Source organism: Coregonus lavaretus (assembly GCF_964263955.1).
Source record: "Coregonus lavaretus genome assembly, chromosome: 8".
NCBI lineage: Eukaryota > Metazoa > Chordata > Actinopteri > Salmoniformes > Salmonidae > Coregonus > Coregonus lavaretus.
The window spans coordinates 45,096,300-45,168,388 of NC_139995.1; the positions used below are offsets into that span (position 1 = coordinate 45,096,300).

Genomic DNA, 72,089 nt, shown 5'->3' on the forward strand with positions numbered 1-72,089 from the left:
TGTTAATGGATCCTCTGAGAACCTTTTAAATAACCTTTTGGGGTTAATTCATACCTTGGTTTTTGTGGTGAATGTGAATTTAAAAAACAGTTTTGATAATGGTTTTCATAAACATACCTTGTCCATAATGTAGAGGCCTATGGGATATTCATTGACGAGGTAAGGAAGGAGGATGGTAAATGTGCTCTACATAACATACCAATGCCAATTGACTTACCTTTGTTTGCCTCCTTGTCTGTATAGCTGCAGACACAGACACAAAAGTGAGCAGTTCAGTCATCTGCACCCAATACAGCTAGCCTTCAACATATTCTTATAGCCTACATATTCTTTCCTCTTTGTTGATTGATATCCATTGAAATGTGCCCATTTGCTGTTTTAGAAAGATTTGCACAAATATGAAAAGATAGATGGTATCATCATAAAACAATATCAATTTAGATCATACAAGGGACAAACCTTACCTTAAATTGAGGACATCTTTAAATTGTTCAGTTAAATGCCTGCACCTGTTGTCCTTTCAAATTCAAATCCAAATGTTTCAGTTGGGCAGTTAGGTTCCTGCAAGAACCCCTAAGGAGGTTCCTCGATGAACCCCACCTCCTATGGGGTTCTTGAAATAACCATTTGGGGGCCAATTTCAATGCCAAGAACCCTAAGGTTCTTCAAAGAACTTTGAGGATCTTAGAAGAACCCTTGCTGAACCCATAATTTTTTGAGCGTACCCTTTGGAATGACTTCGATAGCAACAGTGAATCTATTAAGTGTAGATTTCTCAACAATATTTCTCACGATAGCACATTGGTAATGGTCAGTGACAAATATAAAAACTAAGCAGGGCTGGGGTTGGTTAAAACCCAGGATGGGAGACCAATGGGATAGCTGTAGATAGATCAGCTCTCCAGTATGAGGTGCAGCCCAGCCTATTGTTATTGTCTTATAGTGGAGATTACGTTGAAGATCTGACTTTGTTTCAAAAGGTACAAATTCAACACATTTATACAAGGTTTGTCTATGTTGAAAATTGTATACCATGATGACATAATCCTGTGGTTGAAATTTTACCCTCAAAACATCAGTTCACGTTGAAGATGTTTTTCAAATCCAATGTATTTTCCATGTAGATTCCACGTCACAATACATTGCCAAATTATGTTGAAACAACGTTGATTTAACCAGTTTCTGCCCAGTGGGATGTTCTCTCTGCCTCTGTCATATTGCTTCTCTAGTCCAAGTTTACACCCCAAATGGCACCCTATTTCCTAAAGTAGTGCATTACTTGACCAAAAGCACTATATACTGTAGAGAATAGGGTGCCATTTGGGATGGGCCCCACATCTCCAGCACAAATGCACACTGAACACATTGTAACCAATCTCTGCAGTGTTTATTGACTTATATCAGCAACACATGCTGAGTTGTTCTGTTGTGTGCAGATTTCACAGTGGTGTTCCTCAACCTTTGGTCCGTGGACTGGTTTACCCCTATCTAACCCCATAAATGAGAAGGTTTACGGGAAACCCATTCCCTCATCTGAAGTCAGGTTAACACTATTGATCCATTCTCACTTCTCTTAAAGTTTGACCTCTTGTTACCATCTTACATATTGAATATGAATCTCCTATGGGACATAAGGCTTCAATGAGCTCCTTCCACCACTCTTTGTCCTAGGCCACGTGTTGTGCCTCGCCCCAAGAAAGGTTAATCTTGGCCAGCTCATCCGTCACAGTTTTGCACCAGGTAGTTATAGACCTACCAGGGTTGCTTGCCCTGGTGGAGTCCACCTTAGGGACATTTTTGGGATGTGATCATGCACTTCCTCCTTCCTGTAGAGTTTGTGGTTAGTGATTTTTTTTGGCCAGAAAATGCATCAAATTCTTCTAAGGCATCCATTATCGGACGCATCCACCCCCACTACGAACGGTAGTGATGGATCGGGGTGGGCCAGTACCGGGGCTGAGGTGAACAGACCCCACTGTCTACTGAAGGCCAGGTCAGCCTCAGCAGACCAGCGGAGCCGGGACGGCCTACCCTTCAACAAGGAGGTAATGGGAGCTGCGACCTTGCCAAAGCCCCGAATAAACCTCCGATAGTAGTTGGCAAAGCCAAGGAAGCGCTGCACCTCCTTAACCGTGGTTGGAGTCGGCCAATTACGCACGGCTTAAATGCGATCTCCCTCCATCTCCACACCTGAGATAGTAATGCGGTATCTGAGGAAGGAGACTGACTGCTGGAAAAACTCACAATTTTCTGCCTTGGCATAAAGGTTATTCTCCAGCAGTCGGACCAGTACCTTGCGAACCAGGGACACATGCTCGGACGCGTAGCAGAATACACCAGGATGTCATCGATGTAGACCACCACACCGCGACCAAGCATGTCCCGAAACACCTCGTTCACAAAGGACTGGAAGACGGATGGAGCATTCATCAAACCGTAGGGCATCACCAGGTATTCATAATGCCCCGAGGTTGTGCTGAATGCTGTTTTCCACTCATCCCCTTCCCGAATACGCACCAGGTTGTAGGCACTCCTGAGATCTAATTTGGTGAAGAAGCGGCCCCATGCATTGACGCAATCACTGAAGGAATGAGGGGAAGAGGATAACTAAATCGTATCGTCACCTTGTTCAGTGGTCGATAATCAATGCACGGGCGTAAACCGCCATCTTTCTTCTTCACAAAGAAGAAACTAGAGGAAGCAGGTGAAGTGGAGGGACGTATATACCCCTGGCCCAGGGACTCAGGGACTCGGTGACGTATGTCTCCATAGCCTCCGTTTCAGCCTGCGACAGGGGATACACATGACTCCTGGGAGGTACAGCGTCTACCCAAGGTTTATCGCGCAATCCCCCTCCCGATGAGGTGGTAATTTAGTCGCCTGCGTCTTGGAAAACACGAGCACCAGATCATGGTATTCGGGGGGAATGCGCACAGTGGGGGTACCGTCTGGACTTTCCACCGTGGTTGCACCAACGGAAACACCTAGACACCTACCCGGACACTCTCGCGACCACCCCGTAAGAACCCTCTGTGGCCATGAGAAATTGGGGTTGTGAAGGGCTAACCACGGGATACCTAATACTACAGGGTAAGCAGGAGATTCAATAATCAAAAAGGTTATCTGCTCAAAATTAGTCTCCTGGGTGATCATGGTGACTGGTACAGTAATCTCCTTAACTAACCCGGACCCTAATGGTCGACTATCAAGGGCTCTAGTGGGGAGTGGAATGGATAGGGGAACCAATGAAATGCCTTGATGGCGTGCAAATGCCCTGTCCATACAGTTCCCAGCAGCGCCTGAATCGACTAGCGCCTTACACTGGGGAACTACCATGTGATCGGGAAAGGAGATAGATAGGGTACAGTGCACCGCAAAAGGTTCTGAACAAGTGTGGGTGTTCGATACCTGGGGTGATGTGTGAGTGCCCTGCCTACCGCCTCCAGACCCAAAAGAACGTTGACTGCGACATGAGGTGTATTGTCCCTTCGTGCCACCAGAGTGGCACTGTCCTCCTCCGCTCTCTCGACCGGCGGCTCCACCCAGCTCCATCTGCTCAGGATCCGAGTCATCTGGGGTGGGAACGGGCAGACCCCTACCAGGACATCCTCTGGCTGCCAGCAGATTGTCCAGCTGGACGGCCATGTCCACCAGTTGGGAGAACGATAGCATGGCATCCCGGCAGGCTAGCTCCCGTCGGACGTCCTCCCGTCGGTGGCACCGGAAATGGTCGATCAGGGCCCGCTCGTTCCACCCGGACCCTGCTGCAAGCATCCGGAACTCCAGCGCATAGTCCTGTGCGGTCCTCGTCCCCTGCCTCAGCTGGACCAGCCGCTCGCCCGCCTCTCAACCCTTGGGCGGGTGATCGAAAACCGCCCGAAAGAGGCGAGCAAACTCCCTGTAGTCCTCCAACGCGGCGCCTCCTTCGTTCCACACCGCGCTGGCCCACTCTAGGGCTTTCCCACAGAGGCAGGAAACGAGGACGGATACCTTCTCCTGCTCCAATGGCGCCGGCCTGATGCTGTAGAAATACAGCTCCAGTTGGAGAAGGAATCCTTTACAGCGCGCTGCCGTCCCATCAAACGCCGGTGGCCGGGATATCTCCGGATGCTGGGGTGTAGGTGGCTGGATCTGGTTGGCCAGTTGGTCTCGACAGATCGGGTCCTCTCCTCTCCAGGCGTTGGACGACCTGAAGAACCCGATCCATTGTTTCCCCTAAGCTGGCCAGCATCGTGGAATGCTCCTGGACCCTTGCCACGACTCCAGGTATGCGGTCTTCTCCTGCTGACTCCATATCAGCGGGTGAGTGATTCTGTAGTGAATGATGGACGGAGTCAGGCGCTGGAATAAAATAACCGGATGCAGATTTATTCCTTCCAGACATACAATGCGCCTACAACGGCAAGCGAAACAGGTACAGGGGAAACAATCCTCTCTGACCAAACACATTCTCAGAAAATACAATAAATGTAATGACACAGGGGAAAATCAACCCTGGCAAAATAAATGAGAGAGTATCTCAACCGAGCTACTCTCCTCCCACATAGAACAATCACTCACAAAGACAAGGGGGCAGAGGGAACACTTATACACAGACTAATTAGGGGATGAGCACCAGGTGTGTGTGATTGACAAGACAAGACAAGTGGAGTGATGAGAATGGGAGCGGCAGTAGCTAGTAAGCCGGTGACGACGAACGCCGAAACCTTCCCGAACAAGGAGGGGAGGCAGCCTCGGCGGAAGTCGTGACAGTAAGCATTGTTCTATAATGTTTCGCAGTGCAAAGATCTGGTCCATAGATCCACTTTCTTTCCAGAGTCATGTCAATGGCTGCTTCCATGCATTGAGGAAAACTCTGCATAAAACCTTGCTTGCTATGAACAGTAAGTTAATTCCTCGCCAGTTATCACAGTTCTTGAGAACGCCTTTTTGGTGGAATTTTCACTATGAGGCCTTTCGACCAGTCATCAGGAATGGTGTCACTCTACCAGATGTTTTTAATGAGGTCGGTCAGAACTTTAGTAGTTGTTGTGATGTCTCCCTTCAGCATCTCAGCATGGCTTGAGTTTATGGCACATGCCTTGCCGCTCTTCAGACTTTTGATGGCGGTTCTAACCTTGGCCACATTAGGAGGACTGGTGTCAATGTCAAAGACATTATCAGTTGTTGGGAGATTGGCTAGCTGTTCTGGGTCAGGAAGGTTGAACACCTTTTGAAAGTGTTGGACCTATCTGGCTGCTTTCTCACGCTCAGAGCTAATGGTGTTACCGTTCTTGTCTTTCACAGGAGCAGATTGATTGGTGTTTTTGCCTACAGAGACGCTTGTTGATCTTGTATACAGCGCCCAGGTCTCCCAGGGCTGCAGCTTTCTCCGCCGCACTTGCCAGTCTTTCAACAAAGGCCTTCTTGTGACTCCTGGCACAGCACTCCTGTTTACTTCTTTGACCTTGCTTTTGTAGGCTACCTGGGGCTGTTCCTGAAGCCTTGGTTATTTGGTGATTAGTAGTCCTACGATCAGTTGTTTCCTCACCTCAATTTTCTATGGAACGCCGTTTGGATCTCTGCATGTAAAAAAAGGTACATGGCAGAAAACACTATTTGGCGCGTCAAATAAGCTTTTAATTTGACTCGTCAAATAACAAAATTCTATTACAGAATGTTGTATGCATTGAATGTGCATGCGCAAACCAAGCTCCACCACTACAGTCAGTCAGTATAAGCCATTATTTGTTCGACCGAATGGGAAAACAGCTGTGTGAGCATTTGAAATAAGATCAGGATCAAACGAGCAGGATAAAAAAAAAAATACTTGGTAGTCCAACATTATCCCTGACATGCAACCATCCAGGGAAGAAAGGATGGTGATCCTGCTGCTTCTGCCTGCCAGTCAGCCACATCTCAAGCAGTTGCACCTGATTCATCCTAGCTAGTCAAAATACAGAATAATCAACCATTCTGTTAACACTGATGACAGTTTGGAAACTGGAGGTGGCTGTCTCTCTACTAAATTGACTTCAGTTTGCATTATGACAAAGTCACTCACAAATATCTTTGATACAGATGTTATTAGCAAATTTGTACCTAGCTAGCACCAATGCAACCAGCCTGAAAACAACCCTTATGAGAAGATTGTAGTTCAAGTGCAGAATAACTGCATTATGCTACAAATACTGCATCCAAAATAACATTTTTTTTTCACTGCAGTAATTTTGCAGTGTAACTCCACTTATTCAAAATACCACAGTCGACTGCAATAATTGCACTTTTACTGCAGTTTCAAATTGGAAGTGAATGACCAGAAACTGCAATAATTTTCAATATTCTTAGCAATGATTTAGGAATACATGACTAAGTATTAGCTAGGCAGCGACTTGTTGTTCTCCTATCGAAATCAAACTTCAGTTCATGAAAATAACTAGCTAGCTAGCTAGATAACTAACTAAACAAGCTAGCCAGCTACTTAGCTCTGTTGCACCAAGCTAATGTTATAAGCAGATAGCTAGCTTCATCTAGTGTGGGTTGATTGGACACGGTCCGACCATCATCAACCAGATACAAAACTGTCTTATAAATTAAGGGTATTTTAGCTACTGAAACAGTTGATGTCATTTTGCTATGTTTTTGGGGGAGAATATTGTTTGCATCCATCAGCTAGCTAGCTTTTCTCCTGACCAGCACTGTCCTAAAGCTTGGGGAAGTGTGTGTCTGCCTTGTGCAGCAGCGGCATGTGCATGAGACAAAACACTACCAGCATCATAGCATACGAATTGGTGAATTACTGTGACATATGAAATACAAGTAATAGTGTAATCAATGTGTGATAACTATGTAAAAAGAATGTATGAACGTGTTCAATTATTATGTGACCTGTAGTGATATTCAGGTCCTGATTGGTCAACAAGCTTATTTGACACGTTAAGTAGTGTTATTTGACGTGTATCTTTTTTGACAAGTCACAAATGGCATTCCATAATTTTCTGCCATGTTCCAGCAGACTTCCCATAATCAGTGTCCAGCAGACTTCCCATAAGCAGTGATTTGATCACCGGAAATAAAATAAAAGGAAGGGTGGTGTGGGCACAGAGTTTATAAACCCAAAGGCACAACAACTCGAGACTTCAGGGAATGCTTGCGAAACAGACCAAACAGACCAGGCAGGGGTTTGGGGTTTGACAAGTCAATGAGAGAAGTGAAAAATTCATCCTTAGTTGTTAATGTTCTCGAAATCTAAAGGCACAACCTAGATTCGAGCAAATATCTTAAGTAGTTGAACATGTTATTACTCTGACCGTTAGATATGACAATGTTTTTCTACACATTGCTAGACATCGCCTACAAGTGTAATCGGGGATTTCTATTGGAAAAGCAGTTTTAGCCTATCGTCATACTGTACTCTCTTTGGTGTGGGGGTGTAGTGTTCAGTGGAATGAGGAGAGGTATAGTTGATCACCCCTCCCCGCCCACTTCTTAGAGAGATACAGTGCATTCGGAAAGTATTCAGACACCTTGACTTTTTCCAAATTTTGTTACATTACAGCCTTATTCTAAAATTGATTAAATCGTTTTTTTCCCTCATCAATCTAAACACAGTACCCCATGACAAAGCAAAAACAGTTTTTTAATAAAATAAACAAGATATCACATTTACATAAGTATTCAGACCTTTTACTCAGTACTTTGTTGAAGCAGCTTTGGCAGCGATTACAGCCTTGAGTCTTCTTGGGTATGACGATACAAGCCACTCCTCAGTAAAAGGCACATGTATTTGGGGAGTTTGTCACATTCTTCTCTGCAGATCCTCTCAAGCTCTGTCAGGTTGGATGGGGAGCGTCGCTGCACAGCTATTTTCAGGTCTCTCCAGAGATGTTCGATCGGGTTCAAGTCCGAACTCTGGCTGGGCCACTCAAGGAAATTCAGAGACTTGTCCCGAAGCCACTCCTGCATTGTCTTGGCTGTGTGCTTAGGGTCATTGTTCTGTTGGAAGGTGAACCTTCGCCCCAGTCTGAGGTCCTGAGCACTCTGGAGCTGGTTTTCATCAAGGATCTCTCTGTACTTTGCTCCGTTCATCTTTCCCTCAATCCTGACTAGTCTCCCAGTCCCTGCCGCTGAAAAATACACCCACAGCATGATTGCTGCCACCACCATGCTTCACCGTAGGGATGATGCCAGACGTCCTCCAGACGTGACGCTTGGCATTCAGGCCACAGAGTTCAATCTTTGTTTCATCAGACCAGAGAATCTTGTTTCTCATGGTCTGAGAGTCCTTTAGGTGCCTTTTGGCAAACTCCAAGCGGGGTGTCTTGTGCATTTTACTGAGGAGTGGCTTCCGTCTGGTCACTCTACCATAAAGGCCTGACTAGTGGAGTGCTGCAGAGATGGTTGTCATTCTGGAAGGTTCTCCCATCTCCACAGAGGAACTCTGGAGCTCTGTCATTGGGTTCTTGGTCACCTTCCTGACCAAGGCCCTTCTCCCCCAATTCTTCAGTTTGGCTGAGCAGCCAGCTCTAGGAAGAGTCTTGGTGGTTCCAAACTTCTTCCATTTAAGAATGATGGAGGCCACTGTGTTCTTGGGGACCTTCAATGCTGCAGAAATGTTCTTGTACCCTTCCCCAGATCTGTGCCTCGACACATTTACATTTACATTTTAGTCATTTAGCAGACGCTCTTATCCAGAGCGACTTACAGTTAGTGAGTGCATAATTTTTTTTATACTGGCCCCCCGTGGGAATCGAACCCACAACCCTGGCGTTGCAAACACCATGCTCTACCAACTGAGCTACATCCCTGCCGGCCATTCCCTCCCCTACCCTGGACGACGCTGGGCCAATTGTGCGCCGCCCCATGGGTCTCCCGGTCACGTCCGGCTACGACAGAGCCTGGATTTGAACCAGAATCTCTAGTGGCACAGCTAGCACTGCGATGCAGTGCCTTAGACCACTGCACCACTCGGGAGACCACTGCGCCACAATCCTGTCTCTGAGCTCTATGGACAATTCCTTCAACTTCATGGCTTGTTTTTTGCTCTGACGTGCACTGTCAACTGTGGGACCTTATATAGACCGGTGTGTGCCTTTCCAAATCATGTCCAATCAATTGAATTTACCACAGGTGGACTCCAATAAAGTTGTAGAAACATCTCAAGGATGATCAATGGAAACAGGATGCACCTGAGCTCAATTTCGAGTCTCATAGCAAATGGTCTGAATACTTATGTAAATAAGGTATTTCTTTTTCATATTTGTAATACATTTGCAAACATATCTACAAATCTGATTTTGCTTTGTCATTAGGGGGTATTGTTTGTAGATTGATGAGAAAAACAATTAATTTAATCAATTTTAGAATTTTAGAATAAGGTCCTCTGTAGCTCAGCTGGTAGAGCACGGCGCTTGTAACGCCAAGGTAGTGGGTTTGATCCCCGGGACCACCCATACACAAAAAAAAATGTATGCACGCATGACTGTAAGTCGCTTTGGATAATGCTAGTTAGCATTGGCTCGCGAAACTATCTCTAACGTCCCTCAATCACTTTGCCATACCCTAGGTTTAGCTGAAATGACGCCCCTGCTCTCTGGTTGCTGGCCAATAGCACACTGTGCTCCTCTTTAAAAGGCTGTGTGTGTTTTATGGGGCTTCATTTCTGCTGAGGTCATGATGGAGGGAGTCACAGTACGAGTCGGCCTCATTGGACTGCTACTGGCCTGCGTTACCACGGCACCGAACAATAAGGTAGGGTCACACACAGGACAAAGGGTCAGAAGGGGGAGGGCACTCTGTCAGGGATGATAATGTGTTTTGTTGTGTTGATTAGCATGCATGTGATTGTGACTTTGTGTGTGCGTGGTTACATCCGCTCAGATGTGTCTTTTGACCACAGTTTTGGATGCGCAGAGAGCACAAGGTAGGCGAGCTCAAGATCCCCTAAAGTGTTAGGGGTTAGATTGAGCTATAGTCCTGGTTGCTGTTTCCCTTCGCTGTCCTATCAGCCCCAAACACCATGTCTCCTTGCTAGACAAACAGCAACATGTTATCATATCACGTCTGGGGTGAAGGACCAACTGGTCAACGCTTTTTTCTCTTTTGAGAGTGCATTAGTCTAGAGGGCAGTCAAACAAAAAGTAGGTGTAACCAGTCCGAGCCCAATCAGGTTTCAGATATACTCATCTTGAATTCTACTGGTTATTATTTATGCGTAAATGGTGCGATTGCTTGTGTGTGTGTGTGGTGTGTGTGTGACTGAGTGAGTGAGTGAGTGAGTGAGTGAGTGAGTGAGTGAGTGTGTGTGTGTGTGTGTGTGTGTGTGTGTGTGTGTGTGTGTGTGTGTGTGTGTGTGTGTGTGTGTGTGTGTGTGTGTGTGTGTGTGTGTGTGTGTGTGTGTGTGTGTGTGTGTGTGTGTGTGTACAGATGCAGTCTTGTTTTCTGGGCAGGTCATGCCTCAGCATGCCACAGTATTATGGAGGGTTATCAGAGCTAATTCTAAAATGCAACTCTTAAATGCTAAATTGGGATGCAAAAATTATTAATGCAATCATGAAATGCTAACAGACTGCATCTGTGTTAAAATGTTGTCTGATAGTAAACAGTGTTGATGGTGTTTCCTGATCATTTATAGAACAGGGACTGGGACATCTACAGCTTTCACGTCAACTCCACAGTGACCAGTCGCTATGCAACCACTACCATCACCAGCCGAGTGGCCAATCGGATCGACCAGTCACAGGAAATAGAATTCCATGTCAAAATTCCCAAGACGGCCTTCATCAGTACATTCAAAATGTGGGTCGACATGAATGTATCCCTATTGAGCAGATATCTCTACTGTCTTACATATAGCTTACACAAATGTTTGCATATAGACCTGTAAAAAAAACCTCTCTCTTCCTCAGGACCATTGATGGGCAGACGTATGATGGGGTTGTGAAACAGAAGGAGGAGGCTCAGCAGCAGTACACTCAGGCAGTGTCTCGTGGCCAAAGTGCTGGCATAGTCAGGTGTGTGTGGGTGTGTGTGCAGGGCCGGCCCTAGCCAATAAGCGACATAAGCGGCCACTTGTTTGTGGAACTCAGTCAGGGTCTCAACCTGCTGTTGAGAGTTAGAATAGTATAATACACGAGGTTCAATTTTAAAAAATGGTAGTGCATCAGCAGTTTTCCTAATGTTATGTAAGTCACTGATAGTCACTCAATTACCCATAGGGGTCAGTGGTGTAGTGGAGGGAAAATGCAAGTAAACACAGTTTACCCACCTTTTGAGGAAAAATGCGTTGAAAGTATAGGGAGCGTTACTTTTTTCGCTGCGACCGGCAATCAGAGTTTACCCACCTATCTTTTTTACCACTACATCACTGATAGGGGTATACTACAAAGCAGGATCAATGAGTTAGCCAGCTAATTTACCTAAATAATCTGAAATATATATACACTACCAGTCAAAAGTTTGGACACACCTACTCATTCAAGGGGTTTTCTTTGTTTTTACTATTTTTTACATTGTAGAATAATAGTGAAGACATCAAAACTATAAAATAACACATATGGAATCATGTAGTAACCAAAAAAGTGTTAAACAAATCAAAATCTATTTTATATTTGAGATTCTTCAAATAGCCACCCTTTGCCTTGATGACAGCTTTTTTACACTCTTGGCATTCTCTCAACCAGCTTCAGGAGGTAGTAATCTGGAATGCATTTCAATTAACAGGTGTGCCTTCTTAAAAGTTAATGTGTGGAATGTCTTTCCTTCTTAATGCGTTTGAGCCAATCAGTTGTGTTGTGACAAGGTAGGGGGGTATACAGAAGATAGCCCTATTTGGTAAAAGACCAAGTCCATATTATGGCAAGAACAGCTCAAATAAGCAAAGAGAAACAACAGTCCATTATTACTTTAAGACATGAAGGTCGGTCAATATGGCAAATGTCAAGAACTTTGAAAGTTTCTTCAAGTGCAGTTGCAAAAACCTTCAAGCACTATGATGAAAGTGGCTCTCATGAGGACCGCCACAGGAATGGAAGACCCAGAGTTACCTCTGATGCAGAGGATAAGTTCATTAGAGTTACCAGTCTCAGAAATTGCAGCCCAAATAAATGCTTCACAGAGTTCAAGTAACAGACACATCTCAACATCAACTGTTCAGAGGAGACTGTGTGAATCAGGCCTTCATGATCGAATTGCTGCAAAGAAACCACTACTAAAGGACACCAATAAGAAGAAGAGACTTGCTTGGGCCAAGAAACACGAGCAATGGACATCAGACCGGTGGAAATGTGTCCTTTGGTCTGGAGTCCAAATTGGAGATTTTTGGTTCCAACCGACATGGCTTTATGAGACAAGGTGTGGGTGAACGGATGATCTCCGCATGTGTGGTTCCCACTGTAAAGCATGGAGGAGGAGGTGTTATGGTGTGGGGGTGCTTTGCTGGTGACACTGTCTGTGATTTATTTAGAATTCAAGGCACACTTAACCAGCATGGCTACCACAGCATTCTGCAGTCATACGCCATCCCATCTGGTTTGGGCTTAGTGGGACTATCATTTGGTTTTCAACAGGACAATGACCCAACACACCTCCAGGCTGTGTAAGGGCTATTTTACCAAGAAAGAGAGTGATGGAGTGCTGCATCAGATGACCTGGCCTCCACAATCCCCCGACCTCAACCCAATTGAGATGGTTTGGGATGAGTCGGACGGCAGAGTGAAGGAAAAGCAGCCAACAAGTGTTTAGCATATGTGGGAACTCCTTCAAGACTGTTGGAAAAGTATTCCAGGTGAAGCTGGTTGAGAGAATGCCAGGAGTGTGCAAAGCTGTCATCAAGGCAAGGGTGGCTATTTGAAGAATCTCAAAAATAAAATATATTTTGATTTGTTTAACACTTTTTTGGTTGCTACATGATTCCATATGTGTTATTTCATAGTTTTGATCTCTTCACTATTATTCTACAATGTAGAAAATAGTCAAAGTAAAGAAAACCCCTTGAATGAGTAGGTGTGTCCAAACTTTTGACTGGTACTGTATATACCGTTTAGATAAGCTTGAAATTGGCATGTTCTAAGTGACCGAACAACGAAAAACACATATATAAGTTTAGCTTGCTTAATTAACCAGAAAATGAATAGTTATTTGTGGTTGTTTAGCAAAGTTAACTGGCTAACTCATTGATGCTGCTTTGTAGTATACCCCTCATGTCAGCTCAAATGTTTTAGATTACTGGCTAGACAAACTAACCTAGCAATCTAAACCTTGTAGGACTGTAATCATGGCCAAATTTCTGACCAGGCACGCAGGGCATGTGCCTAGGGGCCTTGATCTCCAGGAGCCCTGACCTCCAGGGTCCCCCATTTATTTTGTTAGTCTCTCTAACTCAAATATTATATGAACATGGCATAAGTCATGGCAACATGTGCAGAATTGTTGGAAATTAGCTTTAAAATGACAATCTCTCTACCCCATCGTAAAAATGTGTAGAATTGCAGGACATTCATTTTAAAACAGCAAAATGTTCTCTTAGCCCCATGGCAAAATGTGTGACATTACAGAAAATGTGATTTAAAACTGCAACATTTTCTTTAAGACCAATGGCAAAAATGTGTAGAATTTCACGAAATGAACTTTAAAACTGCAGATTTTTCTCTCCGCTGCCGAAGGGGCCCCTCTGTGTATCTCTGTCTAGTATCTACAATATGTGTGTGTTGATGTTTGCTAGACTGTCTCTTTATGTCTCCTCAGTTCTGTGGGGAGGACCCTTGAGGAGTTTAAGACGTCTGTGACTGTGGCCGCGCTCAGTAAGGTGACCTTTGAACTGACCTATGAGGAGCTGCTGAAACGCCGACTGGGCAAGTACGAACTGCTGATCCATGCTCGACCCATGCAGCCTGTCGCTGACTTCAAGGTGAGAGAGAGAGAGAGAGAGAGAGAGAGAGAGAGAGAGAGAGAGAGAGAGAGAGAGAGAGAGAGAGAGAGAGAGAGAGAGAGAGAGAGAGAGAGAGAGAGCACACATTGATTGATGAGTTATTAGCATTATCAAGGCATGTATTCAGGAACAGTAATACTCCTCCTAGTGAATGTATGTTTGATGTTGATGTTATGTTTTCTTTCTCTTCCTTATGGCCAGATTGACGTGTACATCAATGAGCGACCAGGCATTAACTTCCTGGACATAAAAGGAGGGCTGAGCACCAAAGCGCTGGCTAATGCCATCACCAAAACACACGCTTCTAGTGAGGTAATGTCCACACCAGAGTCATGTAGAGCTAACCAAAATGGCAAGTCCAGTCAATACATAACATATATCACATTAAGATGAGCTAGGGGGATTGCCACCTTCAAAAAGATGTAGACATGCATAATTTCAAAACCTATTCTTCGCACCACAGTGATTTTCACATCTCTGTGCATGTTAACGCTAATAAGAATTAGCTCATGCTAAAGAGTTAAGCTAAAGCAGGCTGTGTTTTTAAAAGCAGAAGCCTAAACTACCACCCTCTCCCCAGGCCTGGGTACATTTCTACCCCAGCAAGGAGCAGCAGAGCCAGTGTGACAGCTGTGGAGAGCAGGGCCTGAACGGAGACCTGGTCATTGTCTATGACGTCTACAGGAACACGTCCATGGGAGATCTCAAGGTACACTTCTTCCACCCTCTTCCTGTCATTCATTTCTTCATCTCTACCCTGTCTTTTCATCACCATCTCTGATTCTCTCTTCAGGAGTCAAAAGGGTATTTTGTCCATCACTTTGCTCCCAGTGACCTACCACGCATACCAAAGAATGTAGTCTTCATCATCGATCGGAGTGGCTCTATGCATGGCAGGAAAATGGAGCAGGTTTGTTGTGTTGCCTGCTGTAATGACGCTAAAGGCTTAACGATTTATCAATGTACACATACACCACATATTCCTATTCAATGCATGGGACAATTAATATTTATTGATTGGTTGATTGCATTTTGATGCACTGTGATCTGTCAGACCCGTGAGGCCTTGTTGAAGATCCTGGTAGACCTGGCAGATGATGACCACTTTGGCCTAATCACCTTCGACTACTCTGTGTCTACCTGGAAGAAGGAGCTGCTGCCGGCCAACCAGGAAAACCTGGAGGCTGCCAAGAGCTTTGCACGGCACATTCACGACAGAGGAGGTACAATTATTATTTACTTACTTGATCCTCTTCCCTATTTTCAATGGTTTCCAAAGCCAACAGTACAATTACAGTGTATCACAATTTTGTAAGTCTTAAAAGCTGTGTTTACACAGGCAGCCCAATTCAGATCCAATTCATTTTTCTTAATGTTTAAACAGCGATAACCACATGGAATCTCATCATTTAACTTCTGATTTATACCAACTGCATATGTAGACGCTCAGATCAGATTTTTTTAAACTGAAGTGGGTTTTTTGTACATGACCTGCCGTTACCATGACCCTGTAGCTCAGTTGGTAGAGCATGGCGCTTGCAACGCCTGGGTTGTGGGTTAGTTTCCCACGGGGGGCCAGTATGAAAATGTATGCACTCACTAACTGTAAGTCGCTCTGGATAAGAGCGTCTGCTAAATGACTAAAATGTCAAATGTAAACCACCCCAAAATGTTTAAAGGAAGAGTTACTAGAAATGGACAGTAAACAAAAAACATTGGATATATAAAGAAAATCACATTTGGGTTCTTAGGGTGGCTGTGTAAATACAACCAAAGTGCACAAAAGGGTAAAATAATGGGAGATATGAACAATAGTTTAGTCAGTGACAACAGGAGCTAATACATAGATGTATTGTCCTCTCTCTTCTCTTCTTAGCCACCGACATCAATGCTGCTGTGTTGGAGGGCACAGCCATGCTGAAACGAAACCCACGAGAGGGCTCAGCCTCCCTCCTCATACTACTCACTGATGGAGACCCAACCACAGGTACACACACACACACACACACACACACACACACGGACACACACACACACACACACACACACACACACACACACAATGAAAGGCAATCTCACTTTCCTCAGGTGAGACCAACCTGGAAAAGATCCACAAGAATGTAAAGGAAGCCATTGGTAAGAAATTCCCTCTCTACTGTCTCGGCTTTGGAATGGATGTCAACTTTGAGTTCCTGGAGAAGATGGCACTGGAGAACAGCGGTGTGGGACGCAGAATATATGAGGACTCTGATGCTGCTCTGCAGCTGCAGGTAAGGGAACACACACTGTGAGGCAGTGTATTCACACTACAGTCCCTGCACTACAATGGATTTGAATTATTTCTTACATACTGTTTCTCAACAAAATTCATAAAACACTAATGATCAAAAATGGTCCCAAATTAATTATCTGGAATATTAAAGGGCCGAACCAACCTTTAAAGTGCAATAAGATCGTATCTCATCGAAGTAGGCTTGACTGTTGTTTCCTGATTTCCTAAATGTAGATTATGTGAGAAGAAACTAGGGGGAGCAGGGGCCGGGACTAATGGCCTCTGGACATTTACATTTTAGTCATTTAGCAGACGCTCTTATCCAGAGTGATTTACAGGAGCAATTAGGGTTAAGTGCCTTACTCAAGGGCACATTGACAGATTTTTCACCTAGTTGGATCTGGGATTCGAACCAGCAACTCGGTTACTGGCCCAACGCTCTTAACCGCTAGGCTGACTGTACTGTATGATTGACAGGGCTTTTATGAAGAGGTGGCCACACCCTTATTGACGGATGTGCAGATGGTGTATGTGGGTGGGGCTAACCTGACCCAGACCAACTTCAGCCAGTACTACAACGGCTCCGAGATCGTGGTGTCTGGTCAGATCACCGACAACAACATAGAGACGTTCACTGCAGAGGTCATAGCCATATCGGTGAGGTCACCTCTACTCAGCCTCCTTCACCAGTTCATAGGTCAGATCACTCCACACTGTCCTGTTCCTTGTTTTGTATGTTCTTTTGATTTTGAAAGCAATACAAAATTAAATGTTGATAAAAATATCACCCCATATGAGTACTTTAGAGATAGTTCAGCCAAATATAAAAATATACAATAAAGTCAATGTTTAGTATTGTGATGTAAGGATGCCTTGATTATTTCAGAAAAACAATAAGGTGATGTACTCTGAGACAATACCAACGAAGGAGCCCATTGAAACCAGGTCTGACAACCACATCCAGAGGCTTTGGGCCTACCTCACTGTTAAGCAGCTACTGGAAAAAGAGTGAGTCTGCTTTGCATGGCATTGCGTCTGTGATTGGGTGTGTTTACACCTGTGTCTATGCAGGTCTCCATCTGAGTTGTTCTATTATTAAATTGAAAGATACTGATCTAATGAATTTTCCTCTGAAAAATGTTGGCCCCACTTTTGATGTCACTACCAAAACACACACATTAAAAGACTGTAGAATGAATGTGCCTTAAGCCACACCCCTACAATTAAAATCAGAAAATGGGATTGCAACCCCCATTTTAAGAAAATCAGTGAACAAGTTAGTAAATCTTCATGTATTTCTAAGAAGTGCCAATACCAAACATATAATACTTTAAATATATAAAGTTTGGTTTTGGGACTAAACTAAAATGTTTTTTGGGGGATATACATTTGTCCAAAGGATATTCTAGCCATTGGGATTCATTAAAGTCCAAAATAAGTCTATTGACACTGTTTTTCTTTACATTGATTGAAAAAAAACATCTGATATGATGATCTACACTGCTCAAAAAAATAATGGGAACACTAAAATAACACATCCTAGATCTGAATGAATGAAATAATCTTATTAAATACATTTTTCTTTACATAGTTGAATGTGCTGACAACAAAATCACACAAAAATTATCAATGGAAATCAAATTTATCAACCCATGGAGGTCTGGATTTGGAGTCACCCTCAAAATTAAAGTGGAAAACCACACTACAGGCTGATCCAACTTTGATGTAATGTCCTTAAAACAAGTCAAAATGAGGCTCAGTAGTGTGAGTGGCCTCCACGTGCCTGTATGACCTCCCTACAATGCCTGGACATGCTCCTGATGAGGTGGCGGATGGTCTCCTGAGGGATCTCCTCCCAGACCTGGACTAAAGCATCCGCCAACTCCTGGACAGTCTGTGGTGCAACGTGGCGTTGGTGGATGGAGCGAGACATGATGTCCCAGATGTGCTCAATTGGATTCAGGTCTGGGGAACGGGCGGGCCAGTCCATAGCATCAATGCCTTCCTCTTGCAGGAACTGCTGACACACTCCAGCCACATGATGTCTAGCATTGTCTTACATTAGGAGGAACCCAGGGCCAACCACACCAGCATATGGTCTCACAAGGGGTCTAAGGATCTCATCTCGGTACCTAATGGCAGTCAGGCTACCTCTGGCGAGCACATGGAGGGCTGTGCGGCCCCCCAAAGAAATGCCACCCCACACCATGACTGACCCAGAGCCAAACTGGTCATGCTGGAGGATGTTGCAGGCAGTAGAACGTTCTCCACGGCGTCTGTCACGTCTGTCACGTGCTCAGTGTGAACCTGCTTTCATCTGTGAAGAGCACAGGGCGCCAGTGGTGAATTTGCCAATCTTGGTGTTCTCTGGCAAATGCCAAACGTCCTGCACGGTGTTGGGCTGTAAGCACAACCCCCACCTGTGGACGTCGGGCCCTCATACCACCCTCATGGAGTCTGTTTCTGACCGTTTGTGCAGACACATGCACATTTGTGGCCTGCTGGAGGTCATTTTGCAGGGCTCTGGCAGTGCTCCTCCTCCTCCTCCTTGCACAAAGGCGGAGGTAGCAGTCCTGCTGCTGGGTTGTTGCCCTCCTACGGCCTCCTCCACGTCTCCTGATGTACTGGCCTGTCTCCTGGTAGCGCCTCCATGCTCTGGACACTACGCTGACAGACACAGCAAACCTTCTTGCCACAGCTCGCATTGATGTGCCATCCTGGATGAGCTGCACTTCCTGAGCCACTTGTGTGGTTTGTAGACTCCATCTCATGCTACCACTAGAGTGAAAGCACCGCCAGCATTCAAAAGTGACCAAAACATCATCCAGGAAGCATAGGAACTGAGAAGTGGTCTGTGGTCACCACATGCAAAACCAGTCCTTTATTGGGGGTGTCTTGCTAATTGCCTATAATTTCCACCTGTTGTCTATTCCATTTGCACAACAGCATGTGAAATTTATTGTCAATCAGTGTTGCTTCCTAAGTGGACAGTTTGATTTCACAGAAGTGTGATTGACTTGGAGTTACATTGTGTTGTTTATGTGTTCCCTTTATTTTTTTGAGCAGTGTTCATTAAAATCATAGATAATAATTTCTATTTTGGATTATTTGTAGAGTTATTGAAGGACAGGGACATCCATTATGTGCCAACATGCCGAAAAGTACAGCAGAAAGACAGAGAGGATAAAAACTGCCCCTGTGTGATATCAAGAATATTTTTTAAAAAATAAGGGGGGAAAATGCTATAAGAAAGGAAGAAGGAAAGGTACATTTAAAAGACTTATCTGAGAGGGAGAAGATGTATTCAAGTGCAAGATGGAGTTCAAGTCAAAGACAACACAGGGCGGCAGTGAAAAGGTAAAAAGACACAGACAAAAAGACTAATGTCTTTTATTGATTGTGATAATAATATATGTCAATCACAAATGCCAAGGTGCATTGAAGCTGTTCTGACTCGTGGTGGCCCAATGCTCTATTAAGACACTTAATGCCGGTGTTTCCTTTATTTTGGCAGTTACCTGGATATGCCAGGCCACAACCGAAAACAAAACGCAAAATAAAGATAGGAAAAGTGAATTTAAACATCTAGCAACATAATTAATTACATGCATAAATAATTATATCAATCAATACTGAATTAGAGGGTGATGCCTCTGGAATTTCTACACTGATTGAGTAGGTGAAGTTATGGAGATTGTATTCCTATTAGAGAGAAGTGAGAGGGACAGTTCCTCAGTTTAGGGTTATTTAATGTTGATTGGAGATGAACAATGTTTGCAATTCTGTGCCACGTCACTCAGCTGTGATTATCCAATTAACTGTCCAGTTATAAATACAAGATGTCACAAATGTAGCTAATAATGTTAGATAGATAGCATAAAAACAAGATACTTCATTCTGTAATAATGATCTCTGCAGCACTCCACCAATCAGGCCTTTATTGTAGAGTGGCCAAGCGGAAGCCACTCCTCAGTAAAAGGCACATGACAGCCCACTTGGAGTTTGCCAAAAGACACCTAAAGACTCTAAGACCATGAGAAACAAGATTCTCTGGTCTGATGAAACCAAGATTGAACTATTTGGCCTAAATGCCAAGCGTCACGTCTGGAGGAAACCTGGCATCATCCCCACGGTGAAGCATGGTTGTGGCAGCATCATGCTGTGTGGATGTTTTTCAGCTGCAGGTACTGGGACACTAGTCAGGATTGAGGGAAAGATTAACAGAGCAAAGTACAGAGAGATCCTTGATGAAAACCTGCTCCAGAGTGCTCAGGACCTCAGACTGGGGGCGAAGGTTCACCTTCCAACAGGACAGTTGCCCTAAGCACACAGCCAAGAATACGCAGGAGTGGCTTTGGGACAAGTCTCTGAATGTCCTTGAGTGGCCCAGCCAGAGCCCGGACTTGAATCCAATCGAACATCTCTGGAGAGACCTGAAAATAGCTGTGCATCCAACCTGACAGAGCTTGAGCCGATCTGCAGAGAAGAATGTGACAAACTCCCCAAATACAGGTGTGCTAAGCTTGTAGCGTTATACCCAAGAAGACAAAGTACTGAGTAAAGGGTCTGAATACTTATGTAAATGCGATATTTCCGTAGTTTTTTTGTTTGTTTTTGTACAAAAATTAATAAAAAACTTTTTTTGCTTTGTCATTATGGGATTTTGTGTGTAGATTGATGAGGGAAACAATTTAATCAATTTTAGAATAAGGCTGTAACGTAACAAAATGTGGAAAGAGTAAAGTGGTCTGAAGACTTTCCGAATACAGTTACATTTCTGGAAATTACAGTTCTGGTATTCATGCACAGTGATGAATAAATTAGTCAGAAAGGAAATAATGTCCAAAACAGAAATCTGTGTTCACAGCAGTAGCTTGCGAGCTGCACTTGGTAATGAACTAAACACTATGCCAGCCAGGGTTGCTAGGTCAAGCTAAAATGTCTAGCCCAATGACTACTCAAAACCCACCCACAAGGCCTGAAAACTAGACCAACATGTTTTTCTTCCCAGCAAGAGAGGAGTTGCCACATTTAGCTAATAAACCCTTTTTCCATAACGTTATTGAGCGAATTAAGAAGGAATCTTGACTTAACTTCTAACAAACTAAGAAGCAAAATGTGGTTTTCCATCAACATAATAAATATTGCGAGCTAATGTAACTAATAAAGGAATTTGAACTGTATCAACAGAAAAAATAATTAGCCCTTATTAAACTTCAAAAACGAATGTTAGGCTATTTTCTGGCAATTGTGCCGTTATTATGTGCCAGATGTTAAGACTACAAACCGTTATAAATGGCCTATTAGGGAGATTGACTTGTCATTCAACAGGAATAGGCTAGGTCTACTGACTCAAACCTGGGTTTATGATTGTAATTCAACTTTGTCATGGTTTGGTTAGCTAGATGCAGGTAACCTGATAGGCCTATATCTAATTTCAGACAGCCTACAGTAGCCTAGGCAAGATGTAAAATGAACGATTTAGCAGTTTGCTTAGTTCAAAATGATAGACTAATTTATTCAACATGAACAGAGTGGCAATTTCGAGGTAAGAAGTGCTTCCTGGGGTCATACTTTCAATCACTGAATCAAATGTAAAAATATAGATAGGAACTGAATAGGCATGTGCTTGTCAACAACAGCCAGTGTTTTATTTACCTGTAGCCTAATCTGACTGACTGTTGCCTTCAATCTAATGCATTCTAACAACAGCTGATCGGCAATTGCGATAGAATTGTGACTATGATCACAATTGATAACTTCCAATTTCATTAACTAAACATGTCCATTAATAATTGTATAATAACACAAGGCTACAACAACAATAAACTGAAGTTATAGGCTATTTATTAAATCTGTTTGCCAGCTCCAGGTAGGCTACACAAGTGGCACAAATTGATTTTCAATGACTCCATTGATATTATCATTTCAACGTATTTATTGTATTAAATTTACATTTACATTTTACATTTTAGTCATTTAGCAGACGCTCTTATCCAGAGCGACTTACAGGAGCAATTAGGGTTAAGTGCCTTGCTCAAGGGCACATTAACGTCATTTAGCAGACGCTCTTAGCCAGAGCGACTCACAAATTGGTGCGTTCACCCTATAGCCAGTGGGATAACCAATGGTAGGCTACAGTAGCCTACATAGGCATAGCAATTAATAGGCTAATTTATGGCCAACAGATGCAAATGTATCATTCTCCACATTTAATGTCAGTTTCATTGTGGACTTTTACCCATAACCAGTGCTTAATTTGAGCCGGATCCTACTGGAACAGTATGTTTGAGACCAACGCGTGCAGTCGTTGTTTGAGAAGCGCGCCTGTATCTTTCACAGAACTAGAATGAGATTCATTTTCTATGATCTCTCTCCCTCTCCCTGCTCTGATAGACATGAGCCTGCAACTATCATCTCTCCAGAGTTGCACTTCATCATTTATTTCCTAATAGAATCATAGCCCTGCGAAGGGTTCCGGTGGAGCTGCAGCACCCCTGATAAATACAAATAAATTAGCCAAAGTTATAGAATCATTGCTGTCTTTTCAAAAATAAATGAAATAATTCAGAATAGCCTACTACACCATGAGAAGGCCTATCATTTAGCCACAGAGGACCAATAGCTTCTTTGTTTTAAATAGCCTAGCTGTGGATGTAGCCCAACAAATCTGTCAGTAAACAAACAGCATGCAGACAACAGGCCTTTCGCAATATTTCAAATACATTAGCGGGAAAACACAGGTTGGAAAGCAAATGGCTCCTGCTGAAAAGAGAAGACTAATCTGTCTTCTGTAGGCTACCAAAATATTTGATCAACTTCCATATATTGTTTTACAAAGTAAAACAAGAGAGAGATAGGCTTTTGGCATGAGCGCCACGTGGGCTATCACAAAGGAATGAGCTGCACATCATTGGGTGAGTCAGTGAAACGGGAAAGCATTTTTAGGACTATAATTTCCTCCTCATATTGTAGCCTACAATATGTCTCCATACATCTAGGCCTAGACTATTCATGGATTTTAAGATAAGGTCATTTTTATTTTATTTATTGATCTCAGTTTGTCAGTGTCAAAGTAGCCTGTTATTACAATTACTTTGTTGTCAGGCTGTCAGTGTGATGCGGTAGGACGAAGTCAGGCGCAGGACACAGAGCTAATCGAAAACGTACTTTACTCGTAGTAAATGTAAAGAACATAACCTCCACGCAGGGAGGAACAAACCAGCTCACCAGACGACAACCATACAATAACAAACACGCACAAAACACAGTGGGAGCCAGAGGGTTAAATAGGGAAGAAATCAAGACATAATGGGAAACAGGTGTGAACAATCAGACAAAACAAGTAGAACATAGAAACATGGATCAGTAGCAGCTAGTACTCCGGTGACGATGAACGCCGAAGCCTGCCAGAGCAAGGAGGAGGAGCAGCCTCGGCAGAATCCATGACAGTACCCCCTCCTTGACGCACGGCCCCAGCCGTGCGCCGACACCGGCCTCGGGGACGGCCAGGAGGACGAGGCGCGGGGCGAGTCGGATGACTACGGTGGAAATCCCTCAACATGGAGGGATCGAGGATGTCCCTCCTAGGGACCCAGCACCGTTCCTCCGGACCGTACCCCTCCCACTCCATGAGATACTGCAGGCCCCCCACCCGACGCCTCGAATCCAGGATGGAACGGACCGAGTACGCCGGTGCCCCCTCGATGTCCAGTGGGGGTGGAGGAACCTCCTGTATCTCAGACTCCTGGAGTGGACCAGCTACCACCGGCCTGAGGAGAGACACATGGAACGAGGGGTTAATAAGATACTCAGGAGGAAGCTGTAACCTATAACATACCTCGTTCAATCTCCTCAGGACTTTAAATGGCCCCACTAACCGCCGACCCAGCTTCCGGCAGGGCAGGGGCAGGTTTCGGGTCGAGAGCCAGACCCGATCCCCCAGTGCATACACCGGGGCCTCACTGCGGTGGCGGTCGGCGCTCGCCTTTTGTCACCTGATTGCCCGCTGCAGGCGTACATGGGCAGCGTTCCAGGTCTCCTCCGAGCGCCGAAACCATTCGTCCACCGCAGGTGCCTCGATCTGGCTCTGATGCCATGGTGCCAGGACCGGCTGATAACCCAATACACACTGGAATGGAGAAAGGTTAGTGGAGGAGTGGCGGAGGGAGTTTTGGGCCATCTCTGCCCAGGGAATGAACACTGACCACTCCCCCCGCCGGTCCTGGCAATAAGACCGCAGAAACCTACCCACATCCTGGTTTACTCTCTCCACCTGCCCATTACTCTCGGGGTGAAACCCTGAGGTCAGGCTGACCGAGATCCCCAGACGTTCCATGAATGCCCTCCAGACCCGTGAGGTGAACTGGGAACCCCAATCAGACACTATATCCTCAGGTACCCCGTGGTGCCGGAAGACGTGTGTAAATAGAGCCTCCGCAGTCTGTAGGGCCGTAGGGAGACCGGGCATAGGAATGAGACGGCAGGACTTAGAAAACCGATCCACAACGACCAGGATCGTGGTGTTCCCTTGTGACGGGGGAAGATCTGTAACGAAATCCACCGATAGGTGGGACAACGGTCGTTGTGGAATGGGTAGGGGTTGTAATTTCCCTTTGGGCAGGTGTCTAGGGGCCTTACACTGGGCGCACACCGAGCAGGAGGAAACATAAACCCTCACATCCTTGGCTAAAGTGGGCCACCAGTACTTCCCACTAAGACAGTGCACTGTCCGACCGATGCCAGGATGACCAGAGGAGGGTGACGTGTGAGCCCAATAGATCAACCGATCGCGGACCTCTAGCGGCACGTACATAAGACCCTCTGGACACTGGGGGGGAATAGGCTCGGTACGCAACGCCCGCTCGATGTCCGCGTCAACCTCCCATACCACCGGTGCCACCAGACACGACGCCGGAAGTATGGGAGTGGGCTCCATGGACCTCTCCTCCATGTCAGACAGTCGGGACAGAGCATCTGCCTTAGCGTTCTGGGAACCTGGCCTGTAAGAAAGGGTGAAAACAAAACGGGTGAAAAACATGGCCCACCTTGCCTGGCGAGGGTTCAATCTCCTCGCCGCCTGGATGTACTCCAGATTGCGGTGGTCAGTCAAAATGAGAAAAGGGTGTTTAGCCACCTCAAGCCAATGCCTTCACACTTTCAGAGCTTTAACCACAGCTAACAGCTCCTGGTCCCCCACATCATAGTTGCGCTCCGCCGGGCTGAGCTTCTTCGAAAAGAAAGCACAGGGGCAGAGTTTTGGTGGCGTACCTGAGCGCTGAGACAGTACAGCTTCTATCCCAGCCTCGGACGCGTCCACCTCAACTGTGAAGGCCAAGGAGGGATCCGGATGAGCCAGCACTGGAGCCGAGGTAAACAGGTCCTTCAGGTGACCAAAAGCCCTGTCCGCCTCAGCTGACCACCGCAGTCGCACCGGTCCCCCCTTCAGCAAGGAGGTAATGGGAGCCGCTACCTGACCAAAGCCCCGGATAAACCTCCGGTAGTAGTTGGCAAACCCCAAGAATCGCTGCACCTCCTTCACCGTGGTTGGAGTCGGCCAATTACGCACGGCCGAAATGCGGTCAATCTCCATCTCCACCCCTGACGCGGACAGGTGGTGCCCTAGGAAGGAGATGGACTCTTGAAAGAACAAACAATTCTCCGCCTTGACATACAGGTCATGCTCCAACAGTCGACCAAGCACCTTACGCACCAGGGACACATGCTCGGCCCGTGTAGTGGAGTATATAAGAATGTCATCAATATACACCCTTACACCCTATCCGTGCAGGTCCCTGAAAATCTCATCAACAAATGATTGGAAGACTGATGGAGCATTCATCAACCCGTACGGCATGACGAGGTACTCATAGGGTCCAGATGTGGTACTGAATGCCGTCTTCCACTCATCTCCCTCCCGGATAACACCAGGTTGTACGCGCTCCTGAGATCCAATTTCGTGAAGAAGCGCGCCCCATGCAATGACTCCGTCATACTAGCAATTAGAGGTAGTGGATAGCTGTACTTAACTGGGATCTGATTAAGACTACCGTAGTCAATGCACGTGTGTAAACCACCATCCTTCTTCTTCACAAAAAAGAAACTTGAGGAGACAGGTGAAGTGGAAGGCCGAATGTATCCCTGCCCCAGAAATTCGGAGACATATGTTTCCATAGCCGCCGTCTCTTCCTGTGACAGAGGATACACGTGACTCCGGGGAAGTGCAGCACCTACCTGGAGATTTATTGCACAATCCCCCTGTCGATGGGGTGGTAATTGAGTCGGCCTCTTTTTACAGAAGGTTAGAGCCAAATCTGCATATTTGGGGGGAATGTGCATGGTGGAGACCTGGTTTGGACTTTCCACCGTAGTTGCCCCTATGGAAACCCCTACACACCTCCCAGAGCACTGACTTGACCATCCCTTGAGAGCCCTCTGTTGCCATGAAATCGTGGGGTCATGAGAAGTTAACCAGGGAAGCCCCAACACCATTGGAAACGCAGGAGAATCAATCAGATAGAGACTAAGTTTCTCCTCATGACCCTCCTGAATCCTCATCCAGAGTGGAGCTGTGACCTCCCTAATCAGGCCTGACTCTAAAGGGCGACTATCTAATGCATGTACAAGGAAGGGCACATCAACAGGCACAATAGGAATCCCTAAACGCCGTGAAAACTGACGATCAATAAAATTCCCAGCTGCGCCTGAATCTACTAGCGCCTTATGCTGGGAATGAGGGGAAAACTCTGGAAATACAATATCAATACACATATGTGCAACAGGAAGCTCTGGGTGAGTAGGGTGCCTACTCACCTGAGACGGTCTACCAGTGCTCTGCCTACTGCCTCGACTCCCGAAAACCCTCCCCAGCACCGACCAGCAGTGTGTCCTCTGCGGCCACAGTTGGTGCAGGGGACGGCCCCTCTCCCGGTCTCCCTAAGTGCAGCACCTCCGAGCTCCATAGAAGTAGGGTCGGAGGTGCTGGGGGATGGAATGGACGGCCCCTGATCCGGACGTCCGCGGGTTGCCAACATGTTATCCAGCCTGATTGACATGTCCACCAGTTGGTCCAGGTTAAGGTTGGTGTCCCTGCAGGCCAGTTCCCGACGAACGTCCTCCCTTAGGCTGCATCGGTAGTGGTCGATCAGGGCCCTCTCATTCCATCCTGCACTGGCAGCCAGAGTCCTGAAGTCCAGTGCAAAATCCTGCGCACTCCTCTTCCCCTGTCTGAGGTGGAATAGACATTCGCAAACGTACTTTACTCGTAGTAAACGTAAAGAACATAACCTCCACGCAGGGAGGAACAAACCCGCTCACCAGACGACAACCATACAATAACAAACACGCACAAAACACTGTGGGAGCCAGAGGGTTAAATAGGGAAGAAATCAAGACATAATGGCAAACAGGTGTGAACAATCAGACAAAACAAGTAGAACATAGAAACATGGATCGGTAGCAGCTAGTACTCCGGTGACAACGAACGCCGAAGCCTGCCCGAGCAAGGAGGAGGAGCAGCCTCGGCAGAATCCGTGACATTTGTGCAGTATTAAAAAGATTATGCCAACCTCTCCAGTCATGTAAAATGACGTAGAATTGCATGAAATGCATTTATAAAAGGCCAATTTTTCCCGGACCCTAGGCTACTAAATATGTTCCCCATGTGTGCAACTTCTGTAAGTGCCTCTACTCTACTGCTCTATGCCCCTACGCAAGGCTGCGTTGAGACAATGAGTTATCAATGACCCAAGACCAGCTCAGTTAATCCCTACCATTGTGTCGCTGAGTTGTCATTATGCTGCAGCAAATGTACATTATCCCAAGGGCGTTGGCAGACACAATGTAAGTAACTTAATTGATGTCCCCCTAACTTCCCTGAATGCCTCTGTTGATCCTACAGCTATTGTATGCAGTAATCATATGCCTATGAACCAGAGTCTTACTGTTAGCACTGAGGCGGTGTGCCTTAGTACGAAGTCCACTGTGTGCAGCTCACCCTGCACTATCAGCTCAAATATAAATAACATACTTCTACTTCTGATAAGCTCCCCAGTAAAGCAATAAAAACATTCAAGCATCCCAGAAAAGTGCTAAAAATAGCCCACATTAACATATGTAGCCTAAGAAACAAGGTTCATGAAGTCAATAACTTGCTAGTAACAGATGACATTCATATTTTGACTATCTCTGAAACTCACTTAGATAATACATCTGATGATACAGTGGTAGTAATACATGGTTATAACATCTACAGAAAAGACAGAAATGCCTATGGGGGCGGTGTTGCGGTCTATATTCAGAGACACATTCCTGTAAAGCTTAAAGATGATCTCATTTTAAATACTGTTGAAGTAATATGGCTACAGGTTCATCTGCCTCACTTAAAGCCCATTCTTGTGGGAAGCTGCTATAGACCACTAAGTGCTAATAGTCAGTATCTCGATAATATGTGTGAAATGCTTGATAATTTATGTGATATCAACAAAGAGGGATATCTTCTGTGTGATTTCAATATTAACTGGCTTTCATCAAGCTCAAGAAAAATTTGAGAGAACATTACACCACACCACGCCAGGGTTAGAATAGTGCAGAAATTGTTGTATGCTGAAGCAGTGAAGAGAGTGGTAGAGGAAGATGGGTACAGGGTGAGGGATCCTGAGAGGATTCCTGTGAGTGGTCCTCTGTAGCTCAATTGGTAGAGCATGGCGCTTGTAACGCCAGGGTAGTGGGTTTGATCCCCGGGACCACCCATATGTAAAAATGTATGCACACATGACTGTAAGTCGCTTTGGATAAAAGCGTCTGCTAAATGGCATATTATTATTAGTAGGCAGAGATCAAGAGAGAGTAATGGGAAGAATGTGATTCAGTAAGGTGGGCTTTTTAGCATTTATAACCATGCTTGTCAATTGTCCTGCAGAAATGGATCGAAAGTCACAGAAAATAGAGGTTGTGGTGGCAGCGGTAGAGACAACTAGAGCCTGTAGGACCTGCCTTGTCGATAGTGTTGTTAAAAAGGCAGAGCAGCGCTTTTTTATGGACAGACTTCTCCCCATCTTAGCTACTGTTGTATTAACGTGTTTTGACCATGACAGTTTACAATCCAGGGTTACACAATTTTGTTCAAAAGTTTACTATGGGTTGGTAACAGGCTGATTGGTCGGCTTCATGCCTAAGTTTGCTAATTTTGCCAATGAAAAAATTGTTAAAGTGATTGGCAATATCAGTGGGGTTTGTGAAGAATGAGCTATTAATTCAATGGATGATGGAGCTGAGTTTGACTTTTTGCCCAACATTTCATTTAAGGTGCTCCAAAGCTTTTTACTATCATTCATTATGTCATTTATCTTTGTTTCATAGTGTAGTTTCTTCTTCTTTTTATTCAGTTTAGTCACATGAGTTCTCAATTTGCAGTACGTTTGCCAATCGGTTGTGCAGCCAGACTTATTTGCCATTCCTTTTGCCTCATCCCTCTCAACCATTACATTTTTCAATTCCTCATCAATCCATGGGGACTTAACAGTTTGTACAGTCATTTTCATAATGGGTGTATGCTTATTAGTAACAGGAATAAGCAATTTCATAAATTTGTCAAGTGCAGCATCTGGTTGCTCCACAGTCCAACACATATGTTTTACATCAACAACATAGGAATCACTACAAAACTTATTGTATGACCTCTTATACATTATATTAGGCCCAGCATTTGGAACTTTGGTTTTCCTAGATATGACTACTATATTGTGATCACTACATCCGATGGATTTGGATACTGCTTTAAAGCTAATTTCTGCAGCATTATTAAAGATGTGATCAATACATGTTGATGATTTCATTCCTGTGCTGGTTGTAACTACCGTGGTAGGTTGACTGATAACCTGAACCAGGTTGCAGGCACTAGTTAAAGTTTGAAGCTTTCTCTTGTGTGGGCAGCCTGATGAAAGCCAGTCAATATTTAAATCACCCAGAAAATATACATCTCTGTTGATATTGCATACATTATCAAGCATTTCACACATGCTATCCAGATACTGACTGTTAGCACTTGGTGGTCTATAGCAGCTTCCCACCAGAATGGGCTTTAGGTGAGGCAGATGAACCTGTAGCCATATTACTTCAACAGTACATGAGATCCTCTCTAAGCTTTACAGAAATGTGGTTCTGAATATAAACAAGTTGAGGAGACTAAATTACTTGGTGTTACCTTAGATCATGTTCAAACCATGTAGATTCAATGGTAAAGATGGGGAGAGGTCTGTCCATAGTAAAGAGAGGTTCTGCTTTTTTGACACTTTTTGACTCCACAAAGCAAGTCCTGCAGACTCTAGTTAAGCTGAAGCTGGCCCAGAACAGAGCGCCACGTCTTAATTGTAATCATAGGGCTAATATAAATACTATGCATGCCAGTCTCTCTTGGCTAAGAGTTGAGGAGAGACTGACTGCATCTCTTAATGTGTTGAAAATTCCAAATTGTTTGCATAGTCAATTTACGCACAGCTCTGACACACACACTTATCCCACCAGACATGCCACCAGGGGTCTTCTCATAGTCCCCAAATCCAGAACAAATTCAAGAAAGCATACAGTATTATATAGAGCCATTATTATTAACTCCTTTCCATCTCTTATTGCTCAAAGACCTCATGGCACAACGCCTCTCCCCTATTTGGCCTAGATATTTTGTGTGTATGTATTGATATGTAGGCTATGTGTTCCATTTTTAAATGTATGTAGTTCTGTCCTTGAGCTGTTCTTGTCTATTAATGTTCTGTATTATGGAATATTTCATATTCTGTGTGGACCCCAGGAAGAGTAGCTTTCGCAACAGCTAATGGGGATCCTAATAAAATACAAAAAAATACCTGCCGACCTCAATCTGCCTTTCTCTCACTGGACACCTCCGATCTCCAGCCCCATGATCACCCCCACAACTAACACACACATAGCTTTCTCCACCTATACCACACATTCCTTCATCTCATGCCCTACTGCACACTTCTCACATCTAGGTGTCTCCCTCCTACACACTGCTGCAATATGCCTATACATTTGACATCTAAAACACCGGAATATTTTCTGAACAAAAGCTCTCATGGGATAACTGGTGACGACTCTGCATCAAAACTAAGCATGACAGATAATGTATTTGTTTCCCCACGCTCGCCACCTGATGTACTTCTCACCAAATGGCAGGCGTCACAGACACCGGGAATATTCCATTTCAACTGCTCCTCCTCAACACCTAATGCCACCCCCGTTATCACTCTTTTCAACGGTGCCCTGCTCCGAGAGCAAAGCACGTCACAATTATTGTCCCTAATCTTGTAATCCGGAGCGCCCTCTCCCTCTGGGCGGAGGAAACACAATAAATAATCATGAGTCCACTCTGAGTTAATTTCACCAACTCAACAATCCCCCAAATCATCCTTATCATCCTTGGGATGAGGCCGGAACTCGGCAGTCCTCACCGTAGGTACTTCACCCTCACTCTCAACAGGTTCCATCTCTGAACCACTTGAGCACGTATCCCTGTTTTTGCACTTGACGCCCACCCTTCCTCACCACACTACTTCCCTCTACACTCAACTTCTTCTCAGCAGTCATCACTGCACCTGCCACCTCATTTAATTCATCCTCTCTCGTCATGTTCCATTTCCGCCTCAAAATTATTCCAAAAGTTCTGTGCGATCATCCATTCCATATTCAGCCCGAATTCTAATTGAGCTGGCACCAGTTGTGAAACTGGGCTACACTGGCCCGGGTTTCCCTCGACCCAGCTCAAATTTAGAAATTCCATTTGAGCCAGCTCAAATTTGAACCTAATTTGGCCCTAATTTTAGGCACCAGTGGAAATGGGGCATTAGATTCATACAATCAACATTGCACATTTTACAGTGAACAATAGAGATTATATTTATCTAAATTCAATTTAAATGAATAATACACCCAAAACCACTAATTCCTATGATTTAAAGTGTTAAATAAAGCTAAAATATTATAATAATATTTTTTGTGAACAAATGTTTCATTTTGTCATTCTAATAAGGTTGGGAGCAACATGTGAAAATCTATTGCACTACAAAAACAAATTTTTGCACTACAAAACCCTCTCTCTTTCTCTCTCTTGGCACGCTGGCTATCTAGCTAGTGTAGCTAGCTAGTGTAGCTAGCTAGCTAGCAAACATAGCTACACACAATAATACCATAGTCAAAATCAGCATGTGAAGTAGCTAGTTAGCTGTTAAACTGCAAAAAACTGCACTAGCAATTTAGGAGTCAACAATCTCACCATGTTCAACCTGGCATTTCGTGTGTGTCTGATGTTGCTATTGCAACCCAATGGCCTACAGACGCAGTCACACACACACATAGCGAGGGGGGAGCATACAGATCGTATTACATTTCTAGAAAGGCTATGTCATAAACCCTCAAAGTTCCACAATTGGGTGAAAATGGCAGCCATATTGGTCAAGAAGAAATCCTAACCAGTCTAATTGGAATTAATCGCAGTAGAGGCATAATCCTGATTTTACTTATGCAGGAAAATAAAAGTAAGGGATGTGATATATTAGAAATTGTGTAATATAATTGTTGTTAACCTAAAATATTGTAATGTACCTATAAATAGAGTTTATATGGGTTTTATACAAATGTTCTGTATAAATTGCCTCTAAAATATACAGTGCCTTCAGAAAGTATTCACACCCCATAACTTTTTTTAAATGGATTAAATTCAGATTTTTTCATTGGGCTACACACAATACCCCATAATGTCAAAGTGGAATTATGTTTTTCTAAATGTTTACAGATTAATTCAAATAAAAAGCTGAAATGTCTTGAGTCAATAAGTATTCAACCCCTTGGTTATGGCAAGCCTAAATAAGTTCAGGAGTATAAATTTGCTTAACAAGTCACATAATAATTTGCATGGACTCACTATGTGTACAATAATAGTGTTTAACATGATTTTCGAAAGACTACCTCATCTCTGTACACCACACATACAATTATTTGTAAGGTCCCTCAGTCGAGCAGTGAATTTCAAACACAGATTCATCCACAAAGACCAGGGAGGTTTTCCAATGCCTCGCAAAGAAGGGCACCTATTGATAGATGGGTAAATAAATAAAAACTATGGTGAAGTTATTAATTACACTTTGGATGGTGTATCAATACAACCAGTCACTACAAAGATACAGGCATCTTTCCTAACTCAGTTGCCGGAGAGAAAGGAAACCACTCAGGGATTTCACAACTCAGGCCAATGGTGACTTTAAAACAGTTACAGAGTTTAATGTCTGTGATAAGAGAAAACTGAGAATGAATCAACAACATTGTAGTTACTCCACAATACTAAGGGATAGATACAAATGTACTGGGTGGGAGGGGTGGTCGAAAATAGGGGAGGGTTGTCAAACCTTAAATGTTTTGCTTTGAGGAGGGTTGTGTGTTTTTTTATTGGGCACAGGGGAGGGTAGTGCGTTTACATTTGTTTTTCTGCTCATATTTTCCCTATAAACAATGGCTTGACATACTTTCGATAGTACCCTAATAACGTTTAGAAACGTTTGTGATGGTTTGGTATGATGTAGCTATTATTAAGCTTTAGCTAATGCAGGCCTCTGATATGAAGGAAGTGTGCCCCAGCGCTCCAACTGAATCCGACAGTTAAACTTGAGGTGAGGAAGACTGTTTCAGGCCTACCAGAGTTCATCCTATAATCTAACAATATAATGGTTAACTTTATACAAAATATTCTGATCGAACATTAACGAATTAGCCTCCTTCTGTACGTCTATATCTGTATAGCAGACGCAGTAGCCATCTGACATAAATAAATGCATGGCGGTGTCATAGCATGCCACCGGCATATTTCTATCTCTCTCTATCTCTCTGGGGTTAGGCCTAAGCTTCTCTTCCTTTATATAGGCTATATATATATTTATTAAAATGTTAATATCATACGGTGGACACCTAAGCCTATAGGCCTATGAATGAAATGCCCTGATACATGTAGTGCTCAAATCTCTGACAGCTGAACCGCGAGGTGGACAGTTATTGTTTTAGGAAAGTAGCCTAAAAAACAATTTAAAAAAAATAATCTATAACGTTTTCCATACGCTACACATCGAAACACAAGGAATAGTGTTTTTGTAATTTGTTATAGGCTGTTTTTAAGGACACGTAAATGTGGCTCATTTGGCCAATATCCCTCGTATGTCGGATCTGAATGCATATGGATGTCTGGTAAATTAAAATCTTCCATGTTATGTTGTCCAGCGCCGAATTTTGCTGAAGGAATTGCATATTGTTTTTATGAAGATTTTAGAATATTCGCATGGAAATCTTTCATCAATTGGATGGAAACCTAGCTAGTGCGCTAGTCCAGTGTCACTTTGATTATGCCTGCGAATCATGGTTCAACAGCAGCCCCAAACATTTAAAGAATAAGCTACCAGCCAAACAAGCTTGGAAGAATTTAAACTCCCCCCTCATACTCATCTGGAGGTTGAGCATTATTTTGTCTCTATCTATGTAATGTGTCTGTATCTATGTAATGCGTCTGTATCTATGTAATGCGTCTGTATCTATGTAATGTGTCTGTATCTATGTAATGTGTCTGTATCTATGTAATTATATATGTATTTAAGTTTTTTTTTAATAGGGACCACAATGGAAATAAGTCCCTGACTTTATTGTGCAATACCGGTCACTTTTTAAAATCTTTGTGTATATATGTCTTTTTATTCTGACAAATAAAATCAATCAATCAATCCAAACTATGCAGCCAGCGGCCAATTGATGAATGGAAAGAGACATCTGTTAGAAAACACCAAACATTTGAATGACATTCAGAGATTGTCAAGCCAAGCCTTCTATACAGGGTAAGCCTACAGTGGGGAAAAAAGGTTTTTAGTCAGCCACCAATTGTGCAAGTTCTCCCACTTAAAAAGATGAGAGTGTCACGCCCTGGCTATGGGGACACTTGTATGTTGAGCCAGGGTGTGAGTTTCATTTGTATTCTATGTGTTCCATTTCTATGTTGGCCAGTGTGGTTCTCAATCAGAGGCAACGAGTGTCAGCTGTGGCTGGTTGTCTCTGATTGGGAACCACATTTAAACAAGCTGTTTGCCCACAGTGGTTGTGGGATCTTGTTCTAGTTGGTTTGTGTTTGACCGTTGACTGTCACGTTATCGTTTTTGTTGTTTTGGTCGTGTATCGCTAATAAAGAGTATGTTCGTCTGCAACGCTGCGCCTTGGTCCTCATCTGTTCCCGACGATCGTGACAGAAGATCCCACCAAAACTGGACCAAGCAGCGTGTCCAGGAGCCATCGCCAGGGGAGTCGCTAGCAGATCTCCGTGGCAACCTCGACTGGGTCAAGCCTAATGAAGAGCAGAGAGGGTGGACTTGGGAACAGTGGAGGAAGAGTCTCGACTGGGTCAAGCCAAATGAGGAGCAGAATGGCTGGAGTTGGAAGCAGAAGAGCGAGAGTTGGGCGAGAACTATAGAGGCCTGGCCCACGGGGAAGAGAGACCCCCAGAATTTTTTTGGGGGGGGGCTCACGACGTGGACGTCGGGGCAGCAGGAGACCGCGATAGAGCGGTCCAGCGGGTTGGCAGAGGAGGCCGCCAGGTTACGGGGGCCACTGGTCAAAGAAGGGAAGGAAGGTGTAGAGGCACGGCGAGAGGTACTGGGGTGTGTTACCAGTCCGGTCCGGCCCGTTCCAGATCCCGGTGTAGGGCCAGTGGTGTGTGTCCCCAGTACGGTCCGGTCTGTTCCTGCCCCTCGCACCAAGCCTACGGTGCGCATCGCCAGCCCAGCCCGGCCTGTTCCTGCTCTCCGCACCAAGCCTATGGTGCGCGTCGCCAGCCCAGCCCGGCCTGTTCCTGCTCCCCGCACCAAGCCTATGGTGCGCTTCGCCAGCCCGGCCCGGCCTGTTCCTGCTCCCCGCACCAAGCCTATGGTGCGCGTCACCAGCCCGGTCCGGCCTGTTCCTGCCACTCGCACCAAGCCAGGGGTGCGAGTCGTCAGCCCGGTCCAGCCCGTTCCTGCTCCACGCACCAAGCCAGGGGTGCGTATCGTCAGCCCGGCCCGGCCCGTTGCTGCTCCACGCACTAAGCCAGGGGTGCGCATCGTCAGCCCGGTCCGGTCCGTTCCTGCTCCACGCACCAAGCCAGGGGTGCGCATCGTCAGCCCGGTCCGGCCCGCTCCTGCTTCCCGCACCAAGCCAATGGTGCGCGTCGCCAGCCCGGTTCGGCCCGCTCCTGCTCCTCACACCAAGCCAGTGGTGTGCGTCGCCAGTCCAGCACGGCCCGTGCCTGTTCTCCACACCAAGCCAGTGGTGGGCGTCATCAGTCCGGCACGGCCCGTGCCTGTTCCACTGGTGCCTGGTCCGGCACCGGTCAGATGCGTTACGCCGGAGCTAGAGCAATCCGCTCCATCAGTGTGCAGTCCAGCTCCGGCCAGCGGGGCCAGACCGGACCAGGGGTACTTTGGGGGGTTGGAGAGGGAGTGGGGATCAGGCCCGGAGCCGGATCCGCCGCCAAGGCGGAGTGCCCACCCGGTCCCTCCCCTGTGGTATTTAGTTGGCGCGGTCGGAGTCCGCGCCTTTAGGGGGGGGTACTGTCACGCCCTGGCTCTGGGGACACTTGTATGTTGAGCCAGGGTGTGAGTTTCATTTGTATTCTATGTGTTCCATTTCTATGTTGGCCAGTGTGGTTCTCAATCAGAGGCAACGCGTGTCAGCTGTGGCTGGTTGTCTCTGATTGGGAACCACATTTAAACAAGCTGTTTGCCCACAGTGGTTGTGGGATCTTGTTCTAGTTGGTTTGTGTTTGACCGTTGACTGTCACGTTATCGTTTTTGTTGTTTTGGTCGTGTATCGCTAATAAAGAGTATGTTCATCTGCAACGCTGCGCCTTGGTCCTCATCTGTTCCCGACGATCGTGACAGAGAGAGGCCTGTCATTTTCATCATAGGTACACGTCAACTATGACAAACAAATTGAGAAGAAAAAAAATCCAGAAAATCACATTGTAGGATTTTTTATGAATTTATTTGCAAATTATGGTGGAAAATAAGAATTTGGTCACCTACAAACAAGCAAGATTTCTGGCTCTCACAGACCTGTAACTTCTTCTTTAAGAGGCTCCTCTGTCCTCCACTCGTTACCTGTATTAATGGCACCTGTTTGAACTTGTTATCAGTATAAAAGACACCTGTCCACAACCTCAAACAGTCACACTCCAAACTCCACTATGGCCAAGACCAAAGAGCTGTCAAAGGACACCAGAAACAAAATTGTAGACCTGCACCAGGCTGGGAAGACTGAATCTGCAATAGGTAAGCAGCTTGGTTTGAAGAAATCAACTGTGGGAGCAATTATTAGGAAATGGAAGACATACAAGACCACTGATAATCTCCCTCGATCTGGGGCTCCACGCAAGATCTCACCCCGTGGGGTCAAAATGATCACAAGAACGGTGAGCAAAAATCCCAGAACCACACGGGGGGACCTAGTGAATGACCTGCAGAGAGCTGGGACCAAAGTAACAAAGCCTACCATCAGTAACACACTACGCCGCCAGGGACTCAAATCCTGCAGTGCCAGACGTGTCCCCCTGCTTAAGCCAGTACATGTCCAGGCCTGTCTGAAGTTTGCTAGAGTGCATTTGGATGATCCAGAAGAGGATTGGGACAATGTCATATGGTAACGAAGGAGTGGCTTCGTAAGAAGCATTTCAAGGTCCTGGAGTGGCCTAGCCAGTCTCCAGATCTCAACCCCATAGAAAATCTTTGGAGGGAGTTGAAAGTCCGTGTTGCCCAGCGACAGCCCCAAAACATCACTGCTCTAGAGGAGATCTGCATGGAGGAATGGGCCAAAATACCAGCAACAGTGTGTGAAAACCTTGTGAAGACTTACAGAAAACGGTTGACCTGTGTCATTGCCAACAAATGGTATATAACAAAGTATTGAGAAACTTTTGTTATTGACCAAATACTTATTTTCCACCATAATTTGCAAATAAATTCTTTAAAAATCCTACAATGTGATTTTCTGGAATTTACTCATTTTGTCTGTCATAGTTGACGTGTAGCTATGATGAAAATTACAGGCCTCTCTCATCTTTTTAAGTGGGAGAACTTTGTCAGAAGGCGATGGTGAAATGCGGTAGGCAAAGTCAAACGCAGGACACAGAGCTTACTGGAAACGTACTTTACTTGAAAGTAACCAGAGAAGAAAACCATCTCCATACAAGGAGGAAAACAACCCGCACACTAACACTGCCGAAGACGAATACAATAACACACAACACACAATGCACGACAGAAAGTTAAATAGGGGAAACAATACAACATAATGGGGAACAGGTGTACACAATCAGGACAAAACAAGTCAAACACCGAAACATAGATCGGTGGCAGCTAGTACTCCGGAGACGACGAACGCCGAAACCTGCCCGAGCAAGGAGGAGGAGCAGCCTCGGCTGATTCCGTGACAGTACCCCCCCCCCCCTTGACGCGCGGCTCCAGCCGTGCGCCGACCCCGGCCTCGGGGATGGCCAGGAGGACGCGGAGCAGGGCGAGTCGGATGACTCCGGTGGAAGTCCCTCAACATGGAGGGATCTAGAATGTCCCTCCTGGGGACCCAGCACCGTTCCTCCGGACCGTACCCCTCCCACTCCACGAGATACTGCAGGCCCCCCATCCGACGCCTCGAATCCAAGATGGAACGGACTGAGTACGCCGGAGCCCCCTCGATGTCCAACGGGGGTGGAGGAGCCTCTCGTACCTCATTCTCCTGGAGTGGACCAGCCACCACCGGCCTGAGGAGAGACACATGGAACGAGGGGTTAATGCGATAATACCTGGGCAGTTGTAACCTATAACATACCTCGTTCAATCTCCTCAGGACTTTAAAGGGCCCCACAAACCGCCGACCCAGCTTCCGGCAGGGCAGGCGAAGGGGCAGGTTTCGGGTCGAGAGCCAGACCCGGTCTCCTGGTGCATACACCGGAGCCTCACTGCGGTGGCGATCGGCGCTCGCCTTTTGCCGCCTGATGGCACGCTGCAGATGGACAGGCGCAGCGTTCCAAGTTTCCTCCGAGTGCCGAAACCACTCGTCCACCGCAGGGGCTTCGGTCTGGCTCTGATGCCAAGGTACCAGAACTGGCTGATAACCTAACACACACTGGAAAGGCGTCAGGTTAGTGGACGAATGGCGGAGGGAGTTTTGGGCTATCTCTGCCCAGGGAATATATCCCGACCACTCCTCTTGCCGGTCCTGGCAATATGACCTCAGAAACCTACCCACATCCTGGATAACTCTCTCCACCTGCCCATTACTTTCGGGGTGAAAACCTGAGGTAAGGCTAATCGAGACCCCCAGACGTTCCATAAATGCCCTCCAGACTCTAGAGGTGAACTGGGGACCCCGATCAGACACTATATCGTCAGGCACCCCATAGTGCCGGAAGACGTGTGTAAACATGGCCTCAGCAGTTTGTAGGGCAGTAGGGAGACCTGGCAGGGGAATGAGACGGCAGGCTTTAGAAAACCGATCCACAACGACCAAGATCGTAGTGTTCCCCTGGGAGGGGGGAAGTCCGTGACAAAATCCACCGATAGGTGAGACCACGGCCGTTGTGGAACGGGTAGGGGTTGTAACTTCCCCCTGGGCAGGTGTCTAGATGCCTTACACTGGGCGCACACCGAGCAGGAGGAAACATAAACCCTCACGTCCTTGGCTAAGGTTGGCCACCAGTACTTCTCACTAAGGCAGTGCAATGTCCGACCAATACCCGGATGACCAGAGGAGGGTGACGTGTGAGCTCAGTATATCAACCGGTCGCGAACCTCGAGCGGCACGTACCTCCGACCCTCTGGACACTGTGGAGGAGTAGGGTCGGAACGTAACGCCCGCTCGATTTCCGCATCCACCTCCTACACCACCGGTGCCACTAAACAAGACTCCGGGAGTATGGGAGTGGGCTCAATGGACCTCTCCTCTGTGTCATATAGTCGATACAGGGCATCTGCCTTAGCGTTCTGGGACCCTGGTATATAGGTGAGCTTAAATACAAAGCGGGAAAGAAACATTGACCACCTTGCCTGGCGAGGATTCAGCCTCCTCGCTGCCCGGATGTACTCCAGGTTACGATGGTCAGTCAGAATGAGAAAAGGGTGTTTAGCCCCCTCAAGCCAATGTCTCCACACCTTCAGGGCTTGAACCACAGCCAGCAGCTCCCTATCCCCCACGTCATAATTGCGCTCCGCCGGACTGAGCTTCTTAGAATAGAAAGCACAGGGGCGGAGTTTAGGTGGTGTACCCGAGCGCTGAGACAGCACAGCGCCGATCCCAGCCTCGGAAGCGTCCACCTCCACCTGGAATGCCGAGGTAAACAGGTCCTTCAGACGTTTAAACGCCCTGTCCGCCTCAGCTGACCACTGCAGGTGCACCGGACCCCCCTTTAGCAGAGAGGTAATGGGAGCTGCTACCTGTCCAAAGCCCCGGATAAACCTCCGGTAGTAATTGGCGAAACCCAAGAAGCGCTGCACCTCCTTTACCGTGGTTGGAGTCTGCCAATTACGCACGGCAGAAACGCGGTCAATCTCCATCTCTACCCCTGACGCGGACAACCGATGTCCCAGGAAGGAGATGGACTCCTGGAAGAACAGACATTTCTCCGCCTTCGCATACAGGTCATGCTCCAACAGTCTACCAAGCACTCGACGCACCAGGGACACATGCTCGGCTCGTGTAGCGGAATATATTAGAATGTCATCAATATATACCACAACACCCTGTCCATGCAAGTCCCGGAAAATCTCGTCCACAAATGATTGGAAGACTGAAGGAGCATTCATTAACCCGTATGGCATGACGAGGTACTCATAGTGACCCGAGGTGGTACTGAATGCTGTCTTCCACTCATCTCCCTCCCTAATGCGCACCAGGTTGTACGCGCTCCTGAGATCCAATTTTGTGAAGAATCGCGCCCTGTGTATTTGATGGTGATCTGATTTAGACCACGGTAATCAATACACGGGCGTAAACCCCCATCCTTCTTCTTCACAAAAAAGAAACTCGAGGAAGCAGGGGAAGTAGACGGCTGTATGTAACCCTGTCTCAAAGATTCGGTGACGTAGGTTTCCATAGCGGCCGTCTCCTCCTGAGACAGAGGATACACGTGACTATGTGGAAGCGCAGCGCCTACCTGGATGTCTATCGCACAATCCCCCTGTCGATGAGGTGGTAATTGAGTCGCCTTCTTCTTACTGAAGGCGAGAGCCAAATTGGCATACTCAGGTGGAATATGCAAGGTGGGAACTTGGTTCGGGCTTTCCACCGTCGTTGCCCCTACGGAAACGCCTACACACCGCCCAGTACACTGATCAGACCATCCCTGGATAGCTCTCTGCTGCCATGAAATGTTGGGGTCATGAGCGGTTAACCAGGGAAGCCCCAACACCACGGGAAATGCAGGAGAATCAATCAAATACAAACGTACTATCTCCTCATGACCCTCCTGCGTTTTCATCCGGAGAGGCGCCGTGACCTCCCTAATCAACCCAGACCCCAACCGGCGGCTATCTAGGGCATGAATGGGGAAGGGCACATCAACAGGTACGATAGGAATCCCTAACTTATAGGTGAACTGGCGATCAATGAAATTCCCAGCTGCGCCTGAATCTACTAGCGCCTTATGCTGGGAGTGAGGAGAAACCTCGGGAAACACCACTTTAATACACATATGATCAGCAGAGAGCTCTGGGTGAGTTGGGTGCCTACTCACCTGGAATGACTCATCAGTGCGTCGCCCACTGCCTTGATTCCTAGGAGGCCCTCCCCAGCACCGACCAGCAGTGTGTCCTCTGCGGCCACAGTTGGTGCAGGGGACGGCCTCCCTCCTGGTCTCCCTTCTGGTCTCCCTAGCACCAGCACCCCCGAGCTCCATAGGGGTCGGCTCGAAAGTGCTGGGGGATGGAATGGACGGCCGAGAATCCGGATGTCCGCGGGTAACCAACAGGGTATCCAGGCGAATCGACATGTCCACCAGTTGGTCAAAGCTGAGGTTGGTGTCCCTGCAGGCTAATTCCTGACGCACGTCCTCCCTCAGGCTGCATCTGTAGTGGTCAATGAGGGCCCTCTCATTCCATCCCGTGTTGGCTGCTAGCGTCCGGAAGTCCAGCGCGAACTCCTGCGCGCTCCTCCTCCCCTGTCTAAGGTGGAATAGACGCTCACCCGCCGCTTTACCCTCTGGGGGATGATCGAATACTGCCCGGAAGCGGCGGGTGAACTCCGCATAGCTGACCGTAGCGGCGTCTATCCCACCCCATTCGGCGTTAGCCCATTCCAGCGCCTTGCCGGACAGACAGGAGATGAGGGCAGACACGCTCTCGTATCCCGAGGGCGCCGGGTGAATGGTTGCTAGGTAGAGTTCAACCTGGAGTAGGAAACCCTGACACCCGGCCGCGGTGCCATCATAAGCCCTCGGGAGCGAGAGCCGAATCCCTCTGGACTCCGGAGATGGACCGATGGGTATGGCTGATGGTGGTGGTATCGTAGGATGAGGTGTGGGCAAACCTCCACTCTCCCATCGCCTCAAGGTGTCCATCACCCCTTGGATGGTGGTGCCCAGGTGCTGGATCACGGCCTCTTGTTGGGTTACACGCTCCTCCAGTGCTCCCCTGAGCGCGGACGATCCTGCTGACTCCATCGGAAGGTGTGTTATTCTGTCAGAAGGCGACGGTGAAATGCGGTAGGCGAAGTCAAACGCAGGACACAGAGCTTACTGGAAACGTACTTTACTTGAAAGTAACCAGAGAAGAAAACCATCTCCATACAAGGAGGAAAACAACCCGCACACTAACACTGCCGAAGACTAATACAATAACACACAACACACAATGCACGACAGAGGGTTAAATAGGGGAAACAATACAACATAATGGGGAACAGGTGTACACAATCAGGACAAAACAAGTCAAACACCGAAACATAGATCGGTGGCAGCTAGTACTCCGGAGACGACGAACGCCGAAACCTGCCCGAGCAAGGAGGAGGAGCAGCCTCGGCTGATTCCGTGACAACTTGCACAATTGGTGGCTGACTAAACACTTTTTTTCCCCACTGTACAAGGTAGGGAGGGATGTACAGTTCATTTGGAAAGTATTCAGACCCCTTGACTTTTTCCACATTTTGTTACGTTACAGCCTTATTCTAAAATTGATTAAATCGTTTTTTCCCTTCATCAATCTATATTCAATACCCCATAATGACAAAGCAAAAACAGGTTTTTAGAAAAATGTGCACATTTATTAAACATAAAAAAATGAAATATTACATTTACATACGTATTCAGACCCTTTACTCTGGAGCAGGTTTTTTTCAAGGATCTTTCTATAATTTGCTCCGTTCATCTTTCCCTCATTCCTGACTAGTCTCCCAGTGCCTGCCGCTGAATAACATCCCCACAGCATGATACTGCCACACCATGCTTCACCGTGCCAGGTTTCCCCCAGACGTGACATTTGAATTCAGGCCAAAGAGTTCAATCTTGGTTTTATCATACCAGAGAATCTTGTTTCTCATGGTCTAAGAGTCCTTCAGGTGCCTCTTGACAAACTCCAATTGGGCTGTCATGTGCCTTTTACTGAGGAGTGGCTTCCGTCTGGCCACTCTACCATAAAGGCCTGATTGATGGAGTGCTGCAGAGATGGTTGTCCTTCTGGAAGGTTCTCCCATCTCCACAGAGGAACTCTGGAGCTCTGTAAGAGTGACCATCGGGTTCTTGGTCACCTCCCTGACCAAGGCCCTTCTCCTCCGATTGCTCAGTTTGGCCGGGCGGCCAGCTTTAGGAAGAGTCTTGGTGGTTCCAAACTTCTTTCATTTAAGAATGATGATCTCATAGCAAAGGGTCTTAATACTTATTTAAATTTGCAAAAATGTCTAAAAACCTGTTTTCACTTTGTCATTATGGGGTATTGTGTGTAGATTGATGAGAAAAATAAATCATTTAATCAATATTATAATAAGGCTGTTTACATTTGCACATTTTTCTAAAAACGTGTTTTTGCTTTGTCATTATGGGGTATTGAATATAGATTGATGAAGGGAAAAAACGATTTAATCAATTTTAGAATAAGGCTGTAACGTCACAAAATGTGCAAAAAGTCAAAGGGACTGAATACTTTCCGAATGCACTGTTTTTCTGCTTGTCGAGATTGAAATAGTCTATTTATTGTGGTGTTGAAAACGCAAACCATGATATTGAAGTGCCCGAAGTCGGCTTTGTTTATTGGTTGTGTGGTGCATTGGCACAGAAGCCTTTGATGCATATATTTTATATAATTATAAATATGAAATCAAAATGTTGAAAATCTGATTTCCCACTAGCTGATCATTGTCTGCAGCCGGCTCTGATCGTAGTGTAATAAAACAGGCAGAGAGAGTGAGCTCGTCTGTGGTGGTCGGCGAACCCCCAAACTTCTGGCCCGTAGCCCTGCGTGGCATCGACTGTGCCACGAAAGCAGGCTGAAGTGGCTAAATCGATATACACGTTTATAAACACAGGGTCACTACAGTTATTGTTATTTTTGGTCGTAAATATTATTTTGAATTAATTATATGACGGGGGAGGGTGTTCAATTTATTTGACTGTATAAGGGGAGGATCATGTGAAAATATATTTTACTTTGGGGGGGGGGCATATTTTTGTATGACACCTTGAGTTGGACAAGCCCCTCCCCCCCAGTAAATTTCGATCTGTCCCTAACCTAATTGACAGAGTGAAAAGAAGGTAGCCTGTACAGAATAAAAATATTCCAAATCATGCATCCTGTTTGCAACAAGGCCCTAAAGTAATATTGCAAAAAATGTGGCAAAGCAATACATTTTTTGTCTTGAATACAAAGTGTTATTTTTGGGGCAAATCCACAAAAAAAGTAAAAATAAAATTCTAACAATAATTATTGTTGTTGTATTGTCACATACACCGGATAGGTACAGTGAAATGTTTTTTTTTTTTTCAGGGTCAACCATAGTAGTATGGCGCATACAACACATTACTGAGTACCACTCTCCATATTTTCAAGCATAGTGGTGGCTGCATCATGTTATGGGTATGCTGGGGAGTTTTTCAGGATTAAAAAAGAAATGGAATAGAGCTAAGCACAGGCAAAATCCTAGAGAAATACCTGTCTGCTTTCCACCAAACACTGGGAGATTAATTCACATTTCAGCAGGACAATAACCTAAAATACAAGGCCAACTCTACGCTTGAGTTGCTTACCAAGACGACATTGAATATTCCTGAGTGGCCGAGTTACAGTTTTGACTTAAATCTACTTGAAAATCTATGGCAAGACCTGAAAATAATTGTCTAGCAATGATCAACAACCAATTTGACAGAGCTTGAAGAAGTTTAAAAATAATAATGGGCATAATTGCACAATCCAGCTGTGGGAAGCTCTTAGACACTTACCCAGAAAGACTCACAACTGTAAACACTGCCAAAGGTGCTTCCACAAAGTATTGACTCAGGGGTGTGAATACATATATCAATGAGATATTTCTGTATTTCATTTTCAATATATAGTTTTCACTTTGTCATTATGGGGTATCGTGTGTAGATCGGTGAGAAAATATATATATTTAATCAATTTTGAATTCAGGCTGTAACACAACAAAATGTGGAATAAGTCAAGGGGTATAAATACTTTCTGACTATAAATGTCTATATTTTTGTTTTCTTGGAAAGCTGTTGCATTTAAACAATTTATGGAATATTTCCTCTAAAACTGGCTGGCTAGCTAGCTAAAAAACATACAGTGCAGATAAAATCTTCAAGTTAATTATTTTAAACAATATCTTATCACAGCACTGGCAAACCATGGTTGACCATTTCCCTGACCAAAATGGCTGACCTTTCTCCCATCATAAGAAGATTCATGTCCATTCTAGTATTTTAATTCCTAATTCTATGGGGTAGAGTAGAAAATTGTGTTTCGTGATGGTAGTTGAAGAAAAAACTGAGTTGAATAATTTGTTCCAAAAAATATATACTTTCTCATGCAATATAGACGGATGGAGGTGTTCAAGACAATTATGCCCATACCATATTGGCTGATATGGCAATCAGGAGTGCAGGTAATTAAAAAGTGTTATGAAATGTGATAGTTTTTTATTCCCTAACTCATTGACGAGAACCTTATTGTGATGATGTGGCACAACATGATTTCAGAGATGGACCACTTTAAGGAGAATTTAGCTTTTTTTCAACCAAATCTCAATTTTTGATATAAATAGCATTTTATAGAAGGGTCTAGACACTCCAAAAAATTAACGAACCCCCAACCAGTGATACACTGAAAAAACATGAACAAAGGCTCCAAAAACACCCAAATACTGTACGTCCTTTTAGAAACTGAAAATCTCTCAGGATATTGATGCAGGTCTTTACATGTTGTACACATGTAATTGTGTCATTCAAACTTTATCCGCCAAATTTACAGAATTTTAATTCTCGACTTGATTATCCCAATAAAGGTTTTGCAAACCAGGTTAAAAATGATCTTATACTATTTTGTAAATGTTTTATGCAAATAAAAGTATTATTGTTTTTAAATCATACATGTGTTTGTGTGTGTGTGTTTAAGGGTGCAGTCAAGCGGGAAGGCAAAGGAGAAGGTGAAGAAAGAGGCCCTGGATCTTTGTCTGAAGTATGGCTTCGTGACTACTCTCACCTCCATGGTGGTCACCAAGCCCCAGGGAGAGGACTCACAGGTGGCCCACAAGCCCAAGGAGGGGGAGAAGCCCTCAGGATCCAGGCAAGGCTTCTCTGGGTCAAGCTTCCAGTTCATGAGTGGCCAACCTGGATTCCCCGGTGAGCATAACTACCATCATCAACACACTCACACGCACGCACACAAGCACACCCACACTCATGCACACACCATAGGTATACACACACACACGTATGTGCGCACGCATACAAACACATACTGTCTACAACAGTGAATGACAATTACTGTATGGTGTGAGTCAATGGAGTAAATAAAAGAGCAAAGACTGTCAATCTATAAACTTAATATTAAAACCTGTATATTGACTTTAAATACACTACATGACCAAAAGTGTGTGGACACCTTCTCGTCGAACATCTCATTCCAAAATCATGGGCATTAATATGGAGTTGGTCCCCCTTTTGCTTCTATAACAGCCTCCACTCTTCTGGGAAGGCTTTCCACTAGATGTTGGAACATTGCTGCGGGGACTTGCTTCCATTCAGCCACAAGAGCATTAGTGAGGTCGAGCAGTGATGTTGGGCGATTTGGCCTGGCTCGCAGTTTGCGTTCCAATTCATCCCAAAGGTGTTCGATGGGGTTGAGGTCAGGGCTCTGTGCAGGCCAGTCAAGTTATTCCACACCGATCTCGACAAACCATTTCTGTATGGATCTCGCTTTGTGCACGGGAGAATTGTCATGCTGAAACAGGAAAGGGCCTTCCTTAAACTGTTGCCACAAAGTTGGAAGCACAGAATCGTCTAGAATGTCTTGTATGCTGTAGCATTAAGATATACCTTCACTGGAACTAAGGCGCCTAGCCTGAACCATGGAAAACAGCCCCAGACCATTATTCCTCCTCCATCAAACTTTACAGTTGGCATTATGCATTTGGGCAGGTAGCGTTCTCCTGGCATCCGCCAAACCCAGATTCTTCTGTCGAACTGCCAGATGGTGAAGCGTGATTCATCACTCCAGAGAACGCATTTCCACTGTTCCAGATTCCAATGGCGGCGGTTGGTTCAACCGACGCTTGGCATTGCGCATGGTGGACTTAGGCTTGTGTGCGGCTGCTCTGCCATGGAAACCCATTTCATGAAGCTCCCGAAGAACAGTTATTGTGCTGATGTTGCTTCCAGGGGCAGTTTGGAACTCAGTAGTGAGTGTTGCAACCGAGGACAGACGATTTTTACACACTACACGCTGCAGCACTCGGCGGTCCCGTTCTGTGAGCTTGTGTAGCCTACCACTTTGCGGCTGAGCTGTTGCTCCTAGACGTTTCCACTTCCCAATAACAGCACATACAGTTGACCGAGGCAACTCTAGCAGGGCAGAAATTTGACAAAGTGACTTGTTGGAAAGGTGGCATCCTATGATGGTGCCACGTTGAACGTACCTGAGCTCTTCAGTCAGGCCATTCTACTGACAATGTTTGTCTATGGAGATCGCATGGCTGTGTGCTCGATTTTCTTCACCTGTCAGCAATGGGTGTGGCTAAAATAGCCAAATCCACTAATTTGAAGGGGTGTCCACATACTTTTGTATATATATTGTATGTTTTCTGTTTACCAGGGCACCCTGCACAGCCATTGCCAGATTATGGTGGTAAAACTATAAAGAAGGTTGACGACATCCGATCCTCATTTATTAAGTCAAATGACAACGCTGGTCCTGCTCACACTGCCCTAGCCTATGCTTTGACTTCTTTCTCCCCTCTCTCTCCAGATGATATCTTGCGACTTATGACGGCCGGCCGCTCAACAACCTGCCTGCTTGACCCTATCCCCTCCTTTCTTCTCCAGACCATTTCCGGAGACCTTTTCCATTACTTCACCTCGCTCATCAACTCATCCTTGAACGCTGGCTATGTCCCTTCCGTTTTCAAGAGGGCGAGAGTTGCACCCCTCCTCAAAAAACCTACTCTCGATCCCTCCGATGTCAACAACTACAGACCAGTATCCCTTCTTTCTTTTCTCTCCAAAACTCTTGAGCGTGCCGTCTCTAGCCAACTCTCCTGCTATCTCTCTCAGAATTACCTTCTTGATCCTAACCAGTCAGGTTTCAAGACTGGTCATTCAACTGAGACTGCTCTTCTCTGTGTCACGGAGGCTCGACCGAGTACGACCCTACCTTACACAGAAAGCGGCACAGGTCCTAATCCAGGCACTTGTCATCTCCCGTCTGGATTACTGCAACTCGCTGTTGGCTGGGCTCCCTGCTTGTGCCATTAAACCCCTGCAACTTATCCAGAATGCTGCAGCCCATCTGGTGTTCAACCTTCCCAAGTTCTCTCACGTCACCCCACTCCTCCGCACACTCCACTGGCTTCCAGTTGAAGCTCGCATCTACTACAAAACCATGGTGCTTGCCTACGGAGCTGTGAGGGGAACGGCACCTCCTTACCTTCAGGCTCTGATCAGACCCTACACCCAAACGAGGGCACTACGTTCATCCACCTCTGGCCTGCTAGCCCCCCTACCTCTACGGAAGCACAGTTCCCGCTCAGTCCAGTCAAAGCTATTCGCTGCTCTGGCACCCCAATGGTGGAACAAGCTCCCCCACGATGCCAGGACAGCGGAGTCACTGACCACCTTCAGAGACACTTGTAACCCTACCTCTTTAAGGAATACCTGGAATAGTATTAGTAATCCTTCTACCCCCCCTTTACTACCACTGTCTTTTGTCTAAACTAAAACCTGACTTAATTCACCTGCTAGCACTGACTTGTTTAAAGAAATATACTTATTGTGATCGAGATGTAGTTGTCCCTGATTGCACTGACTTTGCTCACAGCTGCTTGTTTGAAGAAGTCTACATACTGGCTCTGTCGCAGCCAGCCGCGACCGGGAGACCCATGGGCGGCGCACAATTGGCCCAGCGTCGTCCAGGGTAGGGGAGGGAATGGCCGGCAGGGATGTAGCTCAGTTGATAGAGCATGGCGTTTGCAACGCCAGGGTTGTGGGTTCGATTCCCACGGGGGGCCAGTATAAAAATAAATAAAAATGTATTCACTAACTGTAAGTCGCTCTGGATAAGAGCGTCTGCTAAATGACTAAAACGTAAATGTAAATGTACTGTGATCAAGATGTCGTTGTCCCACTGGCTATCCTAAGTTGAATGCACCAATTTGTAAGTCGCTCTGGATAACAGCGTCTGCTAAATGACTTAAATGTAAATGTAAAACAAATACCCTACCCCTAATTTTAATCTTCAATCTTCGCTGGGATATTCACTTTAGGATTTCCGGAAAACCAGGGAATTTTGGGAAATTTTTCAACCCTTACTTCTATTAGTCCATACTGTACTGTACATACATGGCAAAAAAATTGATCAAAAGGAAGTATGTTTTGAAGTGTCTGAAATGCATCTGAGAGCTATAGTAAAGCCCAGGAAAACATCAGGGATGGAAAAAAATCTATAATTGTGTATGATATTATACAGTGCTATGAAAAAGTATTTTTCCCCCTTTCTAATTTTCTCTACTTGTGCATATTTGTGATGCTGAATGTTATCAGATATTCAACCAAAACCTAATATTAGATAAAGGGAACATAAGTGAACAAATAACACAACAATTACATATTTATTTCATTTATTTCATAAACAAAGTTATGCAACACCCAATTCCCCTGTGTGAAAAAGTAATTGCCCCCTTACACTCAATAACTGGTTGTGCCACCTTTAGCTGCAATGACTCCAACCAAATGCTTCCTGTAGTTGTTGATCAGTCTCTCACGTCGCTGTGGAGGAATTTTGGCACACTCTTCCATGCAGAACTGCTTTAACTCAGTGACGTGTGGGTTTTCAAGCATGAACTGCTCGTTTCAAGTCCTGCCACAACATCTCAATTGGGATTAGGTCTGGACTTTGACTAGGCCATTCCAAAACTTCCAATTTGTTGCGTTTTAGCAATTTTCATGTAGACTTGATTGTGTGTTTTGGATCATTGTCTTGCTGCATGACCCAGCTGCGCTTCAGCTTCAGCTCACAGACGGATGGTCTGACATTCTCCTGTAGAATTCTCTGATACAGAGCAGAATTCATGGTTCCTTCTATTAAGTCAAGTCGTCCAGGTCCTGAGGCAGCAAAGCATCCCCAAACCATCACACCACCACCACCATGCTTGCCCTTTGGTATGATGTTCTTACTGTGGAATGCAGTGTTTGGTTTTCGCCAAGCATAATGGGACCCATCTCGTCCAAAAAGTTGACTCAAGTTTGCCAAAAAGCACCTGGATGATCATCAAGACTCTTGGAAGAACATTCTATGGACAGATGATTCAAAAGTATACATTTTTGGACTACATGGTTCCAGTAATGCCTGGCGAAAAACAAACTCTGCATTCCAAGGTGTCGCATGCAAGATCCCGGAAGTCTATAATTCAAACACACAGATATTGACAGTGATGTAAACGGCGTTGACATTCATCTTGAAGCTGGAATCCATAGTGGTGAAACTGCCATGTCCGTTTGCGATATTACAACAACAAAGATGTTACTTCAAACAACAAACACTCCACAATCATCATTGCACACATGATAGAACAGCAGAGTATGTACTATGATTATTATTATTTTTACCATGAAGGCCCAGCGCAGTCAAAAATGTGAATTTCCTGTGTTTTATATACACTGAGTCTACAAAACATTAAGAATGCCTTCCTAATATTGAGTTGCCCTCAGAACCGCCTCAATTCGCCGGGGCATGAACTGTATAAGGTGTCGAAGGCGTTCCACAGGGATGCTAGCCCATGTTGACTCCAATGCTTCCTACAGTTGTGTCAAGTTGGCTGGATGTCCTTTGGGTGGTGAACCATCCTTGATACACACAGGAAACTGTTGAACTTGAAAAACCCAGCAGTATTTCTAGTTCTTGACACAAACCGGTGCGCCTGGCACCTACTACCATACCCCGTTCAAAGGCACTTAAATATTTTGTCTTGCCTATTGACCCTCTGAATGGCACACATCCTTAGAAATCTTTCTTTAAACTGTCTCCTCCCCTTCATCTACACTGATTGAAGTGGATTTAACATGTGACATCAATAAGGGATCATAGCTTTCACCTGGATTCCCCTGGTCAGTCTATGTCATGGAATGTTTTGTACACTCAGTGTATACAAACACTGAAACCAGTATAAATAAATAGCATCATGATCAGTGTGATCAGGTTTATATTAGTACAGGTATATGCAATGATTAAAATCAAATCAAAAAGCGTGATTTTACAAAAAGAAATGGTCACAACACACTTTACAAACAAAAACAAAGGAGAGAAAGAATAAAGGGAAAACATTCAAATCAAAAGGAATGCCAACAACAGTAGAGATATGTTATATTAATGCATTGCCCAAACACTATTAAGCCAATTAACTTTCCTTCTGTCTTTCCCTAGCTGGTTCTTCCCCCGTCAAAATGAAGTCTAACCGCTGTGAGAGTGTAGTGCAATAAAAAACTAAAAAACATTCTGCAATGATTGAATTCAGACCAATTCTACACAATTCTGTGATGAGTTTTACAACTACTGCTGCCTCTTACCTGCTTTACAGGACACGCTCAGACAATGGGAGGAGGAAGAAGTGTGGGAGGTGGAGTAGGAGCAGGAGCAGGAGGAGGTGGAGCAAGGAGAGGAGGAGCAGGAGTAGGAGGAGGAGGAGGCAAGTGACTACTGTATCTTTCCCCTACATCATAGCTCCACTTGTTGAACATCAGTTTAGGTGTGCTCAATGTGTGATGTCTTTTGTCATAGGCATGCTGCATGCTGCTGAGGATGAGCAGATGTCATATTCTGCCTATAAACTGGGTAATTCTTCCACATTTTATAAAATCATTGTTTGATATTTTTTGTACTGTCTGACTGTGTGTAGAGCCCTGCCTGTTTAAATGCCCTCACTGACTAACTGGTTGACTATACAGTATGTGTGTGTGTGTGCGTGAGTGTGCCTGGCTGGCCATGGCTGTGTGTGTGTCTGTGTGTTGGATTCTTTATGTAAATGTTCTGACTGTGTATAGGATTCTTTGTAAATGTTCTCTCATGTTACACTTCCAACTGAAAGTGAAATCTACCAACTCACTCAATTTAAACTACAACCTACAGCTACAACTAGTACTGCAATATACATTTACATTTTGAGTCATTGAGCAGACACTCTTATCCAGAGCAACTTACAGTTAGTGAGTGCATACATTTTCATACTGGCCCCCCGTGGGAATCGAACCCACAACCCTGGCGTTGCAAGCGCCATGCTCTACCAACTGAGCTACACGGGGCCACCATACATAACCTTCCAGTTAGTGGAACTGAAACTACATTGGACAGAATGGCTGTTTAAAAAATAAACAACGTTACCATGACTTATTGAAATCCATTTTAAAACCATGGCTTCTCTCTACTTGTACCACTCTCATGAACAGTATATCAAAAACCTCATTCTATTTAGAAATGACAAAATGGCCGACATTTCAATAATCTCTTAGGGAAGAAAAGGATTCAGAAAAGAAAGGACCAGGGGCGGTGTGTTCAATAGGGCGATATGGGCGACGCACTGCCAAACGGGAAAAGGAAGGGATTTTTTTTCTAATCAATTATATCACGGCAACAGTAGTTATCAGTGTTGTAATCTAGACGTCTGATCTGCCACAGTGCCACACTGCCACTAAATGTCCAATCAGGCTAAAGTCGTGCTTCAAATGGCCCCCCCCCCTTTTGGGGCGATTTCAGTCAGGTTGAAAATCGCCCAGAAGTCTGTCATAGACTCCCATGTAAAATCTATTTTTTTCAAATTTCAGAGCTTTCAATACAATCTCTATGGGTTTCTGAGGGCTTGCACTTACGCGCTTTCGTCATACGTAACGTAACCATGAACGTAACTAAGAAAAGAGCAGGTAGCAGCATCAATCAATTCACGTACTACTATCAAGATGGCTATAGCGTTCAGTGCAACTCGATTGTCTCTTTGAAAGAAGTTCACATCAAAGAGACAACCACAAAGTGCAGGAGCGCTTTTTTGAGTTCCTTCCCATCTCGGAATCAACCTCAGTCTCAATCGCCAGTGTGCTTTTGGAGAGACTGAACGGTCTTTTTGCCGACGACGTGAAAGTCAAACTCATTGCGCAAGCTTACGATGGAGCCAGTGTGATGAGGCGAGAGAAGGCAAAAGGTGCGTGAGCATTTCAAGAAAGGCCATTACGTGCATTGCTATGCGCATCAGCTGAATTTGATCATGCAGCAAGCTAAAAAGTAACTAGTAAACTAGTCCTCAGCATGCCTGATTTCAATGAGAAAGTCATTGACCGCTTTGCTGCATTGAAAGAGAGAAGAGAACAGTTTCAGTACAAGTAATGTAGCCTCTCTCTCTCTTTGTCCCTCCCTGTCTGTCTCTTTAACACACACACGCCCAAATCAGTTCACAGTTGATGTTGTTTAAAATAGTTATTTTTCATTTTAAAAAAAGTAAACAATTTTTTTTACAAATCTATACAATTGGCCAGAATATGGTTGTTCATATTTACAAAGCCATACAGATAGCTGTGTTTACCTTTTCTATAAATTATTTTCAAGTTCTGTTTTCAGGCAAAATGTCTATCACTGTTCATTTTCACAAATCTATACAAGAGGGCAGAATATGGAAGTCTATAAAAATTTCTTATTACCAATAACTTGCATCAATGTTTTCAGTAGCCTCTATCAAAAGCTCCTGCTTGCTCAGGTGCACATATTTCCAATTCAACCATGAGGCCTTTTTGAAGCAAGTAATGTGTATATCAGTATTGACTTATATGCTGCCCCTGTCTTCATGTTGTTGCTGGACATATCTTTTTTAAAATGTGTGTAGGTCACCTAAATCATCAGAAAAATTGCCCCCCCTGAGAATTTTTTCAGGAGCCGCCACTGGAAAGGACGCACAGTAGAACTTGACAGTCTTGATCAGTCTTCCATGAAGCGGATGTGCTTAGTGGCCTCCTTGGCCCGGGCTATGATGAAGGATATGAAGGAATATTTATGTCGCTCTCAACATTTATTTTTTGTGTGATTAAGATGTTCTCAAAGATTATTGCTGTTTTTTCATAAACTAATTATCCTTATCTCTCTCTCCCCTCTGCATCATATCTCTGTCCTTCTCCCTCTCTCTCTCTTTCTCTCTCTCTCTATTCCTCTCTCTCTCTTTCTCTCTCTCTCTGTCCCTCTCTCTCTCTCTCTCTCTCACTCTCTCTCTCTCTCTCTCTCTCTCAGTGAGTCCTCCCCTGAGGTTCCTGTTGCCAGCTGAGGGTCAGGCCCTGCCACTGTGCTATGACATCCCTGTGGCTCTCTCGCTCAGACTCCTAAAGGACCCCAACAATGGTGACTTGACCTCAATTCAAATGTTCTTCAATGCCTTCCTTCCTTCCTTCATTCATTCATAAATTAATTAATTCCTTGACCTGTCCACATCTTCAACTCACTCCTCAAACATCTTTGAATGAATGAATGAATGGTGTCCATCTTTTCCCAGAGTTGTCCATAAACGGTCAGCTTGGACAATCAGCTAGCACAGGCTACCAGAAGGTTGTGATCCACTACAAAAGTGATCAACATATTGGGTTAGACACCACTCTCATCACCTTCAAGGATGGACAGAATGCAACATATTTCTCCTGGAGCCTTAACATCAACCACGAAACAGACAGGTGCTGAATCACAGACCAACTACAGACTTTCTGCTAAAAGTTTTAGCTTTTTGTGCAGTGCAAGATGTTTTAATTATAGCCTGGTTAAACCAAGTGAAGTGAGACAATAGTGAGTGTAGTGTTCAGTCTGGTTTAGGCCTCAGGTATTTAATGTTGGGAACATAAGTATTGTATGGAGAAGTAAAGACTGGTAGCTTAGTGGTTAAGAGCGTTGTGCCAGTAACCGTAAAGGTCGCTGGTTCTAATCCCCGAGCCGACTAGGTGAAAAATCTGTCGATGTGCCCTTGAGCAAGGCACTTAACCCTAATTGCTCCTGTAAGTCGCTCTGGATAAGAGCGTCTGCTAAATGACAGAAATGTAAAATGTAAATGTAAAGACCTCTACATTTGGAACACCTTCCTAATATTGAGTTTTATGGTACCCCCCCCCCCCCCCCCCCCCCCCCCCACCTAAATATTTTGTCTTGCCCATTCACCCTCTGAATGGCACACATACACAATCCATGTCTCAATTGTTTCAAGGTTTAAAAATCCTTATTTAACCTGTCTCCTCCCCTTCATCTACACTGATTGAAGTGGACTTAACAAGTGACATCAATAATGGATCATAGCTTTCACCTAGATTAATCTGGTCAGTCTATGTCATGAAAAGAGCAGTTGTTCCTAATGTTTTGTACATTCAGTGTATATTACTTAAGTTGCCTATCTACATTTATACATCTGGTCAAAATAGACATGTCCTCTTTTATAGCCAATTTAATTGATACATCTGATCCTTGTTATGTCACTTCCTGCAGTGTGTCTCTGATCCTACGGGACAAGGAGATGGACATCACCATAGGGTCAACACGGATCATCATCATGCTCTATGAGAGGAATGGAATCAAGTTTCTGTGGCCCGTCCTGATGCAGCGCCCAACGGGAGACAACATTATTGGGATCGTGGGTGAGTGAAACATTATCAGTTAGGACTACATTCCACTTCATATCCCTATGTTGTAGTCATAACATCTACATTTTGTTATGAGACACTTTTGAAAACAATTTTTGTTTTGATTGACAAACTCAAAATGTCACTTACAAAAAGGGAACTAACAAAGAAAATCCCTCGGACCATCAAAACAAAACAGAAGGGGTTCTAGAAGACATCCATGGGAGTCTCCACTTAAAGTTGACAAGTACTGTAACTAGGAAATGTGCCCTAAAGAATTCCCACCATGGATGCTCACTAAATTGATGAAAATACGGTAGTTAATGACACAGTATAATATATGATAATATATGCTATTTAGCAGACACTTTTATCCAAAGCGACTTAGTCATGCATGCATACATTTTACGTATGGGTGGTCCCTGTAATCAAACCCTCAATTCTGGCATTGCAAGCACAATCTACAAACTGAGCTACAAATTGAGGACCACCTCCTCATACTGTCCATTTGATTCATAGTGACAGTCTTTGTACTGTGTGTTACAGCCCGTCCACCTGTTGCCTATGAGGAGGTCCAGGGAACAACAATGAAACTGAAGATTCAGGACAAAGAAGTAGAAGTCTCCAGGTAAGTTCAACTGTCTATTAGAAACAAACTGCATGTATAGTGATCTGACTGTTCATAGGTTGTGTGTTTTAATACTGTGTATCTATAGCAATAATGTGTATTTAGTGTATTTAATGAGTTTATATTTAGGTGATTATGTTTGATTGTATGGTTCTGTGAGAATATTTAGGGAAACTGGAGTATTCTGTATACGCTATTATATTAAGAACCGTGTTGTGGATTGTGTGTGTGTGTGTGTGTGTGTTGCAGGAGCTCTGCTGTGGATCTCAGTGTTCGCTCTGCCCCCACCGTGGTATGCTGGTTGCTGCCTCTTCAGTCTGCCCTACAGGGGGAGCTAGCTGACTTCACCGTCACACAACTCTAGCTGAACACTATACATACAGTAATTCTGTTCTAGAATTAGGAAGAGCAACAATAAAGACTGAGGTTTCTTTATAGAGTTCTATGAGTTCACATAATAACACAGCTAAAATCTCCTGTTACATATTCATTGTTGAATAAATGTATCCTTTTTTGAACAGTTTGACAACTTTTGTGTTGCATTCAATAAATACTGTCTTTGTGACTAAACTCAAGCTAAGGATCAATATACTGTAGAACAAAACATAATTGGCACCATGAACACACATGCACACTCTCTCTCACACACACACACGCACTCATGCACACACACATTGGCACACACACACACACACACACACACACACACATACTGTATGCGCACACACACACACACACACAAACACACTCTCTCTTACAAACCCACCCACACACGAACCCACCCACACACACATGCACACCCACTCACTCACACACACACACACACACACACACACACACACACACACACACACACACATACACTCACACACACACTCACACACACACACAAACATACAGTTGAAGTCAGAAGTTTACATACACTAAGGTTGCCGTAATTAAAACTAATTTTCAACCACTCCACAAATTTCTTGTTAACAAACTATAGTTTTGGCAAGTCGGTTAGGACATCTACTTTGTGCATGACACAAGTAATTTTTCCAACAATTGTTTACAGACAGATTATTTCACTTATAATTCACTATATCACAATTCCAGTGGGTCAGAAGTTTACATACACTAAGTTGACTGTGCCTTTAAACAGCTTGGAAAATTCCAGAAAGTGATGTCATGGCTTTAGAAGCTTCTGATAGGCTAATATACATAATTTGAGTCAATTGGAGGTGTACCTGTGGATGTATTTCAAGGCCTACCTTCAAACTCAGTGCCTCTATGCTTGACATCATGGGAAAATCAAAAGGAATCACCCAAGACCTCAGAAACAAAATTGTAGACCTCCACAAGTCTGGTTGATCCTTGGGAGCAATTTACAAATGCCTGAAGGTACCACGTTCATCTGTACAAACAATAGTACGCAAGTATAAACACCATAGGACCACGCAGCCGTCATAACGCTCAGGAAGGAGACGCGTTCCGTCTCCTAGAGATGAACGTACTTTGGTGCGAAAAGTGCAAATCAATCCCAGAACAACAGCAAAGGACCTTGTGAAGATGCTGGAGGAAACAGGTACAAAAGTACAGTGAGGGAAAAAAGTATTTGATCCCCTGCTGATTTTGTACGTTTGCCCACTGACAAAGACATGATCAGTCTATAATTTTAATGGTAGGTTTATTTGAACAGTAAGAGACAGAATAACAACAAAACAATCCAGAAAAACGCATGTCAAAAATGTTATAAATTGATTTGCATTTTAATGAGGGAAATAAGTAATTGACCCCTCTGCAAAACATGACTTAGTACTTGGTGGCAAAACCCTTGTTGGCAATCACAGAGGTCAGACGTTTCTTGTAGTTGGCCACCAGGTTTGCACACATCTCAGGAGGGATTTTGTCCCACTCCTCTTTGCAGATCTTCTCCAAGTCATTAAGGTTTCGAGGCTGACGTTTGGCAACTCGAACCTTCAGCTCCCTCCACAGATTTTCTATGGGATTAAGGTCTGGAGACTGGCTAGGCCACTCCAGGACCTTAATGTGCTTCTTCTTGAGCCACTCCTTTGTTGCCTTGGCCGTGTGTTTTGGGTCATTGTCATGCTGGAATACCCATCCACGACCCATTTTCAATGCCCTGGCTGAGGGAAGGAGGTTCTCACCCAAGATTTGATGGTACATGGCCCCGTCCATCGTCCCTTTGATGCGGTGAAGTTATCCTGTCCCCTTAGCAGAAAAACACCCCCAAAGCATAATGTTTCCACCTCCATGTTTGACGGTGGGGATGGTGTTCTTGGGGTCATAGGCAGCATTCCTCCTCCTCCAAACACGGTGAGTTGAGTTGATGCCAAAGAGCTCCATTTTGGTCTCATCTGACCACAACACTTTCACCCAGTTCTCCTCTGAATCATTCAGATGTTCATTGGCAAACTTCAGACGGGCCTGTATATGTTCTTTCTTGAGCAGGGGGACCTTGCAGGCGCTGCAGGATTTCAGTCCTTCACGGCGTAGTGTGTTACCAATTGTTTTCTTGGTAACTATGGTCCCAGCTGCCTTGAGATCATTGACAAGATCCTCCCGTGTAGTTCTGGGCTGATTCCTCACCGTTCTCATGATCATTGCAACTCCACGAGGTGAGATCTTGCATGGAGCCCCAGGCCGAGGGAGATTGACAGGTCTTTTGTGTTTCTTCCATTTGCGAATAATCGCACCAACTGTTGTCACCTTCTCACCAAGCTGCTTGGTGATGGTCTTGTAGCCCATTCCAGCCTTGTGTAGGTCTACAATCTTGTCCCTGACATCCTTGGAGAGCACTTTGGTCTTGGCCATGGTGGAGAGTTTGTAATCTGATTGATTGATTGCTTCTGTGGACAGGTGTCTTTTATACAGGTAACAAGCTGAGATTAGGAGCACTCCCTTTAAGAGTGTGCTCTTAATCTCAGCTCGTTACCTGTATAAAAGACACCTGGGAGCCAGAAATCTTTCTGATTGAGAGGGGGTCAAATACTTATTTCCCTCATTAAAATGCAAATCAATTTATAACATTTTTGACATGCGTTTTTCTGGATTTTTTTGTTGTTATTCTGTCTCTCACTGTTCAAATAAACCCACCATTAAAATTATAGACTGATCATTTCTTTGTCAGTGGGCAAACGTACAAAATCAGCAGGGGATCAAATACTTTTTTCCCTCACAATATCTATATCCACAGTAAAACGAGTCCTATATCGACATAACCTGAAAAACCGCTCAGTAAGGAAGAAGCCGCTGCTCCAAAACCGCCATACAAAAGCCAGACTATGGTTTGCAACTGCACATGGGGACAAAGATCATACTTTTTGGAGATATGTCCTCTGGTCTGATGAAACAAAAATAGAACTGTTTGGCCATAATGACCATCGTTATGTTTGGAGGAAAAAGGGAGTGCTTGCAAGCCGAAGAACACCATCCCAACCGTGAAGCACGGGGGTGGCAGAATCATGCTGTGAGGGTGCTTTGCTGCAGGAGGGACTGGTGCACTTCACAAAATAGATGGTATCATGAAGAAGGACATTTATGTGGATATATTGAAGCAACATCTCAAGACATCAGTCAGGAAGTTAAAGCTTGATCGCAAATGGGTCTTCCAAATGGACAATGACCCACAAGCATACTTCCAAAGTTGTGGCAAAATGGCTTAAGGACAACAAAGTCAAGGTATTGGAGTGGCCATCACAAAGCCTTGACCTCAAACCTATAGAAAATTAGTGGGCAGAACTGAAAAAGCATGTGCGAGCAAGGAGGCCTACAAACCTGACTCAGTTACACCAGCTCTGTCAGGAGGAATGGGCCATAATTCACCCAATTTATTGTGGGAAGCTTGTGGAAGGCTACCCGAAACGTTTGACCCAAGTTAAACAATTTAATGGAAATGCTACCAAATACTAATTGAGTGTATGTAAACTTCTGACCCACTGGGAATGTGATGAAATAAATAAAAGTTAAATAAATCATTCTCTCTACTATTATTCTGACATTTCACATTCTTAAAATAAAGTGGTGATCCTAACTGACCTAAGACAGGGTATTTTTACTAGGATTAAATGTCAGGAATTGTGAAAAACTGAGTTTAAATGTATTTGGCTAAGGTGTATGTAAACTTCCAACTTCAACTGTACACACACAGGCCTCTTGTGTGCCTGTATTTGCTTTCAGTTTTCACTCTCTTACTTCCGTCTACACTGTGAGGTCAAAGGCTGTTTGCACTGGGTGGGTCTGGGAGGTTGTTGTTACCAAGTGGGTCACCATGTTCATAACATGGACATAAAACATTCTCTATTTACAACTAACCATAATTTTATCATCTATGTATTATATGATCTTAAAAGTTATGCGTGTATCATCCCCACCAGGGAAAAGCTATTAAGCATTCCAGGAATGCATTTCTGTAATAGTTCTCATGAAGTAAGGTGACTAATTCATTTTACAGGACACGCTGCTGAAGGAAACAAACTGAACAGGGAAAATGTGCCCTGAACCACTACATACAGTATCACTGATATTGTCACTAAATCTACAATCTAATTGTAGGCTCTTCTGTGGGTCTTGACATGACAATGCTTACAGTATACAAACAGACAGACATACGCTTGACAGGCTTTACATTGGATTTATACTTCACCGATAACACACACACACACACACACACAGCCAAGAATATAGACTTTGATCCGTCTGGGTACATTGGTTAAAGTTTTACCACGATATACAAGCAGGGTTCCTCCTGGATATTACTGCTGCGTTGCCTTGTTTATTACCATTGGTTTAATGTCACTGCTTTTTTTTTGGGGGGGGGGGGGGGGGGGGGGTGGACAGGATAACTTCACCGCATCAAAGGGACGATGGACGGGGCCATGTACCATCAAATCTTGGGTGAGAACCTCCTTCCCTCAGCCAGGGCATTGAAAATGGGTCGTGGATGGGTATTCCAGCATGACAATGACCCAAAACACACGGCCAAGGCAACAAAGGAGTGGCTCAAGAAGAAGCACATTAAGGTCCTGGAGTGGCCTAGCCAGTCTCCAGACCTTAATCCCATAGAAAATCTGTGGAGGGAGCTGAAGGTTCGAGTTGCCAAACGTCAGCCTCGAAACCTTAATGACTTGGAGAAGATCTGCAAAGAGGAGTGGGACAAAATTCCTCCTGAGATGTGTGCAAACCTGGTGGCCAACTACAAGAAACGTCTGACCTCTGTGATTGCCAACAAGGGTTTTGCCACCAAGTACTAAGTCATGTTTTGCAGAGGGGTCAATTACTTATTTCCCTCATTATAATGCAAATCAATTTATAACATTTTTGACATGCGTTTTTCTGGATTGTTTTGTTGTTATTCTGTCTCTCACTGTTCAAATAAACCCACCATTAAAATTATAGACTGATCATTTCTTTGTCAGTGGGCAAACGTACAAAATCAGCAGGGGATCAAATACTTTTTTCCCTCACAATATCTATATCCACAGTAAAACGAGTCCTATATCGACATAACCTGAAAAACCGCTCAGTAAGGAAGAAGCCGCTGCTCCAAAACCGCCATACAAAAGCCAGACTATGGTTTGCAACTGCACATGGGGACAAAGATCATACTTTTTGGAGATATGTCCTCTGGTCTGATGAAACAAAAATAGAACTGTTTGGCCATAATGACCATCGTTATGTTTGGAGGAAAAAGGGAGTGCTTGCAAGCCGAAGAACACCATCCCAACCGTGAAGCACGGGGGTGGCATTTCTGTAATAGTTCTCATGAAGTAAGGTGACTAATTCATTTTACAGGACACGCTGCTGAAGGAAACAAACTGAACAGGGAAAATGTGCCCTGAACCACTACATACAGTATCACTGATATTGTCACTAAATCTACAATCTAATTGTAGGCTCTTCTGTGGGTCTTGACATGACAATGCTTACAGTATACAAACAGACAGACATACGCTTGACAGGCTTTACATTGGATTTATACTTCACCGATAACACACACACACACACACACAGCCAAGGATATAGACTTTGATCCGTCTGGGTACATTGGTTAAAGTTTTACCACGATATACAAGCAGGGTTCCTCCTGGATATTACTGCTGCGTTGCCTTGTCTATTACCATTGGTTTAATGTCACTGCTTTTTTTATTTTTTTTGGGGGGGGGGGGGGGGGGGGGGGGCTTGACAAGGACACAGAGGGGAGGGATCATGTCATGGTTGAGAGACAATCACCACATGACTCAACCTACCATATACCAGTTACCTGGCAATGACAGAGCACACTAACAACGAAACTGTTGGATTTCCCTGGATATGTAATCACTGTATTCTCTTACTGTGGAGAGTTGTAGCTTTTTCAACCAAGGAATACAATATACTCTGACAGATGGATGTGAAGATAAAATATCTATGCTGTAAGTATTACACATGTATGCTCATGTAACCACTGATTAGAATAACATACTACATTTGATATACACTGAGTGTACAAAACATTAAGAACACCTGCTCTTTTCATGACATAGACTGACCAGGTGAATTCAGGTGAAAGCTATGATCCCTTATCTGCTAAATGGCATATTATTATTATTATTATTATTGATGTCACTTGTTAAATCCACTTCAAATCAGTGTAGACGAAGGGGAGGAGACAGGTTAAAGAAGGATTTTTAAGCCTTGAGACAATTGAGACATGGATTGTGTATGTGTGCCATTCAGAGGGTGAATTGGCAAGACAAAATATTTTGGTGCCTTTGAACGGGGTATGGTGGTAGGTGCCAGGCGCACTGGTTTGAGTGTGTCAAGAACTCTAACACTGCTGGGTTTTTCACGCTCAACAATTTGCTGTGTGTTTCAAGGATGGTCCACCACCCAAAGGACATCCAGCCAACTTGACACAACTGTGGGAAGCATTTGAGTTAACATGGGCCAGCATCCCTATAGAACACTTTCGACACCTTGTAGAGTCCATGCCCCGACAAATTGAGGCTGTTCTGAGGGCAAAAGGGGTGGGGTGGAACTCAATATCAGGAAGGTGTTCCTAATGTTTGGTATACTCAGTGTGTATTGCAATGTATGGGGACAGCTTCTAATAGATACATAGTCACCTCCGTGACATACCTTTCATCACCAAAGCTGTGTTAGCATTTACTGTTCATGTTGCTGAACAATCCAACCCTTTTGTTAGTGCCAATGATATAAATGGGCAATTCACACACACTATTCAGTTGGGGCGGTGCAACTCAATATTAGGAAGGTGTTCCTAATGTTTTGTATACTCAATGTATATTATCTTAAATTACATGGTTAAGCTATTCTCTCATTCTATCATGGCTAGGCTGTCATTCATTTTTACTGTACCAGTTGAAATTGAGCAAGGCATGTCACAAATGTCTTATCTAATCTTAGCTAATAGGCAGCACTTTGCTCTCTCTCTGTTTCCCTCAGGTAATCCCCTCCATTCTTCGACACAGCCTGGTGTCTGACATCAGGAAGTTGGATTCAGTCTAGACTTCTAACAAAGCCCAATGCCAGGAAATAGGACTCGCTCAACTTGATTTTCGGACTTGCTCAACTTGTTTTCCATGTCGCCAGATACACAGAGGCATACTGATGGGATTGTGTGTGGACATATCTGACAACAGTTGATAATCACAGATGAAGGAAACAAGTGCTTGAGGATCCAAATGGTACAAACCTCTGAATGTGTCGAATTTGAGGAAAATTATGAAAGCAATGTTTTCGTGGTGGTCGCTTGCAATCCTGCTCTCGATCCAGATTTTCGCTTCAGCTTTGGAGTTGGAGATGCTTGACTATGAGAGTGAACACTTCACCTGCTCAAAGGTAATAAACTAATGATCATTATAACGAGAGGTCAACAATCATTGTGTGTGTGTGTGTGTGTGTGTGTGTGTGTGTGTGTGTGTGTGTGTGTGTGTGTGTGTGTGTGAGTGAGTGAGAGAAAGAGCAAGAGAGAGAGAGGAGAGAGAGAGAGAGAGAGAGAGAGAGAGAGAGAGAGAGAGAGAGAGAGAGAGAGAGAGAGAGAGGGAGAGAGGGAGAGAGAGAGAGGGAGAGAGGGAGAGAGAGAGGGAGAGAGGGAGAGAGAGAGGGAGAGAGGGAGAGAGAGAGGGAGAGAGAGAGGGAGAGAGGGAGAGAGAGGAGAGAGAGGGAGAGAGAGAGAGAGAGGGAGAGAGAGAGAGGGAGAGAGAGAGAGGGAGAGAGAGGGAGAGGGGCGGTAAGGAGATGGACACAGAAACGAGGAAGAGGAAAGCGAGAGATGGGAGCGGAACAGAGAAAGAAAGTGGATGTACTGTATGCCACTATCTGTTAACAATCACTTCAGATTAAATAGTTTCCTTTTTCCAACTTGCACGTTACTTATTTAAGTCATGATGATAACTGATCCCCGAACAGGTGTGTGTGTGTGTGTGTGTGTGTGTGTGTGTGCATGTGAGTGTGCATGTGATTGTGCATGTGAGTGTGTCTCAGAAGAAAGAAAAGTTGTATCAACGTCTAATATCTTTCTCTAAATCCCGTGTGGCTCAGTGTGTGTGTCAGTAGTCATTGTGTATGTATAAATGCAGTAAAGTACTTACCGGTAGTTGTGTAGTGACCTTGTACAGTGCCTTCAGAAAGTATTCACACCACTTGACTTTTTCCACATTTTGTTGTGTTGATTACATTTAGATTTTTTTTGGCACTGGCCTACACAAAATACCCCATAATGTCAAAGTGCAATTATGTTTTTAATTCTTTTGGACAATTCATTAAAAATGAAAAGCTAAAATATCTTGAGTCAATAGGTATTTCTTATGGCAAGCCAATATGTATTCAACCCCTTGGTTATGGCATGCCTAAATAAGTTCAGGAGTAAAAATTAGCTTAACAAGTCACATAATAAATTGCATAGACTCACTCTGTGTGCAATAATAGTGTTTAACATGATTTCTGAATGACTTCAGCATGTTAACAGTTCTTACAAAAACAAGTAGTGATGAAGTCAATCTCTCCTCCACTTTGAGCCATGAGAGATTTTCATGCATATTATTAATGTTAGCTCTCCATGTACATTTAAGGGCCAGCAGTGCTGCCCTGTTCTGAGCCAGTTGTAATTTTCCGAGGTCCCTCTTTGTGGCACCTGACCACACGACTGACCAGTAGTTCAGGTGCGACAAAACAAGGGCCTGTAGGACCTGCCTTGTTGATAGTGTTGTTAAGAAGGTAGAGTAGTGCTTTATTACGGATAGACTTTTCAACATTTTAACTACTGTTGTATCAACATGTTTTGACCATGACAGTTTACAGTCCAGGGTTACTCCAAGCACTTTAGTCACTTCAACTTGCTCAATTTCCACATTATTCATTGCAATATTTAGTTGAGGTTTAGGGTTTAGTGATTGATTTGTCCTAAATACAGTGCTTTTAGTTTCTGAAATATTTAGGACTAACTTATTCCTTGGCACACATTCTGAAAGTCACCGCAGCTCTTTGTTAAGTGTTGCAGTGAATTCACTCACTGTAGTAGCTGACGTGTATAGTATTGACTCATCCGCATACATAGACACACTGGCTTTACTCAAAGCCAGTGGCATGTCATTAGTAAAGATTTAAAAAAGTAAGGTGCCTAGACCGCTGCCCTGGGGAATTCCTGATTCTACCTGGATTATGTTGGAGCATGGTGAAGTTATTAATTACACTTTGGATAGTGTATCAATACACCCAGTCACAACAAAGATACAGGCGTCCTTCCTAACTTAGTTGCTGGAGGCCAATGATGACTTTGAAACTGTTACAGAGTTTAATGGCTGTGATAGGAGAAAACGAACTAACATTGTAGTTACTCCACAATACTACTCTGTACAGAATAAAAAATATTCCAAAACATGTATCCTGTTTGCAACAAGGCACTAAATGAATACTGCAAAAAACTTTTTGTCAGTAACTGAACTTTTTGTCCTGAATACAAAGTGTTATGTTTGGGGCAAATCTAATACAACACATTACTGAGTACCACTCTCCATATTTTCAACGATAGTGGTGGCTGCATCATGTTATGGGTATGGTTGTAATCGTTAAGGACTGGGGAGTTTTTCAGAATAAAAAAATAAAAGGAATGGAGCTAAGCACAGGCAAAATCCTAGAGGAAAACCTGGTTCAGTCTGCTTTCCACCAGACACTGGGAGATTAGTTCACCTTTCAGCAGGGCAATAACCTAAAACACAAGGCCAAATCTACACTGAGTTGCTTACCAAGAAGACAGTGAATGTTCATGAGTGGCAAAGTTACAGTTTTGACTTAAATCTACTATGGCAAGACCTGAAAATTGTTGCCTAGCAATGATCAACAACCAAAGCTTGAAAAGAATAATGGGCAAATTCTGCTGTGGAAATCTCTTAGAGACTTACCCAGAAAGACTCACAGCTGTAATCGCTGCCAAAGGTACTTCTACAAAGTATTGACTCAAGGGCATGAATACTAATGTAAATGAGATATTTCCATATTTCACTTTGTCATTATGGAGTACTGTGTATAGATGAGTGAACAAAAATAATATTTAATACATTTTGAATTCAGGCTGTAACACAACAAAATGTGGAATATGTCAAGGGGTATGAATACTTTCTGAAGGCACTGTATGTATGGATGAATACAGCATAGTACTTACCAGTAGTTGTGCAGGCCTAGTGACCGTGTATGTGTGGTTGAATCAGTGACGTGTGGAGAGGTCAGTGGCTGGGTAGGCACTGGCTCAAATCAAACCAAAATGTATTTGTCACATGCTTCGTAAACAACAGGTGTAGACTAACAGTGAAATGCTTACTTAGGGGCCCTTCCCAACAATGCAAAGGGAAAGAAAATAGAGAAATCATAGAAAAGTAAAAACAAGTAATCATAAAAGTAATAATAAATACACAATGAGTAACGATAACTTGACTATACACACGAGGTACCAGGTACCAGTCGATGTGCAGGGGTACGAGGTAATTGAGGTACATATAACTAGGAATAAAGTGACTAGGCAACAGGATATATAATAAAACAGTAGCAGCAGCATATGTGATGAGTCAAAAAATATAGTGCAAAAAGGGTCAATGCAGATAGTTGGGTTAGCTATTTGGTTAACTATTTAACTAATTGTTTAGCAGTCTTATGGCTTGGGGGTAGAAGCTGTTCAGGGTCCTATTGGTTCCATACTTGGTGCATCGGTACTGCTTGCCTTGCGGTAGCAGAAAGAACAGACTATGACTTCGGTGGCTGGAATCTTTTACAATTTTTAGGGCCTTCCTCTGACCCAGCCTGGTATAGAGGCCCTGGATGGCAAGGAGCTTGGCCCCAGTGATGTACTGGGCCGTAAGCATTACCCTCTTTAACACCTTGTGGTTGGATACAAGCAGTTGCCATACAAATCGGTGATGCAGCCAGTCAAGATGCTCTCAGTGGTGCAGCTGTATAATTATTTGAGGATCTGAGGGCGCTGTCGTGCCCTCATCACGACTGTGTTGGTGTGTGTGGACCATGATAGATGCTTAGGGATGTGTACACCAAGGAACTTGAAGCTCTTGACCCCGCTCTACTACAGCCCCGTCGATGTGAATGGGGGCGTGCTGTCTTGCTGACACTGAGGGAGAGGTTGTTTTCCTGGCACCACACTGCCAGGTCTCTGACCTTCTCCCTATAGGCTGTCTCATCGTCATCGGTGATCAGGCCTACCTCAGCAAACTTAATGATGGTGTTGGCGTTGTGCACGGCCACGCAGTCGTGGCTGAAGAGGGGACTAAGCACGCACCCCTGATGGGCCCCGTGTTGTGGGTCAGCATGGAGGAACTGGAGGATCCAGTTGCAGAGGGAGGTGTTCAGTCCCAGGGTCCTTAGTTGATGAGCTTGGAGGGTACTATGGTGTTGAACGCTGAGCTGTAGTCAATTAACAGCATTCTCACATAGGTGATCCTCTTGTCCAGGTGGGAGAGGGCAGTGTGGAGTGCAATATAGATTCCGTCATCTGTGGATCTGTTCAGGAGGTATGTGAATTGGAGTGGGTCATATGGGATGATGGTGTTGATATGAGCCATGACCAGCCTTTCAAAGCATTTCATGGCTACAGATGTGAGTGCTATGGGGTGATAGTCATTTAGACAGGTTACCTTGGCGTTCTTGGGCACAGGGACTATGGTGATCTGCTTGAAACATGTAGCTATTACAGACTGTGTCAGGGAGAGGTTGAAAATGTCAGTGAAGACACTTGCCTGCTGGTCAGCACATGAACTGAGTACGCGTCCTGGTAATTCATCTGGCCCTGCGGCCTTGTGAATGTTAACCTGTTTAAAGGTCTTACTCAAATCGGCTACAGAGAGCGTGATCACACAGTCGTCCAGAACAGCTGGTAATCTCATGTCTGGTTCAGTGTTGCTTGCGAGCATAGAAGGCATTTAACTTTTCTGGTAGGCTCGCGTCACTGGGCAGCTCATGGCTGGGTTTCCCTTTCTAATCCATTATAGTTTGCAAGCCCTCCCACATCCGGTGAGCGTCAGAGCCTGCGTAGTAGGATTTGATCTTAGTCCTGTATTGACGCTTTGCCTGTCTGATGGCTCGTTATCAATGGCAGATGTACTTACAAGAATCACATTGATGAAGCCCAAGCTTACCATACAACAGATAGCTCCAACAACCAGAGTGACAAAGGCTATTAACCAAAATTAAGAAAAATAATTAACCATATGTAAACACAGATGATACACAAGCGATAGTCTCCGATGGCCGCACATTTCATATCATCCGATAAAATCACACAGCTCAACTCTAACAGTCATTCACAACCGATAGGTGGCACTAAAGACCAATATATGGACAATATAAGAAGCTGTTTAGCTTGCTAGCCTACACAGTTTTAATAAACAAACAAGCTAGATAGCACATTATCTTGTTCAACTGTTAATTAAGTAGCTAGCAAGCTACACATTATGCTAAATAACAGTCAGACATACAATGTATTCTACAGTGGCACTTGCGTTGCTGCGTGCAGAATGCAAATGGTGCCAGGGGCTGAAATATTAGAGCACACTTCTGGGGTGATTTTCTCTTAACAACTAATCAGAGTTTTGACAGTTGATACACACATTTGATATCATTATGAAGCTTGAAATCTTCTCTTTTCTACAGTATATATAGTTTAAATGTATGTCGTGGTCCATGCGACTGATAATCATGGAGCAAGTTACATATGTTTTACGCATTTGTAATAAACCAGTTATTCTCATGTTCATTCATGGCCTGCTAATTGCAAAGGAAAATGCTAAAGGCTTACCTTCACTTGTAAATTAAATCCACTAATCTATCCTTTTGGATGAATGGAACTTTTTTGAAGTGCATAATATCCGTTTTGTTAGGTTATTTTTTATGCTAGCTAGTTAACTTCATTAATGTTAGATGACACTCAGGGGATGCCAGTGCCAAACTATGTAAACACGACCATAAGAACTGCATATCCACAGAGAGGAAGAGGTGAGTATCTCTGATATCCCAAAACATTTTTAAGGCAATACGCATGTACAAACTATGAAATCCGCTCAATGAAATGAATGTAGCTAGCGCAATAGGGATTATGCAGTGTTTGCCCAGTCTATCAACAGTGACTGGAGTCAGGAATGCGATTTGAATGCATTTCAATGAAGGGGAAGGTAGGCACTGCATTCGACAATCGGTGATGCATACCCTGGTGCCTCTCCTGAGTTTCTTTTAATGCAGTTTTAGCAAATGTTGGTATTTTCAACACACAAACCACCAGAATCATTGAGAAAAAACATTCAATATTTTTGTTGTTGTTGTGAAAATCTATTTTTTTATTATATTTTTTATTTGGCTTTTCATAACAGTTATTTTGATTAGATTATCACAGGGTAGGCACTGGCTAACCTGCCTACCCTGACTGCACGTCACTGGGTTGAACACAGTAAGGTACTCACCGGTAGGTGTGTAGTCATTGTGTATGAATGGATGAATAGAGTATAGTACTTGCATACAATAACGGTAGTTGTGTAGTGACTGTTTACCTTGTCTCTCATCAGAGTCTCTCTAACTGCACAGTGAAGGCAGGTGCTATGGTTCTGAACCCAGAGTGTCCTGTCGATCACAGGGGTCTGGAGGTGCAGCCGGTGCTGTGCTGCAGACAGGGCACAGCATGCAGACCCTGCCTACACATTCGCCTTGACATCCAGCCCAGAAAGCACCAGACAGGTGTATGAATACTCTAAACCCCCTTTTTTCAATTTTAACCTCTGCTGTTAAAATGTTAAAAGAGAACATTTTGGTAGAGTGCACCCTTATTAGCTTCTAATGCATGGTTTATTGCAAATACTCTCATCTTGTGTCAGTAAGTCATGCCATCCTCACTCCTGCGGCCTAATGTGTTCTCTGTGTGTTTCAGCATCATATGTGAGTGTATGTTACAACGTACCAGAGCTAGAAATGGATATGTGCAAGAAGCTGGAGTTCACAGTGATCCCTGCTGCTCTGGATGGGCAAGCTACATCCGAGGTATATTCCATCTAAATGTACATGTGTGCATCTGAATGTGTGTGTGCGTGTGCGTGCATGTGTATGTGCGTGCTTCATGCTCAGTTGGTAGAGCATGGCGCTTGCAACGTCAGGGTTGTGGGTTCGATTCCCACGGGGGGCCAGTATGAAAAATGTATGCACTCACTAACTGTAAGTCGCTCTGGATAAGAGCGTCTGCTAAATGACAAAAATGTGTGTGTGTGTGTGTGTGTGTATGTGTGTGTGATTCATGTCCATGTTCATCTACACCCAGCAGGTATGGCTGTCACTGCTGCTGAAAGATAATGCTGTGTCCTTCAACAGTCAGGTGACTGTGTATGTTTGCTCCCATCACTCTAAAGTGGTG

The 72,089-nt window shown here is 44.5% G+C and overlaps 2 protein-coding genes across 4 annotated transcripts in view; both read left to right on the forward strand.

Moving 5' to 3' along the window:
* Positions 1-9,620: 9,620 nt before the first annotated feature.
* LOC311134258 (inter-alpha-trypsin inhibitor heavy chain H3-like) lies at positions 9,621-57,765 on the forward strand. Its single transcript, XM_084167884.1, has 20 exons — positions 9,621-9,729; positions 10,613-10,776; positions 10,887-10,991; positions 13,723-13,885; positions 14,108-14,218; positions 14,487-14,615; positions 14,700-14,816; positions 14,961-15,129; positions 15,783-15,893; positions 15,995-16,176; positions 16,656-16,835; positions 17,065-17,186; positions 46,841-47,067; positions 52,515-52,622; positions 52,715-52,768; positions 55,199-55,306; positions 55,458-55,632; positions 56,429-56,577; positions 57,109-57,190; positions 57,440-57,765. Exons 1-20 carry the CDS (start codon positions 9,652-9,654, stop codon positions 57,552-57,554), a joined length of 2,649 nt encoding a protein of 882 aa, XP_084024010.1. The 5' UTR covers positions 9,621-9,651; the 3' UTR covers positions 57,555-57,765.
* A 5,667-nt stretch (positions 57,766-63,432) lies between these two features.
* Positions 63,433-72,089, forward strand: part of LOC311134245 (interleukin-17 receptor C-like) — a 19,922-nt gene continuing 11,265 nt past the window's right edge. The window contains exons 1-5 of one of the 3 annotated variants that reach the window (XM_084167866.1): positions 63,433-63,606; positions 64,640-65,035; positions 71,254-71,422; positions 71,613-71,722; positions 71,997-72,089. The exon at positions 71,997-72,089 is cut by the window's right edge and continues 19 nt beyond it. In XM_084167866.1, the coding sequence (XP_084023992.1) occupies positions 64,919-65,035; positions 71,254-71,422; positions 71,613-71,722; positions 71,997-72,089 (489 nt within the window). In that variant the 5' untranslated portion in view covers positions 63,433-63,606; positions 64,640-64,918. Of the gene's footprint in view, positions 63,607-64,639; positions 65,036-71,253; positions 71,425-71,612; positions 71,723-71,996 lie in introns of those variants that run through there. The other 2 variants (XM_084167867.1, XM_084167868.1) reach the window with 2 other exon arrangements.

Excerpts from the sequence above, each read along its gene's own strand:
- LOC311134258 (XM_084167884.1), top strand. The coding sequence starts at position 9,652 with ATGATGGAGGGAGTCACAGTACGAGTCGGCCTCATTGGACTGCTACTG. Across the intron at positions 14,219-14,486 it reads AAACACACGCTTCTAGTGAG|GCCTGGGTACATTTCTACCC; the intron begins GTAATGTCCACA and ends CCCTCTCCCCAG. Across the intron at positions 47,068-52,514 it reads TGGCCAACCTGGATTCCCCG|GACACGCTCAGACAATGGGA; the intron begins GTGAGCATAACT and ends CCTGCTTTACAG.